This window comes from Mus caroli, unplaced genomic scaffold, assembly GCF_978045245.1.
Source record: "Mus caroli unplaced genomic scaffold, Mus_caroli_1 scaffold_12, whole genome shotgun sequence".
Classification (NCBI taxonomy): Eukaryota; Metazoa; Chordata; class Mammalia; order Rodentia; family Muridae; genus Mus; species Mus caroli.
Window position 1 is genome coordinate 69,649,080 of NW_028227267.1, and position 71,867 is coordinate 69,720,946.

At 41.9% G+C, this 71,867-nt stretch overlaps 1 protein-coding gene across 2 annotated transcripts; it reads left to right on the forward strand.

Annotated features, from left to right (window-relative positions):
- The first annotated feature begins 12,390 nt into the window (after positions 1 to 12,390).
- Sucla2 (succinate-CoA ligase ADP-forming subunit beta) lies at positions 12,391 to 52,880 on the forward strand. 2 transcript variants are annotated; one of them, XM_021182222.3, is made up of 11 exons: positions 12,391 to 12,538; positions 20,265 to 20,445; positions 25,639 to 25,738; positions 25,867 to 26,029; positions 36,314 to 36,442; positions 38,641 to 38,779; positions 47,455 to 47,616; positions 47,708 to 47,850; positions 49,354 to 49,474; positions 50,373 to 50,461; positions 52,113 to 52,880. In XM_021182222.3, the coding sequence occupies exons 1-11, from the start codon at positions 12,449 to 12,451 to the stop codon at positions 52,185 to 52,187; spliced, it is 1,392 nt and encodes a 463-aa protein (XP_021037881.1). In that variant the 5' UTR covers positions 12,391 to 12,448; the 3' UTR covers positions 52,188 to 52,880. The 2 variants fall into 2 exon arrangements, with proteins under 2 accessions (XP_021037881.1, XP_085684896.1); XM_085828770.1 differs by lacking the exon at positions 20,265 to 20,445 and having other exon boundaries at positions 12,420 to 12,538.
- The last annotated feature ends 18,987 nt before the right edge of the window (positions 52,881 to 71,867 follow it).

Consider the following 71,867-nt stretch of genomic DNA (forward strand, 5'->3'; position numbering starts at 1 on the left):
GTTCTGATAAAGAAATTCCATCTGATAAGGCAAAAGAAGCCTGGCCTCAGGCTGAGACACTCAGACTAATTTAGTCAGCATGTCAGGCCAAAGCTCCTCCAAAGGAAAAGGAAAATGGAAAGAAAGGAAAGAGGAGAATGTGTGTGTGTGTGTGTGTGTGTGTGTGTGTAGGACGGGGTGGGGGGGTGGAGGTGGGGGGAGGTGGAGGGTGGGGATAGGGGGAGACAGAGAATCTCACTGCTGCTCTGGTAGGCGGTGCCAAGCCAAGAGTGGTTTTCTGGTGTTTCTCCTCCTGTAGAAGGGTGTGTGTGTGTGTATACACATATGTGTGTAGATGTACTTGCTCGTGCTGAAGCATATGGACGCCAGATTCTGATGTCAGGATACTGACCTCAATTCCTTTCTCTCCTCAACTGTTTTGTTTTGTTTTGAGATGAGATTTCTCCCTGAATTAAGCACTCAACATTTTAGTTAAATTGGCCAGTGAGCCCCAAGGCTGCTCCTACCTCTGCCTCTCAGTGCTGGGATTACAGGTGTGTACCACTATGCCCAGCTCTTTCTGTGGATGCTGGGGAATCTGTCCCCAAGCTTGCACTTTACCCACGAGACATCTCCCAACCCCATGTTGGAGGATTTTAAGATAGACCCAGTCTCCTGAACTAATGTGAGGATTAATTTTGAAAAGGTGGATTCAGGCTTAGAGCTGTACTCAGTGGTAGTCTTAATTGTCTGTCCTGGTGACAGACAGATAATTATTCTCTGGATATAATAAGATGTCTGTTTAGAGGAAGGGCCTACCGTAAAGGACTTTGAAGGGGATGAGGTTATAGGCTTGGGAATTATACAGACTCACAAAAGTGGGCCAAGAAGACCATGGAGTTTCAAGCGTGAGCTTACGGAGAGATTTCTTAAAGGGTTAGGCTAGTCTTTTTGACCTTCCAGGAAGATTAAGGATGTTGGGGTCAGGGTATGTTAATTTTGAAAGCCTCATTCCCTGGATGGTATTAAAAATGAAAGTCTGACTACAGTCAGCCTGGAGGGATCAGAGGAGCCTGAGGTATTCTATAATACATTCCCTGAGGACAGTAGTTGCCTCTGAGGCTGCTTCTGCCTTAGTTTGAAAAGCCTTTGTCTCCCCAGTGTATTCATGCATCCACTACAACCAGTAGTTATTTGTATGGCTGTGGTTGTCAATCTTCCCTGGTACAGTTCTCCTACACTGGACTGGCTGTAAAAGGGGAGGAGGTCTGAGAATCCTTCAGAATTGGCCTAACAACAGGTGGGTAAAGCTTTGGAAATGGAGCATGGGTCTAAAGAACTCCCATCCCTCTGAAAGAGGCTCAATTAGAAATTGGACAATATCATAACTATTACCAACTTGACACAAACCTAGACATAACTGGGAAGAGGGAATCTCAATTGGGGAAGGGCTTCCATCAGACTGTCCTGTGAGCATGTCTGTGGGGTTCTTTCTTTCTTTCTTTCTTTCTTTCTTTCTTTCTTTCTTTCTTTCTTTCTTTCTTTTCTTTTTCCTCCCTTCCTCCCTCCCTTTCCTTTCCTTTCCTTTCTTTTCCTTTCCTTTCCTTTCCTTTCCTTTCCTTTCCTTTCCTTTCCTTTCCTTTCCTTTCCTTTCCTTTCCTTTCAATTTATTTATTTCATTTGTATGAGTACACTGTAGCTGTCTTCACACACACCAGAAGAGGGCATAGAATCCCATTACAGATGGCTGTGAGCCACCATGTGGTTGTTGGGAATTGAACTCAGGACCTCAGGAAGAAGAGCCAGTGCTCTTAACTGCTGAGCCATCTCTCCAGCCCCCCAGAATATTTTCTTAACTTCTAGTTGGTATGGGAGAGCCAAGCCCAGTGTTGGCAGAACACTGGCACTTGCTCTACCATCTGTGACTCAGTGGAAGGCTCTGCAATCAAGAGTTTCAGAGAGCTGATGAGGCATGTGGGCCATCATACTTAGCCCTAGGGTTAATTTAGAATTCTCCACTGTTTGAGGAAGTCTAGGGACTGAGTCATTCTAGGGAGTTACTCTGTTCACTCTCCTCTGGTCTCCTTAAGGCACCTAAAGAGGTTTACCTGTAAGGCCAAACTGGGGGATCTAATTTCTGGAAAATCCTGTTATGACAAGAAAGTCCATTGTCACTATTTTCTGGCTGGAGTTTTTGTAGTCAAAATGAAATTCTTGTGACTGGAAAGGCTCCTCATGACTGGAATGATAAACCCTGTTAACTGCATCTTTTGATACAAGATTGGGGCTTTTGAAGGAGGAGCCTTATATCTACGTGAGCCTTATATCTACGTAAGCCTAGCTTTTGAAATCTGAGAACAGTATTATGATCTAGAGTGGGTTTGTTTGGGATGCTAGTTAAGAACTCATCAACATATTGAAAGAGTTTGTTCCCAGAGGGAAATTAAGGGAGGACAGGTTTTTGGCTAGCGTCTGTCCAAAGAGATAGGGACTTTCTTGAAAGCCAGAAGGGAGATAGTTCAGGTTAGCTATTTAGTAAGCTAGTTGAAGAAATCCAGTCTGAGTAGACTGGAATACAAAAGAAAATGTCCTATGCTGTAACATATAAATGAAGTATCAGAGGATATAGTACCTAAGAAGGTTTATAGCCCCAAGTCCTTGAGCAGTTCGGTAGGATTCATTTACCTGCGTTCAAGACAGGGCAGTTGCAAGGAGTTCCATAGGTAGCCAGAAGTTCATTCATTAGAGGCTATAAGCTTTCCATGCCTCAGGCTTTGAAGGATATTGGGGCCTTGGGGGAAACTGAAATGATTCTCAAGAGGAACTGTGGATCTCTTTAGCTCCTTGGATACTTTCTCTAGCTCCTCCATTGGGGACCCTGTGATCCATCCAATAGCTGACTGTGAGCATCCACTTATGTGTTTGCTAGGCCCCGGCCTAGTCTCACAAGAGACAGCTATGTCAGGGTCCTTTCAGCAAACTCTTGCTAGTGTATGCAATGGTGTCATCATTTGGAGGCTGATTATGGGATGGATCCCTGGATATGGCAGTCTCTAGATGGTCCATCCTTTTGTTTCAGTTCCAAACTTTGTCTCTGTAACTCCTTCCATGGGTGATTGTTCCCAATTCTAAGAAGGGGCAAAGTGTTCACACTTTGGTCTTCGTTCTTCTTCAGTTTCATGTATTTTGCAAATTGTATCTTATATCTTGGGTATACTAAGTTTCTGGGCTAATATCCACTTATCAGTGAGTACATATCATTTGAGTTCTTTTGTGATTGTGTTACCTCACTCAGGATGATGCCCTCCAGGTCCAACCATTTGCCTAGAAATTTCATAAATTCATTCCTTTTTTTTTTTTTTTTTTTTTTTTTTTGGTGTTTTGGAGACAGGGTTTCTCTGTATAGCCCTGGCTGTCCTGGAACTCACTTTGTAGACCAGGCTGGCCTCGAACTCAGAAATCCACCTGCCTCTGCCTCCCAAGTGCTGGGATTAAAGGCGTGTGCCACCACGCCCAGCTTCATTCCTTTTAATAGCTGAGTAGTACTCCATTGTGTAAATGTACCACATTTTTTGTATCCATTCCTCTGTTGAGGGGCATCTGGGTTCTTTCCAGCTTCTGGCTATTATAAATAAGGCTGCTATGAACATAGTGGAGCATGTGTCCTTCTTACCAGTTCGAACATCTTCTGGATATATGCCCAGAAGAGGTATAGGTGCAACAACATTATGAACTAACCAGTACCCGGAGCTCTTGACTCTAGCTGCATATGTATCAAAAGATGGCCTAGTTGGCCATCACTGGAAAGAGAGGCCCATTGGACACACAAACTTTATATGCCCAGTACAGGGGAACACCAGGGCCAAAAAGTGGGAATGGGTGAGTAGGGGAGTGGGGGGGAGGGTATGGGGGACTTTTGAGGTAGCATTGGAAATGTAATTGAGGAAAATACATAATAAAAATATTTTTTTTAAAAGAGGAACTGTGGAAGGAGTAGCTGTCAGTGAGCCCCCAGAAATGGGGCCATCTCATGCTTCAGGGAGAACTTGATGGGTTCTGTGGGGTCTACAGTATAGACTACAGGGAAGACCTTTGGGATCCCAGACAGCTCTGTGTCACTGTGGGACAACAGGCTGGTGTCAGGAATGCCATGGGTGCTTCTGAAGTCTCGAGGATATTCAAATGACCCTGAAGTTTAGACATGATGTCCTTACCTTTAGGGGAGAATAAGACCAGAAAGGAATGAGTTTAAAACTATTTGTCTATCATATAGGCTAAAAAAGGGTTAGGGGAACTTGCCATTAATATCAGTGGGGTGGGTCAGGAGCCAGATGATTTTCCTTGATAAGGCAGTGAGAGCTGAAAAATCAGCCCAGTGTTTAAGAGCAAAGCCATTCTGTTCCCTGCCACATCTAGGGTTGCTAGATCTAGTTTGTACAGCCTCTGAACCCCAATTAGATTTCAAATGTAAACCTCCCTCTTTGCTGAGTTTCTTAAAGTCCAAGAACAAAGACTAAGGCAAAAGTAAGAACAGATGCCTTAAGCCGGGCGGTGGTGGCATACGCCTTTAATCCCAGCACTTGGGAGGCAGAGGCAGGCGGATTTCTGAGTTCGAGGCCAGCCTGGTCTACAAAGTGAGTGCCAGGACAGCCAGGGCTAAACAGAGAAACCCTGTCTCGAAAAACCAAAACAAAAAACAAACAAACAAAAAAAGAACAGATGCCTTCAGGTTTGATCTGAGCTCCTTAGGTGTAAGGGCCTTCCTTTCTTAAGGGAGAGAAGTACATTATCACTTAAAGTGAGCCCCCACTTTGCAGGGCATGTCTGGCTCTTGGAAAAGTTCTGTGGCCTTGAGCAGTCACAGGTGAACTGTTGTTTTAGTTAGGGTTATTATTGCTGGGATGAAACACCATGACCCAAAGCAACTTGGGGAGGAAAGGATTTGTGTTACTCACAGCTGAATATAACAGTTCATCATCAAGAGCAGTGAGGGCAGGAACTCAAGTAAGGCAGGAACCTGGAGGCAGAAGCTGATACAGAGGACTTGGAGGAGCGCTGCTGACTGGCTTGCTCATCATCGCTTGCTCAGCCTGCTTCCTTATTTGTCTGTTTGTTTATATATTTATTATTCTCTCATATATTACATCCAGACTGCTGTTTCCTCCTCTCTCTTCTCAATTCCCCCTCCCTTCTCCTCCAGATCCACTCCTCCATTTTCTTTCAGAAAAGAGCAGGCCTTCCAGGGATATCAACTAAACAAGGCTAATAAATTACAGTAAGACAATCAGCCTGCTTTCTTACAGCACCCGGGACCAACAGCCCAGGGATGGCACCACCACAATGGTCCTCCCCCATCAATCACTCATCAAGAAATACCTAACAGTCAGATCTTATGGAGGCGTCTTCTCAATTGAGGTTCCCTCCTTTCAGATAACTTTAGCTTGTGGTCAAGTTAACATAAAATTAGCCAGGATAACTGTCCTAGTTGATTACAATGAGAGCAGAAAAGAGTCCTTTTACTCAGGGCTGGGTTGGTTTTCTTAGGCTGAACCGGACGGTGACTGGAGAGATGACCAAGGTGGAAGCAGTTGCTCCTGCCATTCGTTTCCCCTGCCCCTTTCTCCCTCTGTTCCACAGGGCTGACTCCTCTGACCCTCAGTCCCTTCCTCGTTATTAAAGACTCAGATCCCTTTCCAGTTATTAAAGATCTTAGAAGCTGTGTTTAATAAAGCTGGGAAAGGAATCTGGGGTTTCTGGTCTAGTGTTTGAAGCCTTTGTCTAATATCTGAGACACTTAGCTTATAAAATGACAGCCAGGTTAGCTTGAGACCCTGGCCCCTGGTGAGTGTACTGTGCTCTGTCTCATCTCTCTAGACTGAAACAGTGCAGGGTTTTCAGAAGATCCCTGCACGGTATCCCATCACTTGGTAGTTAACTGGCTAGATAAAGGCCCTTTTCAACCCCCCCTCCCCCAATAGAATATAGTGGCATGGCTTCAGCAAACCCTTCCCCACGCATTCCTCACCCTGGTGAGCTGATGGGATTGGCAGGACTCTATGTCAAGCATGGCAGTGAAACCTGAGCACCTGGGTTATGGGTGTGAGCCTTATTTTCCTGGAGTGTCCGAAAGAGCAGATTTGGGACTTTTCTTCTTTTGCCCAGGCAGGTAGCAAGTGGTCAGATGACATAGGTATCCTGTCAGGTTATAAAAGCCACAGTAGCCTTTTGGAACTCTGTAACAAAGATGGTGGATTCTGGCGTAACGACCCTGATCAGGTTTGTCCTTGGGGACACAGGGAAGGGGATTCTCTGAGTATGTCAAGGTTAGCCACCTTGTAAAGCAGAAAGATGTTTTCCCTGGGAAGAGGGGAAGCTTTTATTTATTTTCTGCATTTCCTGTATGAAGTTTCCCAGTGGGTGGGTGACTGAGAGAGTTTACCTGAATAGGGATGGGGGCAGTTAGAGAGAGCTTCATGGGCAGAGTGAAGGAGGATGAGCAAAGATGTTGGTAGTGGAGTCTGAAGTTAAACAGGGGCTGCATCAACACAAAGGGCTATCATGGATGCCCTCTGTGGCCGAGTGTGATGGAGAGGGAGGAGTGTAAGAGAACCTGGCATGGGGGCTGGAGAGATGGCTCAGCGGTGAAGAGCACTGACTGCTCTTCCAAAGGTCCTGAGTTCAATTTCCAGCAACCACATGGTGGCTTAAAGCCATCCTTAACAAGATCTGACTCCCTTTTCTGGTGTGTCTGAAGATAGCTACAGTGTACTTACATATAATAAATAAATAAATCTTTAAAAAAAAAAAGAGAGAGAACCTGGCAAGGCACATGTGACCTCCCTCTCATAGATAAGGGATCTCTGACGAGGCCATGAAAGCTTGGCCAGACAATGTCATTTCCTAAGTTACACCACCAGAGGCCCGACTGGAGGGGACTGCTGCTCACTGTGCCATTAGGCAGCCAGTGTTCATGGTCCTGGCAGAATATGAAGGGAAGATTTTGTCAAAAGGAAAAGAAGTTTTCTTTTTAAGAACTAGAGGCTCAAATTTGTACAGGTTTCTTGAGGTACATCATTGGGTAAAGTCAGGGGAAATAGAAGATGAGACACCTATTGTGGGTCCTATCAGAGGTGTAGCCTGGAAATGTTCCGGGGAGTTTCAGACCTCTCCGAGGGTCTTGGGTGAGTCCTGGTCTCATCGTACTGTCTCTTGAGCAGTGCTCTCTTTGAGCAGGCTCTGCGTACCCAAGAGTAGCAGCAGCCTCCCAGCCTGTAATGGTAAAACTTGGTTTCTCTCTGGAGCTAAACTGGTCCAACTGGCCAGGCCAGACCAGCCTCACAAACTGAAACCGGCCACAGATTAGCTGTGAGGGACAGGAGACAAGAGACCGTCCCATCCTGGAGAAAGTAAAAACTCATGGACATCTTGGATCAGGGAATCTGGTGGGGAAAGACAATGGCAGCTGTGAACACCAAAGCCACACATGAACATCCTAGCCACACGTCCCATTTCCTCCTTCACGAAAGCACAGAAGGGAAAAGAAGGGACAGGAGGCAGGAATGAGGGAGTCCTCACAGAGTGTGTGCACCTGCCCTGGACAAGCTGCCCTTCTCAACACTCCCACAGGGTGAGAGTGAGGAAGGAAAGCGGCACCTATCTTTGTAGACTAACCTTATTTTTCTCTGGTCTTCAGGTCCCACTGAAGTGGTGAGCCTTGGCCAGGGTCCTTCAGATGTGAAGGGGGAAGCAAAGCCTTCTGCAGTGTACTGAAGGGCATTTCTTGGCTTTAACCTGGTGGGCAAACTAGTCTGGAATTCTAGCTCAGAGGCCTTCAGATCTTACTGGAGAGCAACCCCAGCCAGAGATCTTCCGTTGCATTTGAGCCAGTTGGCCACCCATATGGCACCAGAATGGAGAAGCCAAGAGCTGTCAGGAGACTTCCCAGGCAGGCCACAAAAATGTCATGCCAAAAATGAGGAGCTCCAAGTATGGGGACAGAAGTATTTACCAGGTCAGAAATTATATAAAGAGTTTTAAAAGAATATGCATGTTGGAGAGATAGCTGAGCAGTAAGGGGCACTTGGTGCTCTTATAGAGGACTTGTGTTCGATTCTCAGCATCCACATGGTGGCTCACAACCGTCCTCATAACTCCAGTTCCAGAGGATCTGATGTCTTCTTCTGACCTCTGGGAGCACCAGCCATGCATGTGGTACACAGACATACATGAAGACAAAATATCTGTATACATAATATATTTTTTTTTAAAAAAATGAGAAGCATATATGCAGTGGGGGCTGGGACAATAGCCCAGTTGGTAAAGTGCTTGCTGCGGAAGCATAAGGCTGAAGTCAGACCCCCAGCACCTATGTTAAAAGCCAGGTACAGTCTTGCACACCTGTAATCCCAGTGTTGAGACAGAATCCTTGGGGTCTATGGGTTATCCAGCCCAGCCAAGTCTGTAAGCTCCCAGTTCAGTGAGAGACCCTGTCTCAAAAACAGCCATGAGAAGGTGGACTGTGATTAAGGAAAACACTAATATCAGCTTGTGGCTGTCACACACACACACATACACACACACACACACACACACACACACAGGTGAGGTGGGGAGAAAGGGGAGGTAGGGAGGAGGAAGTGGGGAGAGGAGGAAGGGCCCTATGGATAGAAGTGTAATGATAGAATTCTCAGAAAATCAACCCCTCTCTAGGGCCTGTGGTGTCCTTAAGAGTTAAGTGAAATGACATGGTTTTAAGAGGAAAGTTCACTATCTTATACATTTTATTTTATTTTATTGACACAGATGTCTCCATGTAGCCTTGGCTGTCCTGGAACTCACAGACATCTTCCTGTCTCTGCTTCAGGAGTGTTGAGATTAAAGGTGTGCACCACCATGCCCAGGTCTTATAAATTTCATAACGTCTTTTGCTTTTTCTGAGTGTGGCCATTTGGGATAAGGCTGTACTCCGTGCCATAAAGCAACATGGGTCACTGGGTCAGACTCCAAGTCGTCAAGTCTGATCGAAACAGACTGGGGAATTCTGTTTTTTATTTTTGGCCTTTTTGTCTTTATGGGACTTTCAATTATTCTTCTGGTGTGTGACACTTTCATAAGTTTTTCTGAGCTTTGGTTTTTGAAAGCCAAAAGTTCAACTTCTTTCAGTTTAAAGCCCATGCATTTATTTGCATCTTAAAACTGATCCTCTGCTAACAGGTGTTGCTTTAGAGATTAATAAAGTCAACTGATTACTAATTAAATGAAATTAAAGGTAGAAGGTTAAAATGGCAATTGGAAAGTTGGGCATGGTAGCGTATGCCTTTAATCTTTTAAGGCAGGCAGATCTCTGAGTTCCAGGACAGCCAGGGCTGCACGTAGAAACCCTGTCTCACAAAACCAGCCAGCCAACTAACCAACCAACCCAAACCCTGCAAACAGTTGTTATCAACCTAGATCCACCGTTGCTTCCAACATTTAGAACGTATTTGTTTTAAGGTTGCTTTCAGCCTTTTGGCCACTTTCAGCAAATGACAATCACAGCACATACATACATACATACATACATACATACATACATTATTCTAGTTCAGAGCATAGGAGAGTATATAACTTAAGAGTAAAGCTAAGCATTTAACTCTGGTTGTAAAAGCTGATTATGCTGGACATCTGAGACATAGGAAAGTTGTTCTGTTGCACTCTTAAAGATAGGCTAAACTCAAACAGACAGAGCACACAATAGGATAGCAGGTTGAGTATGTAGTCTTTTTTTTTTTTTTTTTTTCAGACAGGGTTTCTCTGTGTAGTCCTGGCTGTCCTGGAACTGACTCTGTAGACCAGGCTGGCCTCAAACTCAGAAATCTGGCTGCCTCTGCCTCCCAAGTGCTGGGATTAAAGGTGTGTGCAACTTCTGCTCGGCAGAAGTATGCAGTCTTAAATGCTCTCAAGGGATATTATTAACTCAGCTTCTAAGTCTAAGAAACGTTCAGTCTGTTTGCAGGCTTCTTTACATCTCCCCCACCCCTCCACCCCCAACCCCCACCCGCCCAAAATGTTACTACTACAGCCTGGCACTTACTATGTGGCCCAAGATTACCTTTGGACTTCTGATCCTCCTACCTCCAACACCTGAAATGCTGACGTTACAGATAAATGGCACTGTGCCCAATCTCTGTGGTGCTGGGGAATGAGACCATGGTTTCACGCATGCTAGTTAAGCACTCTGTCACCACTGAGCCACATCCCCAGTATTTCTTCCACGTATTTTAAAACTCAGGGATTCTGGGAGTGGGAGCAGGAGCTCAGCCATCTGTCTGGCAGGGGGTTTTTATGGCCCAGGACATGCTTTCATGATGGTTGGCTTTAATTAAGAATCTGACACAATTTAGAATCACTTGGGATTGGAATCTCAAGGAAGGAATGCCTAGATTAGGCCAGTGGGCATCTCTATGGGGGACTCTTGACCAGTGGGAAGCGCCAGTGGATCTGGATCTGGTTTGTCTGGGAGTAAAGATAAAGGGCTGAGCACCGTGTGCTTGCAGGAACCCACAGCTCCCCACTGTGCGTGGGATGCGGAATGCATCTAGTTGTTTCATGTTCCTGTCATCCTGATCTCCCACAATGATGCACTGTAACCTGGATTTGTGAGCCAAGAAACCCTTTTGTATCTTAAGGTTTTTTTGTCAGCCTGTTTTTATCACAGTGCCAGGAAGTGAAATTAAGATGATGTGTGTATCTGCTTTACCTAGAGACTCTAATAAAAATTCCCTAATTTCCCCTGGTGGGGCCTGGGGTGGTTTTCTTGCTTTGTTTTTTTTTTTTAATTTAAAAGTATTTTTATTAGCATATCTTAACTATACATAATAATGTGTTTCATTATAGCATTTCATGCATGCATCTAATACATTTTAAAATTTCATCTTATGTGTACAAGTGTTTTGCCTGTGTACCAGTCGCATGCCTGGTGCTCTTGAAGGCATCATATCCCCTGGAACTGGAACAGATGATATGAGCTGCCATATGGGTGCTGGGAATCATACTGGAACGTTCTGGAAGAGCAGCTGCTGCTCTTAACTGCTCTTAACAGCTGCCTTTCTAGCCCCAGTATTTAGTTCATTTCGATCATATTCACCCATTTTCAACTTTTGTTTCTTAATTCTACAGGCTTCACTTTCCTGTCTCTTCTTTGATGGTTGAACACATTTCATTTTGCTTGCTTACAGGAACACAGGCTACGCCACTGAATGAATGCACTCCAATGCCAACCATTAACTTTCAACCAATCCTCAAGGAGCGGGGAGGCCTCATGAGACCATTACCCCCTCCATGAAAGGATGCTGTTGATGGGTTTCACGGCTAGTGGGGTATTCCCCACCCCCCAAAGACGGTGTCTCCCTGTGAGTTGTAGAGTAGTCTGGAGTTCTTTAACTTCTCATTGTAGCTTCCACTGGGATGGGATTGCAGGCATAAACTATCAGGCATGCCTTGGGGTGGGTATATTTTAAAAATTAGCATACAACTCATAGGCTTTCTTACACCATTTTTATATGTAGTTTTTGTTGATCCCTTCCTTCTTTCCCTCACCGCCCTGTTCCTTCTTACATGAGTCTTATTAGTTACTGTGCCTTCACACAAACATATTATTGTGTCTTCTCATGGGGTCCTCTATAGTTTCTGGCCTCTAATCCTTGCTCACACATAAATACATACATATAAAAAATTTAAAGATAGCATATTTAAATTTGAGAGAACATGTAATAGGTCTTTCTGGGTCCTGGGTTACCTCACCTAATATCTTTTTCAGTTCAAATGTGATAGTATTTTCTTTTCTTTTCTTTTAATTATATGTATGCATTGTTGGATATATATATGTGCACGTGTATGCTGGTGCCCAGGGAGGCCAGAAGAGGGTTTCAGATCCCATAGGCAGTGGTGAGCTGTCTGACATGAGGCTGGGAATTCAGCTGGGTGCCACAGCTGTACCAGCTCCAAACTACTAAGCCATCTCTCTAGCTCTCTCAAACACTTTGTTAGTAGTGTTTTCAGTATGGTCGGCTTCAGTAACTAGTGAGTAACAGTCTTTTGAGTATCAGTGGCACTGTCTTTATTATTTTGTTTTATGTTCTATTTTAGTATCTATAGTATCCTAAAGGCTCAACGCATACATTCGCTTTCACTAAGTAACCACATTTCACTGGTGAGGCCACTAGAGCTCAGAGAAGGTAAGAAGACTGAAGTAGCGGCGTCACAGTTCTCTAGGAAGCGTTCTGATGGCCCCTTGTCCACATGTCACTGAGGTCAAAGTTCTGAGGGCCAAAGTTTGCTTTGTGCCTGCCAAACCCGGCCCCTCCGGCAGCGACGGGGTTAACGCAAGGCCCCGCCCCCGAGGATTGTCCTTGTCCCGGGCCGGGAGCGCCCGGAGAGCAACTGCGTCTCTGCGCCTGCGCGGTGCCCAGGGGACGGGTGGGACTCAGAAATGGCGGCGTCCATGTTCTACGGCCGGCAGTTGGCCGCGGCCGCCCTGAGGAGCCACCGGCCACAGACTACGCTGCGAGCCGCCGCCCAGGTAAGTTCGCCCTGTTCGCTTTGGCCGCGGGGGTCGGCGGGCAAGGCTCAGGGGCGCGGCCCAGCTCCGGGGCTCTCCGCGGCGCTGGCACGGCCGGGATGCCCTGCTCTGCACAGAGGCTGCGGGCCAGGGCTGCGAGCTGGCGCTCCGGCAGCTCAGCTGGGATCTGTCCCCGGGCCGCTGGAGGCCCGGCAGGGCGGCCTGGCAGTTGGCCTCGCCTGCGGGAGCCTGCCGGAGCGATCCCAGAGGAGACGGGGGCTGTCCTTGCCCGGGGCCAACGCTTCCGGACCCCCTTTGGGTAAGGGGATGCCCTTCAAGTGTACTTTGAGGTCCAGCGAACTGTCGTAGGTGGGAAGGACTTAGGAACACCAGCAGAGCTGACCTATCATCAGTCAGTCCTGGTAGTGAGTACTGATAACGAGTTCTTCAGTTTCCCAGCTGATTAGATGGGAGAGTAAGGATTAGATGGGAGAGTAAATCTTTTAGAGGATTTCATTTCTGGACAGACTCTAGTACCTATTTTGCTGCTTTGTTTCTCGACAGTTAGAGAGTGTCAGATGTTGTCCTAAGGTCATTAGGCTTGTCAACAGCACAGGGGTTGTCTTTAAGGCCAGTAACCATTGATGACGATCTGATGATGGCTCAGAGAAATGCTTTGGCCTAGGAGACATGGCAGACGGAGGCAGGACTGAGGTTTAGTTCCACAAGGGTCCATTTCTGAAGCTGTGTGCGTGTTGTGTCTGTTCTACAGCATTAAGAACACAAAAAGTGGGGACCGGGGATGCAGTTTATTTGGAAGAGTGCCTGCCTGGCATGTAGGAAGTCCTGGGTTCTATCCCCAGCATCCCTGTAACCCTAGCACTTAAGGTGGAGGCAAGAGAATCAGATATTCACGGTCATCTTTTACATACACGGTTCAAGGCCAGCCAAGGCTTGTCACTAAATAACAAAAACAAACCAATTAAACAACAACAAGCCCCAAGCAAATTGGCTCTTAGTGTTAGTACCTTAAACTTCAAGAGCGGGATTAGCTTTCAAAGATAGAGTTTTGGTTATGTTTCGAAGTAACTAGACACATCATAGGTGGATAGATTTAGCCCCTCCCCTTCCTTAAATAATGCTGCCAAGTTTTTAGAGGATAAGGATTTAGTGAACAAATAGGATTTTATTCTAATAGTTTTTAATCTATTTGAAAATTCCTTTAAAAATGCCTTTGCATCTCCCTATAGGATGCTTGATACATTGTCTTTATTTCAGCTCTTTCCCTTTTACCATAGCATTAAGAATGTATCTTGGGGGGGGGGGGGGTGCTGGAGAGATGGCTCAACAGTTAAGAGCACTAAGTACTCTTCCAGAGGTCCTGTGTTCAATTCCCAGCAACCACATGGTGGCTCACAACCATCTGTAATGGGATCTGATGCCCTTTTCTGGTGTGTCTGAAGACAGCTACAGTGTACTCATATACATAAATATTTTAAAAAAATGTGTCTTTGGAGTTGCTCTTGTAGATGAGGACACAATGTCTTAGGAGGAAACTTGTTCAAGGTCACACATTAAATTTAGTAATTCAGTTCACTGAAAGAAATTATTCCTCTGAGCAGGTAGTGGTGTCTCAGACCTTATAATCTTAGCACTTGGATCCCTGTGTTCAAAGTTAGCTGATCTACAGAGTAAGTTCCAGGATAATCCAGGATACACAGAGAAATCCTGTCTTGGAAAGAAAAAGCAATTATTCCTCTGGTCTTCCAGTTTTTCTGTATTTACGTGGAGAATAACCCAGGTTATGACAGGTATTCATGGGTTTGCCCAGGAATTGGCCACTTTTGGGGGTCAGAAATTTCTTTTTCCTTAAGTTCCACTCCTCTTATTTTGAGACAGGGTTTCACTGTGTAGCCTTGGCTGTCCTTCAATTTTGTAGACCAGATTGGCCTCGAACTTAGATACCTTCCTTTGCCTCCCAAATGCTGAGGTCAAAGGTATGCGCCGCCATGCCCAGCTTCATTTGTCATTTCTTTATGGTAACAACATGTATAACTGTAGGTTCCACTTGCTTTAAAACAGACAACACATTGTTGTTACTCAAAGCCACTGCAGTAGAACACCAGAGCTCCCTCCTCCTGTCTAATTGTAACTTTTGATGATGCCCAGTTCTTGGGTTCATGCAAGAATTTGAATTACTAACAGAACTTTAAAAACCAATGAACTCTGAAGTGACAACAGCTGCAAAGAAACAACTGCAAAGAAACAATGTATCTAATTACTTCAGACAGTCAAATTCTCTAAAGAGCTGGGTGTGGATCTCTGAGTTCAAGACCAGCCTGGTCTACAGAGTGAGTTCCAGGGTAGCCAGGGCTACACACAGAAACCCGGTCTTATCTTAACCAAAAACCAAACCAAAACAAACTCAAAGTAATGAAAATGTTCCAACAGTAGTATTGCGATGTTTTCACCTGACTGAACATTTTTCAATATATGCTTTATCTTTTTTTTTTTTTTTTTTTAAGAGAATGCCTCTGCCTCCTGAGTGCTGGACTTAAAGGCGTGTACCACCAGCACCTGGCTCCATACTCTTTATCGTAAATATATGTCTGTATCGAACAGCCAGAGACCTCACCTTAACAACATCCCCAATACTAGGCAGGAGAAGCCCTCTTTTGAGTTGTTGGCCAAGAAACTCCCAAAGCATACAGCCTATTGCTTTTGTCCTTAGTTACCTCTGGGAGGTGGAAGATAAGTGTGTTTCCTGAAGACACTGTGTACTTCAGAAAAGGGCTGGGAGACCTCTGAGCTGAGGCTGATCCAAATGCCCCCTTTCTGGAGACTAGCTTTCTCGGTATTAGAAGGCACCACACAAATCTTCCCAAAGGAGGGCGGCAAACAGCAGTCCTACTGTGTCAATGACCACCATGGCATGATAGCCCTAATGGTGCAGTAAGGGCACATGCACCATGATAGTAATCAGCAACCCCAGTTAGATTTAAGGCCTACTCAATAGGGAGGCCGTGCCTGATACTGGAAACCTAGCTAACCACTTACTGCTAGTGAAGTCATGATCGTTGGAGGAGAACCTACAACAACTAATTTATCAAACCAGTATAGTCCCTAACAATATTCCATATTATACCCACAGGTAACTATAGTCCTCAGTCCTCGTTATGGAAACTTAACTTTGCAATAGATGGAGACTACTACAGAAAACCACAACCAATCAAAATGCAGGGTTGTGGACGTAGTTCCAGTGGATACCCCTACAGCACATTCTCATACCCAAGGCTCAGGGAACAGTGATGAGGAGGGGGCTGAAAGATGGAAGAGCCAGAGGGTCAGAGCGAGGGAGTTTGCTGTGAGATTGTGTCTTTTAGTACGACTGGAAGCTATACCCATGAAGTCTCACCAACATGACCGCCCAGTGTGAGCTGAACACGGATGACAGCAATGGACATGGCAGAGTGAATGAGAAAAAGGCCACAAGGCTTCAGCTCTACTCAGAACCTAGTTACTCTAGGCAACTAAGAATGGCTGGGAATGGGAGAGGCAGCCCTCCGCAGGGAGGAGCATGTCACTCAGTCGCTCAGTGCCCAGTGGTCATCCTTGAGAACATACATACAAGGAGCATTAGCTGAACTGAACAGGCTGATTTAGGAATTCATATGCATATATGAGTACATCTATAAATGCAATAACTAGTGAAAAAAAAGACTATGAATTTGAGGGAGAGTGAAGAGGGGGGTGTATGGGAGAGTTTGGAGGGAGGAAAGGCAAGGCGAGGATAAATATTGTAATTAAATTACAATCTCAAAATTATATACATATATTTATAAATCTATGAAATCATATCATTTCTTTTCGCTGAACTACCTGAGAGTAAATTGAAGATATCATGGCACTTCACCCTGTGTACTTATATATGTATCATAAGAATAAAATGTTTTGGAACCCATATTATGTGTAGTACCAGCAATTTGGGCACTGAGATAGCAGGATCACTTGATCCTTAGAGTTCTAGACCAGCCTAGGCCATCTCAAAACAAACCAAGACAACCCCCGCCCCCACCGCCTTCTCCAGTTCCCAAGGAATAGGATCTTTTCCCAAATAACCATAGTATAGTCGTGGGGAAACTATCATTGCTTGAAAGTGAGTATCTCATATGTAGCTCAGCTTCTGATGTCCCTACAGTATCTTCAGATTTTGTTTTAGGAATGGGGATCTGTTTCTGTGGTATTTCTTTCTGATACATGCAGCTAAGGAAGTAAGGAAGCACCATCTACTGGCATAGACTGCTGATTGACTGTGTTTAATTGTGTGTTTATGGATGTGACTAGCGTGGGTGTGTGCACATGTGTGTGGGTGCTTGTAGAATCTGGAAGAGAGTATCAGATTTCCCAGCATGTAACTGGATGTACTGGCTAGCTTTGTGTCAACTTGACACAGGCTGGAGTTATCACAGAGAAAGGAGCTTCATTTGGGGAAATGCCTCCACGAGATCTAGCTGTAAGGCATTTTCTCAATTAGTGATCCAGCGGGGAAAGGCCCTTTGTGGGTGGGACCATCCCTGGGCTGGTAGTCTTGGTTCTATAAGAGAGCAGGCTGAGTAATGCAGGAGAAGCAAGCCAGTAAAGAACATCCCTCCATGGCCTCTGCATCAGCTCCTGCTTCCTGACCTGCTTGAGTTCCAGTCCCGACTTCCTTGGTGATGAACAGCAACATGGAAGTGTAAGCCAAATAAACCCTTTCCTCTCCAACTTGCTTCTTGGTCATGATGTTTGTGCAGGAATAGAAACCCTGACTAAGACACTGGAGTTACACGCAGCTGTGAGCTTTTCAGTGTGGGTGCTAGGAACAGAGCCCAGGTCATCTGGAAGAGCAACAGTACTCTTAGCCGGGCGTGGTGGCGCACGCCTTTAATCCCAGCACTCGGGAGGCAGAGGCAGGCGGATTTCTGAGTTCGAGGCCAGCCTGGTCTACAAAGTGAGTGCCAGGACAGCCAGGGCTACACAGAGAAACCCTGTCTCGAAAAAACAAAAAACAAAACAAAACAGTACTCTTAACTGCCGAGCCGTCTTTCTAGCCCCATCATTAACATTCGTAACATTAGTGGCATACTGTCTCCTTATAGAAAGATTAAACAAATTAATGTGACAACCTTTACTAGCTTTACCTAGGTAGTACTTCCTTCACCTGTATTTATTGTTATTTTGCTGTAAAGTTTATGTACAATAAAATACATGATTTAATTTAATGGCTAGATTGATTTTTATGTTTGTACAACTCGTAAGTCACCAGTCAGATAAGACAGGTAGCGTTGTCAGCTCCCAGAGAGCCCTGTGCCCCTCTCTTGATCAATACTCCCTGCAGAGAAACCACTGATTCTGAGTTCTGCCACCACGGGCCAGTTTTGACCAGTTTGAACTATGTAAAAAGAGAACCCAGGGGCGGGCAGGATTGCTCAGTGGGTGAAGGTGTGTGGCCCCAAGCCTGAACTGGAGTTGGATCCTGGGACACACATTGTAGAAAGAAAGAAGTGACGCAGGCAGCTTGACTTTGATGTCTTCAGATGTGCCATGGTGTGCACCCACAAGCACAAGTGAATGACATAAGAAGTAGAAAATATCATAGAAGTTCTCTTTCTTCTTTGGCATCTTTGCTTCAGCATTACATTTGTGACTTTAATTCACTGATGGGTGAACAACTTTTTCCCCTCCTCTGAAGTATCCTGTTCTATAAATACTTATAATTTAACCTGTTGGTAAGCCACTGGGGCATTTGCGTTTCTGTCTTAGTGGGTAAGCCTGCTGTGAATGTTGTATTTGCCTTTGGGTAGGTATTAGACTCATTGTCTGTTGTGAATATCTAGGAATAGGTCAGCCGATAGAGATCCAGGACCGTGGGAAGTTGCTGCCTTTTATATTGCGGTGACACTGAGTCAAGGGATTGAGTTAGTTAAATGAAATGTTAGCCAGGATTTTATTATTTTTTTCTTGTTCTTGTTCATGTTCTTCTTCCTCTTTCTCCTCTTTTTCCACCTCTCCCTCCTCCTATCTCCCCCCACCCCCATGGTGTGTGTATGTGTGTGTAAACTGTGTGCACATGGAATTCAGAGGACAACTTTGTGGCGTTTTCTCCTTTCACCTTTAGTGATTTAGAGGTTTGAACTCTAGTTGCTAGGCTTTCATGGCAAGTCACTTTTACCCACTGAACCATGTTGTCAACCTTGGCCAACTTTTAACTAGTTGAATTAGCAACAAAGGGCTATTAGGTTGATTAGCTTGTTAGGTTAGAGGTTCTTAAACTAGCATCCTTAAGATTCAACTAAGTGGTTTGTCACTAGTTCAGATTTCTTTGAGCCCACTTTTCAGAGATCCTGGTTCTGCAGACCATGGAGGCCATGAATCTGCATATTAAGAAACATTTTGATGCTGTGGATCAAGAATGTATTTCAAGAAGCAGACTTTCTATAGGGCTCTTTAGGTTTAACTCTTATGATACTCTGTTTTGTGGTGTGAATTATGTTTTGGTGTTGGATATCCTGTGGACGTAATGGAAGTGTATAGCTAAAGGTTAAGAGTCCTATTTCCGTGCAGCCTTGGAAGGGTTTTGTGACTTACTTGTTCTGTATATAGTGCCTTGAGATTGAAAGGATTGAGGGTCTTTGAAAAGGAAGTCAGGTATTTCAACATTTTATTAGGTTCAGCTTAGACTCTGATAAGATGCTAGATGTAACTGATGTGAGTGCTTCCTTAGATGTGGCCATGGCACAGGAAGCTGAAAGTTAGCTGCATACTTCTCTTTTAGCAGTAAGGTATGTTAGAGATTTCTTTTTGACATTTTGTTGAATAAGGAAAACAATATGTGTATGTGGTGTTTGAAGTGTCTGTGTGAGTATTACCCACTGTGCATGTGTGGAGGCCAGAGGGCAACAATGACTTTTGCAGGGGTTTGAGGATTAAGCCTGGGTCACCAGACTTGGACTGTAAACACCTTACCCTTGGAGCCACCCCTTTGGCTTTTGGGTCGTAATCCCGATGTTGTAGATTTCTCTCTTTCCCGTTCATCTGGCATGTTGATGCACTGACTGTCCTTGGTGCAAATGCACACAAGACGTGAGCCTCAGAGGATAATTCATCATTCTACGTCTAGTTCCTGTGTGCTAAGTGTTTAACACAGTGAACGAATGGATATTCAACATAGGTAGAAAAGGGCAGGAGTTTGTAGTTGCCATGTTCTCTGGGAAGGAGTGTGACCGGGTACCAAATATTCAGCTTTCACATACCTAATGCCAGATAAATCCCAGAGGAGGATAGAGGGAAAGAACTGGGAAACAGTTTTAGTTTGGTGGACAAGATGAGATTGGCTTTAGAGCCTCTGAAGTTATCATTTAGGTAAATATTACCTGTAGGCTAGTAGAGATATGATAATAAAACCCAGGAGTAAGGTAAGGACTAGGGATGGATGACGAGGAAACAATGAAAAGTGCCAAGGGTAACGTTTGATGTCTAACTGTAGACCAGCTTTTAGTTTTATATTATAATTGAGCTTGGATGACTTAATTTAGCAATTTTGTTGTAGTACTGGAGAACTGAGCACTCTATAACCAAGTATGAATAGGTACACTCTTCCTTCCCTCCCTCCTAACCTCCCTCCTGCTCTCTCTCTCTCTCTCTCTCTCAACAATAAAAAGACAAAAACTTGCCACTGTCATACTTAAATGTGTCTCCATTTTTTTAGGTTCTGGGAAATTCTGGCTTGTTTAACAAGCATGGACTGCAAGTGCAGCAGCAGCAGCAGAGGACTCTTTCACTGCATGAATACTTGAGTATGGAGTTATTGCAGGAAGCAGGTGTCTCTGTTCCCAAAGGCTTCGTGGCAAAGTCATCCGATGAAGCTTACGCAATTGCCAAAAAATTAGGTACTTTAAAAACCACCTTAGTCACCTTGACACAGAAGCTTGTCTAAGATGTGACCTTTCCTTTGATGAAAGTTTGATGACTTGGCGTTTGTATTTTTGGGAGGTGGTTCTCACACTGCCAAGGATGACTTTGAACTCAGACTTTCCTGTCTGTACCTCCTAGAATGCTTGGATTAGGCATGGGCCATCACGTTTGACTTGGCTTGTTTTTGAGAAGGTAGAATTTTATAATTGTTGAGACTTTATAGTTACTAGAAGATGGTATTGAGCTGTACTCTTAGTGACTTAGGAATCATTTATATTGGTGGTAGGGTGCTGAAGTCCTCCTTTCAGCTAGAACAGACTTTAGGAGAAAGTTATTCTCTTTTTATTTTATAGCTTAAAGGATGGTGGCTGTGATGGATTTGTTTTGTTTGACTTTTTTGTTTTGTTTTAGAAAGGTTCTGAAGGGAAATCTTAGCTGTTTATGTGTGGTGTGGAAAGGGTGAGACTTAACTTCCTTGCTCCCAGTGGATGCAAGAGAATGAAGAAGGAGAACTCTAGGCTAAGCTCCTTGTTGTCTTTATGTGTTCACTGATAAAACCACAAAGGCTTAGAAAGATGCCTGACAATTAGGTAATCAATACATACTAATGTTTGCTCAACGAGTTGCAAAAACTTGCTGGCACATTATCTGTTTTTTTAATTTAATTTTTAAAAATTTTATGTTAATTAGTATTTTGACTGCATGTATGAGGGTGTCAGAAGCCCTGGAACTGGAGTCATAGACAGTTATGAGCTGCTCTGCGGGTGTTGGGAATTACACGCAGGTCCCTTGGAAGAGCAGCCAGTGCTCTTAACTGCTGAGCTATCTTTCCAACCCCATTAGTACATTTTTTTTTTTTAATTGAAAGAATCCGTAATAAATGAAATAAAGTAGTGGCTGTCACTCTGTTTTCTGTATTTCTGTAGTATTTGAGGGCTTGCCTGTTTTTATGTAGGTAAGTAGGCATTCATCCTTGATGCAGTTTTGACTTTTAAATATGTGACTTTGTTTCACGCAAAATTTAAGAAGTGTTTAAATTTCATTTACCTTAGCTGTAAATAGTTGTCTTTAAAAATGAGAATATTACTGGGCAAACTATTTTGAATGGTCATTGTTTTCTTGACTTGAGAATATGACTTTATTTACAGTTTTTATCATTATAATAATAAAAACATTTCAGATTATTTAGCAAAAGTTTTGTGGAATACTAATTTCAGTGAAATTATGGCCCATGGCAACAGGTCCTAACTTATTTATTAATGAAGTCAGAAAAACTGTCTCTATTTCCAAATTATTATTTTTTTCCACCTAGTTTTTTTCTTGAAAAAATAATTGAAAAGCTTTTTTAAAATATGAGATAATTTGTTGTTTTGTATTCTGGAAATGTCTGTGGATTAGGACTTCTAGGTGTGTAAAGGACAGCGGGGGCTCTGACTTTTTATTTAAAAAGATGCTTCTTTTAAAAGTTCTTTGTATGCAGTGTATTGGCCTGTGTGAGTTCATGTGCACCACCTGTATGCGGTGCGCACAGCCCAGAAGAAGCCGGGGACCCACTGGGCCTGGAGTTACATACAGGGGATTGTGAGCTGCTGCCACCTGATGTAAGAGCAGTGACTGTTCCCAACCACCAGCCTTGTGAGCCCTGACTGTGAGCCTGTGGAGCAGACTTCTTAGGCACTGAGAACGTTTGTTAGGAAATACTGCAAAGATGAAGGCTCGCTGTTAGTCTGCTGCAGAGCATGCACTGTAAGCCCTGAGAGGAAGGAAAGGTTGGGCTCTCTCTCTTCTCACTGTGGTTTCTCAACCTTCTATGTGCTGTCTGCCACGTACAGAATTTGTTGCATGAATTAATGGAGTTGATTGAACTATTTTAATCATTTGTCCTCATACTTAATTTTCTAATTCTTCTCTCCTTCTGTACATCTTTGTATGTAAATGAGTACTTCTAAAATTCTAGAAAGTTGGGAGTTTTGGCAGATAACAAGGGAGAGCTGGAAAGAATAAATAAGAGTTTTGCTGTAGTTTGGACACTGCCTGTCTTCTGGTCCCAGAGGGTACCAGGGTTGATTGAGGAAATTGTTGGGTTTTTGGGTTAACTACCTTTAATAACCTTATTGCTAGTTTCATACGCTCGTGAATGGTGGAGCTGGCTTATTGTGGGAATGGTCTTTTCCAAGTAAGGCACTCATGAGCTTCTGGTATTTTCAGTTCTGAGTCTTTCTAGAGCAATGGAAAATAGTCTAGACTATGAGAATTCTGATTTTTATGAGAATTCAAGATTTTTTTTAACATGTTCCTTTTTCAACATTCAACAGGCTGTGTCTTGGACACTCTTGCAGCAGCCAATCTGTATCCATGATATAGCTAAGGCTCAGCTGTCTGGAGCTTCATTCTAATGGGGAAGCCAAGGCACAAGTGATACACAGAAGAAAAGAATGTAGAATGTTAGAAGCTGATGAGTCCCTGGTGGAAAAGGAGGCAGAGAAGGGAAATGGGTCAGAGGTGTGCAGATTGCATTCTTAGCTAGGCCTGTCAGTGTAAGTAAGCCTAAGGGCCATGTAAGTCTTAGAACCATGACTGGACAGCTAGTACGGTAGGGTGAGCCGGACGGCCAGAGGAGAGGAGTGTAGCTCGAGTGCACTGAGCCCAGGAGCTAAAAGGACACTGTTTAGGCTCCCGGCTTTGTAAAAGGCCATTGTAAACACTGTGGCTTTTACTCTGAAATGGCTGTTTGAAGTAGTTTTTTGTTTTTTTTTTTTGTTTTTTTTTTGTTGTTGTTGTTGTTTTTCCGAGACAGGGTTTCTCTGTATAGCCCTGGCTGTCTGGAACTTACTTTGTAGCCCAGGCTGGCCTTGAACTCAGAAATCCGCCTGCCTCTGCCTCCCGAGTGCTGGCCCGGCCTTGAAGTAGTTTTAGGTAGAGTACCATCTCATTGACTACTTCTTTAAATATTCCATCATCCAGGTGAGAAGAATGGTGGTTAGGGCAGGTGCCTAGCTGGAGGCAAGGAGTGGCCAGTGCTGTAGTTTCAGGAGTGGGAGTGTTCTCTTTGTTCTTAAATGCCATCTTGACTAATGTTAGGATCAAGTTCCGACTCAGGCAGTAAACGTTTCCAGTGTAGGCTAATTTACAGCATTTTATGTGTTCTTTTGTAGACTCCTATATGCTAGAGTTCTCTGCTCTTGTTTGTTTGCTTTGGTTTTGTTTTTTTGAGACTAAGTTTCTCTGTGTAGCCTTGGCTGTGCTGTAACTCAACTCTGTAGACCAGGCTGGCCTTGGACCAGAGATCTACCTGCCTCTGCCTCCCAAGTGCTGGGATTAAAGGCGTGCCCCATAACACCCAGCGTAGTTCACTTCTTATTTGATCACCAAAAGCATTGATTATCTCAGTGATTAGTTATTTATTATGCTTTGTGAATTGGAAATGACTTTTTCTCATAGTGCAGTGCCCATCTTCAGTCTGTTCAAATATGTATATACAAGGTAGCGGTCATATCCCAGAGACAACGTTGTGCTTGGGGTACAGCAAATAGCGTGAGGCCCTGCATTCTTTTGCCATAATATGGTAAAAGATGCTGCACTGTCAGGGTGGGCAGATGCTAAGGGAGGCAGAGTGATGAGGGTCAGAAATTAGGCATGTCTTTGTGACAAGAGGACACCTTTTTAAGGGGAGTACCTTTTAGCAGTGAGTAAAATCTAGATTAACTATCCAGTTTGCTAGGTTTGGGAGAAATGTGTGGGTGCATATGAAGTCAAAGGTCAGTATGGATGTCTTCCTTTATTGCTGCCCACTTAAGAAAAATTGTTTTTTGTGTGAGTGTATCTCTCTCTCTCTGTGTTGTATAATGTATGTGAGGTAACAGGTATGCTTGTGCCATGTGCTGTATATGTGCATGTATGTGTGTTGTATTGTGTATGTGAGGTACAGGCATGGTTGTGCCATGCTGTGTGCATTGTATGTTTGTGTGTATGTGTGTGTATGTAAACCAGAGGATAGCCTTTTAGTTGTCTTCTGTGGGTCCTAGGGTTTGACTTAGGTCCCTAGGTTTGTGTGACAGATGTTTTTGACTTCTGAGTATCTTGTCTGTCCCCCATATTGTTTTTGAGACACAGTCACCTGCTGAACACAGAACTCAGTTTCAGCAAGGTTGGCTGGTTAGGAAGCTCCAGGTTTTCCCCGTGTCTATAGTTGTCGTCTGTGCCTGATGTGGGTGCTCAGGCTCTGACCTCAGGGCTTCATGCTTACCCATCAACACAAGCACTTTACCCACTGAGTCATCTCTCCTGCCCCAAGTTTGCTAGTTTTGTACAGTAAATTAGAAAGAGAAGGGAAATATATATTGTATAATTTGCTGATTTATAAACTATATGGATGACTTTTAAACACAGTATTTGGGAATTCTTTTATTTGCCTATCTTCCTGACTCTTGGTAAGTACTCTTCCTAAGGTCGCTCACTGCTCCACAGTGTGCGGTAGCAGCATTTGTTGCTATTGGAGGCATTATCAGTCCTATCAGTCCAGTCACTACAATGATTTCAAGTCATAGGCTCATCCCAAGTCCCAAGTCCTGCTCGAAGTAGTATTTGTGACTCAACAGTCACATGACACAAGTTTACATTTGAATGGAGAGACTGGGCTGTGTGTGTGTTCATGCATGCATGTATGTGTGTGTGTATGTATGTATGATGTGTGTGTATATGTATGTATGTATGTATATGTATGATGTGTATATGTATGTATGTATGTATGTATGTATGGGTGTTTTTGTCTCCATATGTCTCATGTGTGCCTAGTGCCTGTGTAGGTCAGGAGAAGGCATTGAGTCACTCAGTATTGGAGTTACAATTGGTTGTGAGTCACCATGTGGGTGCTGGGAACTGAGCCTGGTTCTACTGGAGGAACAATTAGAGATCTTAACCATTAAGCTATCTCTCCTTAAAACTTTCTTGGAAGTTTTAAGAAAACATTTTAATCTTAATATTGTATTTTTAATCTCTTCCAAAGCACTAGTTTAAGAATTGTTTTTCAAATCTAGAAAATCTATGTATGTGGAATGCCTTAGTCTTAGACATTGTGGTAATGGGACTTCATTTAATAACACTTATTATAAATACTGTCCTGGATGTGACTCCCTGCTTTCTGTGTAATAAAAGTGTTTTTCTTCTAGGATCAAAGGATGTTGTGATAAAGGCACAGGTTTTGGCTGGCGGCAGAGGAAAAGGAACATTTACAAGTGGCCTCAAAGGAGGAGTGAAGATCGTTTTCTCGTAAGTCATAGTTTCTTAAAGAAAAATTATTTAAATTATCAGATTGTTGAAAACACTGAGCATTAGCTGTGGTGTAGATTTTTCTTAATTGGAGAACAGAAGAATTTGAATTTTTTTTCTTATTGTAGTCCAGAAGAAGCAAAAGCTGTTTCCTCACAGATGATTGGGCAAAAATTGATTACCAAGCAAACTGGAGCAAAGGGCAGAATATGCAATCAAGTTTTGGTCTGTGAGCGCAAATATCCCAGGAGAGAATACTACTTTGCAATAACAATGGAGAGGTCGTTTCAAGTGAGTACTTGTAGACAGGACACATCAGGGTTTACATCTGACTGTCAGTTTCAGAGGTTGAGCATTGTATACATGAGGAATAAGATGTATTATCCATTACTCACAGAGAATTTGTCAGGTTTGAAAAATAATATGGTAGAATTTGACATGTAATATAGTTTTTAAAAAGCTATAGGAGAATTCCACTGTAACACGCGTTTCATGGGGTTTTCAAATGATTAATTCTTTAGACATACCTTAAATCTCTGGAACTTGTATTTGGGTTAATGGACAGAGAAAATTAGTTCTTTGCATTGTAAAGTAGTCTTACCAAAGAAGAAAGAATAAACCAAAAATGGCATCTTGTTCTTTTTCTGCTTCTAGGTTTATTTTACTTTACTGTTTGTTTTGTTTATGTTTCATGTTTGACTAGGTTATTGGTGTGGTGGAAGGTGATGATGAGTGTAAATGATGCAGCCGTAAGGGAACGAGGGAGTTCAAGGAGCTTTAGTCCTGCTTTGCTCCCATTATGGGAACCAACATTTTAGCATTGAACAAAGCATCCGCTTCAGTACAAACCCGGTGTACTGAAGATACAGTGCATAGAGGGCTGCTTGGATGTTACTAGCTTCTTGTTTGAAGCAAACTATTCATGTTTGAAAGTCCCGGTAAATATTGCTATAGAAAATTATTATTGTGTGCTTTAGAGTAACAAAATTTAAGGATCATAAGATAGTTTTCTATATAACAGCTTGAAAAAGCAGTATTCTTCTATATTGTGATACTTGCCCTCCCACAGTTAAAATCTTCAGTAATAAAAGTATCTTATGTTTTGTTTTTGTTTTTGTTTTTTTTGTTTTTCGAGACAGGGTTTCTCTGTATAGCCCTGGCTGTCCTGGAACTCACTTTGTAGACCAGGCTGGCCTCAAACTCAGAAATCCGCCTGCCTCTGCCTCCCGAGTGCTGGGATTAAAGGCGTGCGCCACCATGCCCGGCTGTATTTTAAGATTTTTAATTCTTATTAAGGAGTATTTCTTGAGATATAACACTAGGTGGTAGCAAAGCCCCACTCAGTGTGATTTTTTTAAAAGTATTCCTTTCTTCTGTATGGTATAATTGAGCTTTGTAAATGATTTCAGCAATTATCCCACAATAGTCTAAGCACAAAGATTGGCAGAAGTTGGGTTTCATGTATTGACTTGGTTTTTGTACACATTCTTTTCTCACTTGGTATACATCAATACCTATCACCCTGTTAGTTATGTAAGTGTCTGGACAAACCAAGAGAGACTAGTTCTTTTTATTTTAATTTGTTAGTTGATGAGTGTGTTTGTTCATGTGTGGATGTGTGCACACACACACAGGCGTACATGGGATACCTGTGCCCATGGGGCTATATGGAGAACAGCAAGCTCCCATGACCCACCTGTCTCCACCTGCAGTGGGTTACAGGCCTCCTTGCTGTGTCCAGACTTCTTTCGTTTTTAAAAAATGTGGTTTGTAGCCACTTAATAGTAACAAAAGGAGCCCTGGAAGCCTGGCACAGCCCAAGTAACCTCAAACCTCAACCTCAAAGTGCCTTCCTGCCTGTTCCCTCAGTGCTGAGATTATATGCAGGCACAGCCACACCTAGCCATGGTGTTGCTCTGGGCTTTGGTAGCAACACATGAGAATCCTTGGGCAGGCATGTCTGTGAACTGGTGTGCCAGACTGACAGACATCACCTTACCTTCACTAGCACTTGGTGAGATGTGACATTTGCCTACTGCTGTTTGGTATTGACTTTGCCCTGAGAAAACAGAATTCATCAGATGGCCTTTGCTGGTTTACTTTTCTAGTAAAACTTGACACTCTGCTGAGCAAGTGCTCCTTCTGGCTGTCAGGGTTTGGCTTTGCCTGAAATAGACTTGTGAAAGGTACTAAAGCAATTCCAAAAGTTTTCATTAAGTGTTTCTCAAGTAGATCTTTATCTTAAAGACTTTTTTTTTAAAAAGATTTATTTATTTTCTGTATATGAGTACACTGTCGATGTCCTCAGACACACCAGAAGAGGGTGTCAGATCCCATTATAGATGGTTGTGAGTTACCATGTGGTTGCTGGGAATTGAACTCAGGACCTCTGAAAGGGCAGTCAGTGCTCTTAACTGCTGAGCCATCTCTCCAACCCAATAGATCTTTATTTTATACTTTAAATTCAAACTTATTTTAAGGCAAGGATTCTTGAGGGACAAAGAACTTAGGTTTATGAAAGTAAAAATAACATTATTAGTGTAAATATATACTCATCCATTCATTCATTCATTTAGTTTTTTGAGATGGTTTTTCCGTGTAGCCCTGACTGTCCTGGAATTCACTCTGTACGTCAGGCTGGTCTTGAGTTCAGATTCACCAGCCTCTGCTTCCTGAGTGCTGGGACAAAAGGCATGTGCCACCACACTTGACTTGGGCACAGATCTGTGGGCTTCCCCAGAACAATGTACAGAACTATACTGAATGCTGTACCTAGTAATTACGTTTATTATCAGCCATGGGACAAAGGTCACAAGCAGTCAGATGGAAACATACAGAGCAAGGCTGAGAGCTTCTTAGACATGAAGCTTTAATTGTTTCCAATGGTGCCACATTAGTGATTTTTCTGTGTTGTGTTTTCATTGTCTTTGTGTCTCCTCTTCTCCCATCAAGCTGTCTGACAATATGCAGAACGCTGACAACCAGAAGGGGTCTCTCTCCAGGTTTCTGGAATCTAGAGGGTTTCTTACTTTTAAAAATTTTAAATTATGTTCAAATCAAATGACTCAAAGTTTACCATCTATGGATGCATGCATATATATCTAAAGTTTGCCATCTATGCATCTATGCATGTGTATATATCTAAAGGGTTTTGGACACTGATTTCTGGCACTGCCTTTTTTGAGGCAAGGTCTAGACTTGCCTTGAACTTGTTATGTAAAATGAGTTTTTTAGAATTTAGGGTCATCCTCCTGCCTTAGTAGTAGAATACTGGTATTATAAGCATGTGCCAACTCACACAGCTTGATTGTAGAACTTTTTATTTTGCAAAATTGAAACTATATTTATTGAACACTTCACTTTTCTCTTAACTATGTGATGGCCACCATTCTTTCTCAGAGTTTGGCTATTTAGATGCCTGTGTAAATGTAACATTTGCATTTTTGTGACTTGCTTATTTCATTTTTCAAATGTCTTCATCTGTGATAAGTAGTATATGACAGTACTTTTCTTTTTCTTCCCTTTCCCCCCTTCCCTCTCTCCCGCCCCTGTCTCCCTCCTTTTCTCCTTCCTTCATTTTCAGTTCTTTTGAGTATATACAAGCAAGATTACTGGATCATTTGCCAGTATCCTAGTTTGAATGTTTTCTCTGTTTTTCACCAACTTGTGCAGGGCTCCTATTCTTTCATTTTCTTGCCAGTACTTATTTTCTAATTTTTTGATAGTGGCTTTTTTAAAGGATGTAAAATGATACCTCACTGTGGGTTATCAGATTTTTAAAATTACACTTACTATCATTGTGTGTGTGTGTGTGCATATCCATGCATACCTACCTTCCTTCCACCTTGTGAATACTGGGTTTTGAACTCGGGTTGTCGGGCTTGGTAGTGCATGTCTTTACCTAGTGCGAGCATCGTGCAGGCGCCTTATTGTGGTTCTGATTTATGCTTCTGTAAAAATTGATGCCACTGAGTCTTCTTACATGCTTGTTGTCCATATGTATATCTTTTTAGGGAAATGCTATTCAGTACTTTGTCCATATTTTACTTTCCTTCTGTAGGTTGGCTTTCATTTTGTCTGACTATTTCCTTTGCTGTGCAGAAGTTTTCAAGCTTAATACAATCACACTTGTTACAACCTTTGTTCCTTATGTTTTTGCTATGATTTGTAAGAAATCATTGCCACACTCATATCATAAAACTTTCCTCTGTGTTTGCTCCAGGGCATATGTTAGGGTCTTCAATTTGTTTTATAGTTTCAGGACATATGTTTGGGTCTGCAATTCATTTTGAATTAATTTTTCTTTCTTGACTTAAGTTAAAGGTCCAATTTTATTCTTCTGCATCTAAATATCTCCTTCCCATTACATTTTAAAAAGACAGTATCATTTACCCTTTGTGTATCATGGCTATTGCTGCCTATCATGTGACTCTATGATGTATGAGAGATTGTTTGGGCCTGATATGCTAGTCCGTTGGTCTTTATGGCTAGTATCATACTATCTTTCTTGAGACAGGGTCTATTTATGTAGCTTAGTCTCTGTCCTCCTGCCTCAGGCTCCCAGTGCTATGATTTCAGACATGTGCTCCCATAGTTGCCTTCATCCTGTTTTGATCATTAGAGTTTTGTGGTAATATTTTGAAATCAGGAAAGATGAGGTTCCCAGCCTTTGATTTCTCAAGACTGTTTTGCCTATTGTGACTGAGATTGCAAATGAATTGAAAGATGGAGGAAGAAGAGGAAAAAGAAGACCCTAGGCATTGGTGTTTTAGTAGGAATTCCATTGAGTCTGTGGGTTGCCTGGGTTAGTAGGAACATTTATACTTCCTCACACCTCTTGGCCAGTCAGTATCTTTCCATGTTTTGTGTGTCTTCTGTTTCTTTCAGCAATGTTTTATAGCTTTTAGTGCATAAAAGTCATTGGCTATGTTTAGTATTACCTGTTGTTCAGGTTGGTGCTGTTACAGAGGCACTAGTGGCCTCTTCAGGGTGTTTATTTTAGTGTATCAAAATAAAACATTTTTTTTTTGCCTGCTAATTTTGTATCGAATTTTGCTAAAATTATTCTAGTTTTGTATGTGTGTGCTGTTCTTGGGTTTTCTGTGAGAAGGATCATCTTATCTCTATAGTGGCAATTTTATTTTTAATTTTCACCTTTGGGTGCTTTTGCCCCCCTCCCCCTTCTTTTTCTTGCCTGGTTGTAAGACAGGGAAGGACTATAGGCAGATACTCCTTAAAGTACTACTCAGTGAAAGCATGTCTTCAACAAGTTTTTAATAAATATCAGATTAATTCAAAGGCAGAGATGTGTACCAGTTAGGAGCTCCTTATGCCCACTCCATGTTAAAAACTAGTGAGGTTCAAGAATGCCAAAGGAAGGGGGAGTTGTTACCAAGGAAAATTTCTTCTCAAAACACAAAAAAGCCTTCAGTAACTCGCAGTATCACCTCAGCTACCAAAGAAATCTGTTAAAAGAAAATAAAAGCATTTGCTTGTAGTGGATTAAAAAGTCACTAAATCTGGAGGCCACACAGATGAGCAGTCAGTCCATTATCAGCGTCCATGAGTTGATAAGGGCAAGAAGCATGACAGCATGTAGACAGGCAGACCTGCTGCTGCAGCTGAGTCCATCCAGCGGAGGGAGGAAGGAGACTGTATTACACTGGGTAGAGCTTGAGCACAGACCTCAAAGCCCGTCTCCACAGTGACACACTTCCTCCACAAGGCCATACCTCTTAATAGTGGCCTTCCACTCTCTATGGGCCAAGCATTTGCACACTTGAGCTTTGGGGGCCATACGTATTCACACCACCACAGCATTTTTATGTATCTGGGTGGTGTAGGCTTGTATGCCTGCATGTGTCAGGCTATACATACAGAGGGTAACGTCTAGGGGGTTATTTCTTTCCTTAAATCCTATGGATTCTGGGGACTGAAGTCTGGTTGATGGCCTTGGCAGCAAGCGCTGTGACCAGCTGAGTCATCTCACTGGCCTCATAAGCAGTTCTTCATGTAGGCATGATCATTTAAAAAGGATTTGATTTTATTGTCCATTGATAAGTTTCTCTTGTCCCAGACTTGTGCTTTATTGCTGACTTAAACACTAGAAGTTCAAACTGTTACCAGTTGTTTGATTGGAGTCCTTTCTCTCTACCTGGATAGAAATTTTGAGTAGGCTTGGAGAAGCTTTTCTAGAGTTAGTGGTCCCTAGTCCTTGAGTGTTCAAGGCCCCAGAGCTCTATTTTACAACGTAGAGGGTTGTTATATCTCCAAGCCCTGAGTACTTGGGGTCTATTGCATCAGGCTTTAGAAGGCAGAAACCTAAGGCTGTGCTTAGGTTGGGTGCTTATTGCTTTGAGCTTTAACTACCAATGGCCTCAGTACTTGGCAGCTTCTGTAGTCCTTGGCTCCCAGCTGCAATAAATGCTATGACTGGCAGCCACAGGCATGCCTACTGGTGTTAAAGCTCCGGGAAGGGGTGGAGTTGTGACCCTCTTTTTCTATATTAGCTAGTGTTACACTTCTTGGATTTAGTGTGTCATGATTCTTAACCCTGGCAGCCTGGCCGCTTCCTGGGTCTGCTCTGGTGACTGGGCCCACAGTTTCTCGTCCATCCTTCTTTACCTTTGGCTTGCTAGTTTCTTCACCTAGTGTGACTTTGCACTTCCTTGTGACTCTTAACTGGTATTTTTCCTTGAGTTGTGGTTTCTTCCTTCCACTTTCCCTGGGTTTCGTTGTTTGTGCTGAAAAAGTATAACATAAAAGCAAAATTCTAAGCCTTTAGGCCCAGGCTTGAGAATGTGACCTCTGTGACTCGATGCTCCAAGGTATGCTAATCATAAACAGATAGCGACATTCTTCCACCCACCCGCTTCCTGGGTTCAAGTGTTCATTCAAAGAAAGTCACCCAACCCACTCTGACCATTGCTGGAACCCGCTATGCAAATGTGTTATTGTTAGGAGCTCTTAGAAACTGTCTTGAGAAATAACCCACACAATTACCAGGTATTCCTTGTGACTCTTGTGACTTTGCACTTCCTTGTGACTCTTAACTGGTATTTTTCCTTGAGTTATGGTTTCTTCCTTTAAATACCCCCTTACCTAGCTACTTGGGGCGCCACGGCCCTCTATCCCTGTGTGGTGTATGACTGTGGGTCCGAGAGCGCTCTTGAAATAAAAAGTCCTCTTGCAGTTTTCAGCAAGACTATTTCTCATGAGTGATTTGGGGTGTCACCTCTCCTGTGTCAGAATGTGGGTGAGTCCTCAGGTTGTGGGTCTTTCAGTGCCACCATTTGCTAGGTTTTCTGTTTCTGATGATTTTGTTGTTGTTTGAGTTGCTATTCCCTCCCATTTAGTACACTTGAGAGTGTGTTAATGTTCATCTTTTAACTGTCTAATTCTTAGCTTTCTTAAGTTTTCCCAGTGTTCTAAAGTCACCATCACACTGTCACTAAATGACCCTTGTCTGAGGCATTCTGACTGCTGCCCCTTCCTTTTCAGTTGGAAGCAGTTAAAAGCAGTCTGGGCCTTAGAATCTCTACAGCAGTTCAGGCGACCTCTGAGAGAGAGAGGATTGAGGGGCTAGAAGGTAGACAGATTACCTGATAGGCAGAAAGATAGGGAGACAGGCTGTGGCCAGGTAAAATAAAGATGGTGAATTTCCAATATGGCTCCTTCCTTGTTCTCCTGAACTGAGATAAAAGCCAGCAGCTTCACACTAAGGCCTTGTGTATATTTTTCCTGCCAATAGGGCCCCTGCTGATGGGCTGACTCAGCAAGTTCAAGGCCAGATTACACAATAGCTGTGGGCCAATTAGCCCTCCTGTCCTTTAACTGACCAACCTTAAATTAGAGGAGGTAGAGCCTACAGATACTTTAAAACCTCCCAGCCTTAGAAAAGAAACTGCTTTGCCAAGGCCTTTTTCTTGCTGTCTACTGTGTATATGTTTTCTTACTTTCAATAAAAAGCCCTTTTTCAACTGTAATCCTCATCACCCCCCATCCCCACCCCCACCCCATTATCCCTATTTCTTTTAGTTCATCTAAGTTCTACTAGTAACCTTTTTTTTTTTTTTTTTTTTTGGTTCCTTGTGATATAAATCAAATCCTGCGCTGGTGCCTTTTCTCTGTCAGAGCGAGCCATGTGTGTCAGTCTGTGACTAGAGCACTAGTTTTCTGGTACCCTCACAGGCTTTCAGCTCATTTCTTGTCTCTGGCCACAGGTAGCCTGTCTGCAGTATTTGGAGTTAGAGAAATGAACTAGCACCCTGGACAACACCCTGAAAAGCCAGAATATTGACATATGTCACCTTTGTACTCCTTGGGGCAAAGGGTGTTTCCCCTTTAGTTCCAAACTGAATTGGGGTGGGGGTGGGTGGCTGATGCAGATGAAGTGAAATGGCTTTTCTTAGCAGTTAGTACAGGCGTTGTTAGTGTTAACTGTTTCTGGGTGCAGTGACTCCCTGGTTGGCTTCTTGAGTTTTCAGGCCTTTTCAACTGCATACTGGTGCTAGAACTTGATGCTTGTGGGAGGGTTTGGTTTCCTACTTTACTAATCTTGCTACTGTCATCTAGAGTTTTGGGGGCTTCTTTGTCGCAGGAATGATTAAATTATTATCTCTGCAGTTGACTAAATTTTTAAATCTTTGTCTTTCACATGGTGTTATTTGGCTCAAAGCTGTGGCCCTCTGCTCACCTGATTGAGCGATGTACCATTGGCCAACTGACTCAGACACCATAACCACAGCAACACTTATAAAAGAAAATATTTAATTGGGGCTGGCTTACACTTTCAGAGATTCAGTCCATTATCATGGTGGGAGACATGGCAGTGTACAGGCAGACGTGGTGGTGGAGAAGGAGCAAGAAGTTCTACATCTTGATCTGCAAGCATCAAAGGAGAGGCTATGAGCCACACTGGTTGTAACTTGAACATAGGAAACCTCAAAGTCCGCCCTCATAGTGACACACTTACTCCAACAAGGCCACGCCTACTCCTGATAGTGCCACCCCTTGTGGGCCAAGCATTCAAACATTGAGTCTGTGGGGGCCATATGTATTCAAACCACCACACTTAGCATAAAGTGGGGTTCAGGACCTCTGAGTCCTTCCTTGACCATAAAGATGGCTGAAGACTTAAGTTACTTATTACACTGGAACAAAGTCCTAGATAATTCATTACCACATAATATCTAATCACATGATAGAAAATATTTTTTACTTAAATATGAGTTAACTTAAAAAATAAATTTCCTTTAGTTATTGTTTTACACCTTTAATTCCAGCACTTGGGAGGCAGAGGCAGGTGAGTTCAAGGCCAGCTTGGTCTACAGAGTTCCAGGACAGCCAGAGGTATACAGAGAAACCCTGTCTCGAAAAACCAAAAAAAAAAAAAAAAAAAAAGAGAGAGAGAGAGAGATTTGTATTTTTCAGTGAAGGCGGTCTAAACCATTATTTGAAATTACATTTTATGTTTGTTACTGAAATACTATAATGACATAAAAATACAGTGACTTTCTTTTTAAAATGTCACTGAAACTGGAGTGACAGGTGGTTGTTGGTGGTTGGGAGTGAAGAGCAGCCATCTTAGCCACTGAGTCAGGTCTCTAGCTCTGATCTGTATTTTCTTATTCATTATGTTAGCATTTCCTCTAGGCTCCACCCAAGAGTTACCTAGCAACAGCTAGCATCTCCACCCACCAGGTAAATGCCAGGAGCCAGGCATGTAAGAAGATAGCTTCTTCTTACATGACAACCCCAGTGTCCCTGGCTAGCCTCTTCCTCCCTTCCTCTCTCCTTTCTCTTTCTGTCCTCCTCTGTCCTCCTTTTTCTGCTCCTACCCCCTTTTCCAGGTCCCCTTCCCTTCCTGCCATAAACCTTCTGTCCCATGGCTTGATTGTTCAGGGGACACCTTGGCTGGCCGCTGAGCTGCTCCTTCTGCTACATTACACTACCGCTTTATAAAACAACACATTAATATGATTTTACTTTTCTTACTGCCACTAGATTAGTTCTAGTCATACCAGATTAGCAAATCTACAAGATGTTTGTTTTGTAATTTTATTGATTTTTGGAGGAACTAAAAGTTCATGATTTAACTATTTGTACATTAGCCTTATTTTCCTCCAGTGTGTGTGGTAGTAGTCAGGGCTGTTCTTGCAGGGTGCTTTGTTTTGTTTGCTTGCAGGAAGACTTGTAGCTCAGAAAACCTGTAAATTTTTCCTTAGATGGAAAATTTAAGCAATACTTTAATGTCTTTTTAGTTTTATGTGTAAAAATGCATAGGTTATATTTTGTATATTTGATTATATTTACTTATTTGGTATAGATGTGTGTATTTTATCTTTTTCCCTTGCAGGCAAGATATCATTTTTATTTTCTGTTTCTGCTTCTTTTCTATTTTTCAGTTAAAACATTTATAATGGTTAGTTATTGGAGATATGTTACATTGTCAAAGAAAATAGAAAATATGGTGTGGGAGCTGTCTATGCCCAAACCTGACACTGCACAGATTAGTTTAAAATCGTATTGAGTCTAAAGTAAAGCTTGATGCTTTGTCTCCCCCCTCCCTTGTAGGGTCCTGTACTGATAGGAAGCGCACAAGGTGGTGTTAACATTGAAGACGTGGCTGCCGAGAACCCTGAAGCCATTGTAAAGGAGCCTGTTGATATAGTGGAGGGCATCAAAAAGGAACAAGCCGTGACAGTATGTTACATTCTGAAACAGCTTTACTTCTTAATTAGATAATTATAATACTTAAGATCGTTAACTTTGTAAAACACTAAACAATTTAGGACGGTTTAATTTTTTATTTAAAATTGCAGTTTTTGAAAGTACAGTATTTTTAAGATTTTGAAAGTCTACAATAGTTTTCTTGAAGATTTCTGCGTTTCTTTAAAACACAGGAATGCTTTTATGTAGGTTCCTGTGCCATTGCTGGATCTAGTACTGTTAACAGTGATTCCTTAAAGTCAGCTATGTCCAGTCACTCTTAGGAGTACCCGGATGTCTCGTCATTGTGGAAGTTGCCTGAGTCAGGATTGGTAGGATGTCTTTCCTTCCTTCACTAGGTAATACGTCCCGAACCAGTTTTTCTAATGTGTAGGTCTTTTCTCACTTTTTAATTTATTTATTTATTGAAGAATCGGGGTGATTATCAGTCATTGCTTTTCATAGTCTGAGATTAAATTCTCATTGAGTCATTTTAAATGTTCCCTGGCCCCCCTGTCAATTATATATAGTGCCAGAGATACTGTCCTACAATGTACATACACTCAGTAACATCTGTGTATGGTTTCTGGCTTTCTGTTCTGTCCTTTCTCACCTTCTGCCTGGCTTCTACTCCTTCCAAACAAAATTGTAGAATTTAATACCTTGTATCTGAGTATTGCTTGATACTATTTTTAATGATGCTGTTGGATTAAATTATTTGGTTTATGTATAAAAGTAAGCTAAATTGTTTGCTGTGGATATAAACACAGGCTCATCAGTTGCTGTGAGAAAACACTGTTAAAATAAGCTTAGTTATTGAAGTATAGCAACAGCAGGCCTGTGACTGATGTAAGGCCCACAGAGCAGAGGGGCTTCTCCAGTGAGACCCATAGCTTAATCAGGTGAGTGGAATAAATGTGCAAGAGTGACATGATTTATTATCATTTATATGAGAGTGATGACTAGAGAGGGAAGATACAGCAGGAAGGAGGCGTCTCTCAGTGCTGGGCAATGGCATAGTAGATTGGTGAAAATCATTTTGCAGTTCTCAAATATTTAAGTCTCTATAAAACTCTTTATGGTGAAATGGTACTCATTATTGTATTACTTTTTTATTTATAAAAGCTTTTCACTCAAAACAACAGTCTATTTTTTAATCAGTGACTTTTATTTATTTATTTAATTTTTTGCTATTTGGCTCTTTATATAAATCATATTCACCCTCAAAGGATTTAAGATTTTTCTGCTCCTGAAAATCAGGAGTATATCGCAGCCTTTGATATTTGAAATAGAGGAGAGAATCAGAATCCTTTGTAGTTTTTAAAGCAGACTCCTGTCCTGTATATCATTACTTCAAAATTTCTCAAGGAACTTTGAAATTGACTATTGTTTCAGCTGGGACAGCACTTGGTGGCAGAGCACGTAGCACGTGGGTAGGAGGTCCTAGGTGTAGGACCCAGCAGCAGCTCCACAGAGGGCTGCATACTTGCTTCACCGTAGAAAGTGCGACCTACATCTCCTGGCTTGTGACCTTGAAATTTGTTCTTTAAAGTGTTCCATAGATGTCTCTGATTCGGTTTTCTGCTCACCTCTGTAACTCTTCTAGACAAGAGCCTCAACTGCCTGTGTCTTTGAGGTCTGTCAGAGTTGAGTTTAGAATGGATGAGACAGTATCCTTTGACTGCCTCCCCTATTAGCCCAGTAGACATGCCTTGTATTACCTTCAAGGCAAAGTAGGGAACTTTACTAACTGGCTAGTGATTAGACCATTGAGATTATCAACCTTTTTAGATGTTGTTTTAATAAAATATAAGTCTTTTTCTTATCTGTATTGTTCCAGTTTTTAATATATGTGCTGCCAGAACGAGCACATAAGTCTCTTTTTCAGTTTAGGTTTACTGTTGATAGAGGCAGTGAGGAAGCTATGAAGTGACCACTGGGACTGTGTTCTAGGCTAATGGCTAGCGCTTGATCTCTGAATCGTTTTCTGATTTGTAAAATAGGTATAACTCACACACTGTAAGATTTTGAAGTAGCAAGTTTTTTGTTGTTTAAACCTTTAGTAGCTGCTCTTCCAATGATTTAACTATAGTTCTCGCTTATCTTTTTAAATGATAAAGTTTTTATTTGTAATATTTTAATGTTGATTAGATATATACAAGTTACAACTGAAAAAGACAAATTACTTTCAGCTTGCACAGAAGATGGGATTTCCTTCAAACATTGTGGACTCTGCAGCAGAAAACATGATCAAGCTTTATAATCTTTTTCTGAAGTATGATGCAACTATGGTAGAAATAAACCCAATGGTAGAAGATTCTGACGGAAAGGGTAAGGTACCTTCTTCTATCACATGATGCTGTGTGTCATCTGTTGTTCTTGTGTAGCAGTTCATCTTCTGATGAATTGAATGTGAGCAGATGTGAAGTAAACCCATTCAAACACAGGAGCTGTGCTGCCTTATATAGTGAAGGACATCCAATCACAGTTGTCTGGTTGAATTGATAAAAATGATACAACTTGCAAATCCAAGTGAACAATCACTCAGTCACATTCCAGGGGTTCAGTAGTCACCATAGTGGATTGGACAGAGATGAAGCATTTCCACCCAGGCAGAAGGTCTTGTGGGACAACACTTGGTTGGAGATATAAGGGTTATGGCAAGAGTTAGCCAGTCTGGGAGAATTAGCCATCCATGCCTCCATGCTTGGATCCTTTCTGTGAAAAGATGTGCTCAGACGTGAAGTCATTCCAGCATTGGAGCCAGGAGAGAAGAAGGGTAGTTTGCTTGTCTTTTATTACGGTGAAGAGACACTACAACCATGGCAACAGCTTACACAATGGCCTCTCTTAGGACTCCATGCAGGGACACTCTGACACATGTGTGACCTTAGTGCCTTTCCTTAGAGGGAGAGTCCATAATCCCTTTCTTCTATTCTTTTTTTTTTTTTTTTTAAGATTTATTTATTTATTCTATGTAAGTACACTGTAGCTGTCTTCAGACACTCCAGAAGAGGGCGCCAGATCTCGTTACGGATGGTTGTGAGCCACCATGTGGTTGCTGGGATTTGAACTCTGGACCTTCGGAAGAGCAGTCGGGTGCTCTTACCCACTGAGCCACCTCTCCAGCCCCCTTTCTTCTATTCTTGACTCTAAAGCCAGAACCATGTGGATGAAGCTGCTAAGTCCTGCTGCTTGCTCAGGCTGGAACATGGTCCCGTTCAGCTTCATCTTCATCAACTTTCTGTTTTCTATGATTTCCTTCACTGCCTCAGGTTGCCTGTCCTGAATCTTACTCTGTAGATCAGGCCAGCTTCACACTCAAGATCTTCCTGCCTCTGCCTCCTAAGTGCTGGAACTAAAGGCATGTGCCACCAATACCTGGCCCTAAGCTTTTTAAAAATTTCTTTTCACAAGTTAGACTCTTAGCTGGGTCATCCCTTTATTCCATTTAACATCAAGCTTTTCTTTAATCTGGTTATCTCCTTGAACACAGGATTTAGCTCGATTCCACTTCCTGATGCCTTTTTTTTTTTCCACTCAAAGTACATTTTGCTTCTTTTCCTTATAGATCTGTGTAAGAGTGACCACTAATAATAACATAACAAAGTCAATAATGCTGTTTTGAGATTTCCTCTGCCAATGTAATTAATCCAAAACTTTTCACTTTAGTTTCAGGCAGACTTTTTGGACAAGGGCAAAAAGCAGAAACATTCTCCACCAAAATATCACAGAACAGTCTCTAAGCCACATAGTAAAATTCTTCTCTGAAACCTCTTGAGCTATATGTCCCCATAGTTCAAATCACCCTCAGTGCTGTGTTCTTCTATGCTTCTAATAGTATGACCCATTAAGACCCACTTAAAGTATTCAATTGCCTTTATAATCCAAAGTCCCCAAATTCACAATTCTACAATAAAAAGCATGATCAGGCCTGTCACAGCAATACCCCACTCCTGGTACTAACTTCTGTAGTAGTTAAGATTTTATTGCTGTGAAGAGACATGGTGACCATGACAACTCTTATAAAGGAAAACATTTAATTGAGCCTGGCTTACAGTTTCAGAGGTTTAGTCCATTCTCATCATGGTTGCATGCTAGCAAATACAGTGCTGGACAAGGAGCTGAGAGTTTTGCATGTTGATCTGAAGGCAGTAGTCTTGTTGCATATTTTGCTATCAGTTAACATAGTAGGTTTTATCTTCAAGCTTCTGATGAAGAAATGGTGTTTTGTCTAATTTACTCAGTTCTTTGATTTCTACTAATGTATATTTTTCATGTTCGTTGAACATGTTTTCTTTTTTGGAGTTTTCTGTTGATGTTCTTTGTTACCACTATTAGTTTTCTATGGCTGATAAAAATTACCATAATTTTAAGTGACTATTCCCCTTCATAGTTGTAAGCTAGAAGTCCAAAATCATTATCTAATACATTCCAGGTGTGAGCAGGGCTGTGTGTTTTCAGGGGCCGTAGTGAAAAATCTGTGCCTTTGAGTTCTCCCCTTCCTGGTAGTGTTCCTTGGCCAGGAGACACTTCATTTCTGTCTCTGCCATTGTGGCCACATTGCTTTTTTCTCTTCCGTGTGTATCTGTGTAGTCTTCTGCCTTTCTCTTGTAAGGATGCTTATGGTTCCCGTCATCTGGGATAATACCTGATCTCAGCATCCTTATCACATCTGTAGAAACGATTGTATCGAGTAACGCTTTCTGTAAATTTGTAATTTCTTTGCTTTAGTACACAAATGGTATTAGTTTTCTTATTACTATGGTGACTTCTGGATATTTTCATATCAATTTTTAATATAGTCTCTCTCTGACCTCATTTTTTGTTGTCTTTTTTTTAACTATTCATTTTTAAGTAAAATGTTAGAAAACATGTTTTTAATTACTTAATTGAAGATTGCAAGCTCCATGCATTTTGTATTTTTCTTTATTTACTTAATAACCTTTCCTGGTGATTTCTCCAGGTATATAGACTCTTTGCTTATTAAGGATGCTAACTTCTTTTCTGGCATTTGATCTGAATATTTTCTTAGTTATATTGTTTGTTTAATTTTGCTTGCCTTGAACATATTAAAGCTTTTAGTTTTCAGCCAGTCAGACCTCTTTTTTACTTCTTTTATTTTTGTGATGAGATTTTTTTGCTACCTCAAGATCAGTAACTATGAATGTATATAAAGTGTTCTTTTTTTTTAATTGTTTCATTTAAAAAACTTTAAGTTTCTAGAGTTAACAATGATTTTTCTGCCTCTTTTATAAAGTATACCCTTTTTGTAATATTGTTAAATTCAATGTTGTTTTTCTGTTGATCTTTGGTACCCTGACCCATCACACCTGATTCTGTAGATGTGAGTATTTTTTATGTGGAGTATAGTATAGTATGGTATGCAGTATTTCTATGTGTGAAAAAGTCACACATAGGAAGAGCCTCTTTGGCTGTTTGGGCTTCTGATGAGAGCCTCTCTGGGTGATGGTTTTACAGTGATGGAAACACTTGACAAGTCACACCATGAGGACAGGAAACCAAGACGGTCCAGAGTACAGGCTTGTTCTTGGTTTTACAGTTTGCTCTCATATAAACTAGCCAGCATACCCAAAAGAACCATGTGAATCTGTTCAGGGATCAGTACTCTAGAGTGGTTGGTTGCAGTAGCCTTTCCCCTTAAATAAAGGTCCTACCAACTTCTCAGTGCAGGACAAACCTCCAAAGTATAGGGGGATGCTTTAAAACCACATCCAAACCTTTTCACACTTTAACTCAGGTCTCAGCTTGTGTAGCAAATGCTCTTACCCATGGAGCCATCTTTCTAGCCACTCTAGCTATTTTGAATGAGATCTTTGCCACCATTTCTACTAGGTCCGAGACTCTGGAGTTTACTATAGATTTTAATTCTACCACTGCTTTTATTTTTCTTAGTTAAAAAAGCCTTTTGTGGATTTCAGCTTGCCTTTTATGTTTTATTGTCTTTTTGTTATTAAACAGTTCTGAATTTTGACCTCACTAACATATATTCTAAGCATACTTAGGTTTGTATAGTTAAAAAGTTTTAAAAAGATGTATTTTTCATAAACAAGAACTTATCAATGCCAGGTTCTGTTATAAATACAAATGTGGGCCTCTTTAATTTTTAAAATATAGACAGTAATTCTGTGAGTTGGATATTATTGCTACCTTTATAGATTATGAAACTTAGTGTCAAGATATCAGGCTTGCCTGAGGACATGTGACTAGTTATAGAGATGTGCTTTCACCTCCAAACCAGTGATTAGTAGAACTTAATAATAACATAGTTGCATGCCAGGTGTATTTCTGCTTGGGAATGTGATTGCTGTGCTGGGAGGAGCAGGAGATTGGACACAGGGGTAGAGCTTAGATAGCTGCAGTTGTGTGCTGAGCAGGCGGTTGTAAACATAGTGTAAATGGGAAAGAGAAGGCTTTATTGCACAGATTAGTTTACATTTGGGCTTTGTTACCAGATCTACATTTCTTTTTACTCATTTCCATTGGAAACTTTAGAGCAATGTAGGATATAGTTTTAACATTATAGATTGACAAATTTCCTTTAGAAGGTAGATACTTAGTTTCAAAAGTATTCATTAAAATGTAGTCGTCTCTTTGTAAACTGGTAAATGGTTGTCATAAAACATATAGTATAAGTTTGTAGAAGTTTCCATAGCAGTCTTTAAAAGAAATTTTGGTAACTAAATTTAGAATTACTGTTTTGTGGAGTTTTGTAGGAAATATCTACCATGTATGATGAAGTATGTCTCTTTAAGTATATTGTGTAGTTGTTTGAGTAATTGAAAGATGGAGATTTGAGACTTTTTTTAGTAATGGGAAAACAATGTCTAAAAGCAGGATAACATAAAAAGTCTAAAGTGCTGGGTATAGTGGTCCCTGCCTTTAATCTTAGCACTTGGAAGGAATAGGCAGGCAGACCTTGATGAGTTTGGTTTCCATAGTGAGTTCCAGGTCAAGCAAGACTCCATAGCAAGACCCTAGCTTAAAAAAAAAAAAAGTGAAGGGATTTGCTTAAAAAGCTTATCATCATTGTCATTAGAATCCCCTAAAGACCCTTTACTGGTTATTTCCCTTCCCTGCCAGAATTTCAGTCCAATTGGATCTGCCAAATCAGTTACAGATTAGATAATCTACTTAATCAAATGCTAAACATCAGCAGGATGGGATTTGCCTTGGATTAGCAGATAACTTGTTCCCCTGGGTAGCTTACTCCAAGAGATGACGTGTTTATAATACCCTCAGTTATTAGGCAGATAATTTGTTGTTCACACTCTGGGGAGAAATGAGTATGAAGAGGAAAATGGGCCAGAAATCATGATAATAGTGAACCTTTGCTGTTTGGACCTTAGCTCTCATCTCTAGTGTATTGGAGTAGACACAGGCCATCTCACTTGGACACTGAGGCCACTGTTACTACTTTGAACTAGTTTTCCTTTGGTCTCCAGGTGCACTTGTGGCAAGCTCAGATGTTTGCTCCCAAGTTTCTAGTAAATGATGTACTCATTGTTAGGAGAAAGCGTTAGATGAATCCCGAAAAGCATTTTTCCCATCCATAGTAGATTATTCTCAGTCATGTTGTCTAATGCAGAATCAGGAATTTCTGCAGTGAAGTGAAGTTAAACTATGACACATGTACTGGCTATTTTTGTGTCAACTTGACACAGCTGGAGTTATCACAGAGAAAGGAGCTTCAGTTGAGGAAATGCCTCCATGAGATCCAACTGTAAGGCATTTTCTCAATTAGTGATCAAGGGGGAAAGGCCCCTTGTGGGTGGGACCATCCCTGGGCTGGTAGTCTTGGGTTCTATAAGAGAGTAGGCTGAGCAAGCCAGGGGAGGCAAGCCAGTGAAGAACATCCCTCCATGGCTTCTGCATCAGCTCCTGCTTTCTGACCTGCTTGAGTTCCAGTCCTGACTTCCTTTGGTGATGAACAGCAGTATGGAAGTGTAAGGCGAATAAACCCTTTCCTCCCCAACTTGCTTCTTGGTCATGATGTTTGTGCAGAAATAGGAACCCTGACTAAGACAACACATAAGATATTCTAAACACTTCTATTAATAATAAACTGCCTAAGGATACGTCTGGAACACAGAGACCAAATGTAGTGAAGCATAGAGGACCTTAAGAGCTGGCGCTCTGTGACTTGGAAGTTTGTAGCTGTTACCACATAGAGTTGCACCATGAGTTCAAGGCAGAATTGGGATTGTTTCAGTCAGGGCAACTTGGACTGCTTCTCACAGGAATGGACAGGTTTTTTTTTTTTTTTTTTATAGCTTTACAAATTACATTGTTTGAATTTCAAGTTTTTTATTGTGCCTTACCTTGAAAGTAGTAAGATACTTAGAGACCCAAGTGTCTCATGGCTTTAGATTCTCAGCACATTTACAGCAGCAGTAAACAAACTCAAGGCTGAAGAATCCTACCCAGTTAGGGTCTGGAGTGAGACAGGGTGTGACCCATAGAGTTGTGAGGGCTAGGATGTAGGGGGAAGAGGGAGGATCGCCAGGAAGTGGTAAGAGATGGACGAGAAGAGAGAACCAACAAGCCTTGTAAGAATTTGGGTGAGTTAATCACTGCCTCTGCACTTGCATGCTTGTGTGCAGTGCCTGGGGATGCCAGTAGAGGGAGTCAGATTCCCTGAGACTATAGATAACGGTTGTCAGCCACAATGTGAGAGCTGGGAATTTAGTCTGGTTTTATGGAAGCAGTCAAGTGCTCTTAATTGCTGAATCATCTCCCCAGTCATAAGTTTCTCATTTCAGAGCTAAGGAAACACTCAAGTAGCAAACTGAACAAGAAATGGGTACAGACTAAAAGGGTTAAAGTAAATGGAAAGGAAAGTATATGTTTTAGGCTTCTTGAGTTATGAAAAGTAACAGTAAAGAAAATACTACTAGGTTTAGAGAAAGGATAAAAGCCTTTTTAGAGAGTTACAGTTAAAACACAACACATAAAAACTTAAGATGAAGTATTGTAGTTCCTATTGGTCTTTGTCTTAGGTTTCTATTGCTGTGAAGAGACACTGTGACCACAGCAACTTTTATAAAGGAAAACATTTAATTTGGGCTGGCTTATAATTCAGAGGTTTAGTCTATTATTGTTATAGCAGGAAGCATGGTGGTGCATAGGCAGATAGGGTCCTAAAGAAGGAGTAGAGAGCTCTGTATTCAGATAGGCAGGCTGCAGGAAGAAATTGAGACACACTTCTCCAACAAAGCCACACCCTCTAATAGTGCCAGTCCCTATGGGCCTGTGGGGATCATTTCTATTCAGACCACCACGCTATAACATTCTAGTTTAGAAGAGTAAAGATGTGCCTGCCATCATGCCAGGCCTGTTGATTGTTTCTGTTGATTGATGTCTGCTGTCAGTCTCTACTGATGGAAGTGAGGGTTGTGGTCTCAGAAATTCAAACCAAGAAAGAAAGTAGCCCTTCACAGCTGACAAGGATTTCTGTGACTGAAGTCCACTTTCTGCCAGAACTCTGATTTGACATCTTAGACCTGCAAATTCTAACCTAATCTCTGGTGCTTTGGAGATCAACCTGTGCTGGGCTTTTTGCAACAGAGCCTATGGAAGACCCAATTGCCTGTCAAGGCATTATTCAACCTAAACCAAGTTCAGACCTGATTTGATCAGCCAGGCAGTGAGGGGTGGTGCAATGGATGTAGAGACAGTAACTGAGAGTTTCAACTTTCCTAACTATTCTCCCAAGTTGAGAATCTCAGCTTCTGAATCCTGTGCCAAACTTGTGCTTCTGTGTTCACACCCTGTACTGAGGAAGGGATAACTGATGAACAGTGAAGTTGGAGAAGCAACCTGTAAGAGCTGCTTGGTGTTGGGCATGGTGGCATGTGCTACCTGTGCCCTGGACACTCGCTGCCTGACCCTACCTGCCCTTGGGGGTTGGAGGTGAGGTGGGGCAGAGTAAATGACACACACATTCCCAGAGCAGGTAAGAAACACTGCAGCAAGCTCATCTGAACACTGCTGCAAGCTCCTTTAATACCCTCCACCAACACCCCGTTGGTCCCAAGAAAGCATCTCTTCTAGATAACAGTTTCTCATTGGCTGGGTTAGATGCACATGATATATTAAAAAAAAAGGAGAAGAAGAAAGAAGAGGAGGAAGAAGAGGAAGAAGAAGAAGAGAAGAAAAGAAGAAGAAAAAAACGACGACGACCACCACCACCACCCTTTTGATGGAGTGGGAAGGGCAGAAGCTAGTTGAAGTGGGTATAAGAGTGCATGCTAGGAGCAGCTAGTTCAACAGGTTAATGGTTCCTAAGTAGTTTGTGCTTTGTGAACTATTCATGATCTTGGATTTCGGAGTTCTACTTAATCTTTTTAAACTATGAATCACTTTCTTGGTTCACAAGTCAGTAGAAATAGACAAAAATCATCAGGTTCCCAGGCCATAGTTTGTTGACCCCCATTTCCCCTAATTCAAGTCTTTAGAATTCCTGCTGCTAAGGAAGGCAGAGAAGAGTGAGGAGGAGGTGGTAGGCTTGAGAGAAAGTCCTGTAGGTATTAACACTGCTTTGCAAGTCCAGGGGAGGTAGCCATTATAACAGTGTGTGGGGGTGTTAAGATTTGCCCAAAGACACTTCCTTGAGTTGTAAGGATGGGGCCCATGGGAAAGGATTTCAGCTAAGAACATGGCCAGTTCATTCTTGGAAAGCTTAAAAAATGTGTGATGTCTTTGAGGAACTTTTTTTCTTTTTTTCTCCTCTCTGCGCTCTCTCTCTCTCTCTTTCTCTCTTTCTCTGTGCCAGGTTGGATGCAGAAAAAGTAACTTTAGGGTATTTAAAATTCTTATATTTTCTATGAGAAACAGTTTGAATTCATTGTGAACATGAATTGAAATACTTTGAATAAATAACCAACTAAAATGTCCTTTTACCCTATACTAAACTATGTTTTTATTGGATAGTTCATTGTATCTGTCATAAAATTTAGATTATTTTCTTTATTTTCCCCTCTAAGTGTTGTGCATGGATGCAAAGATCAATTTTGATTCAAATTCAGCCTATCGCCAGAAGAAGATCTTTGATCTTCAGGACTGGAGTCAGGAAGATGAAAGGGACAAAGAAGCAGCTAATGCAGATATTAACTATATTGGCCTCGATGGGAGCATAGGCTGTCTAGGTACCCAGTGTATTTTCATGTTATATTGGCTTTGTACAACTTAGTATATTTTTTTGTTCCTTACACAAAAACCATCTTTCCCTCTTGATAGTAAATGGTGCTGGCTTGGCTATGGCCACAATGGATATAATAAAACTACACGGAGGGACTCCAGCCAACTTTCTTGATGTTGGTGGAGGCGCCACAGTCCAGCAAGTAACAGAAGCGTTTAAACTCATCACTTCAGATAAAAAGGTAAGGGTGGGGCTTATGTGGTAGGATTTGAGATGTGAGGAGAACCTTTGACGGAATTAATGTTGAAATTTAGCAAACAGTGAAGAGATTTGATTAAATTAGATAAAGATACTATTAATGCCTATGGTGAACTGACATGGGAGCCATTCACAGGGGAAGTGGTCTTGGTGATATTATTTGACTGCACCAGCCTGGAATTGTAAAAATATATGTACCCAAGAATACTTATTTCATTAATAAATATTGATGTTGCTGACAGTATTTAATTCTTTTGGCATTAGACTTTAGGAAAAAGGAAATGATAGAAGATACTAGAAGATGGAAAAGTACTCCTTTCTGTTTAGAATTAAAAAAAAGATTTGTACTGTCTCTCCCTTGGAATCCTATAAAGTTATTTACTACATGTATTAATATTTTTTACTACAAATTGAGCTAAAATGAGGCACACTAGGTGTTAGTCCCTATTGTACTGTAGAAGCAATGGGTAAGGATTTTGGAATTGATAAGCTGAGCTTGAGTGGTGACTACCTCATAAACAATTAGCTGTAAACATACTTTTAAAAGCATTATCTTCTTTTCATTCATGTATGTGTGTGTGTGTGTCAGTGTCTGTATGTGCATGTGCACATGGGTACCCATAGAAGCCAGAAAAGGATCTCCTGAAACTGGAGTTATTGGTGCTTGTGAGCCACTGAATGGGGTTCTGGTTCTCTGCAAGAGTAGCAGACACTCTTAACTGCCCCAGAATGTTTTACTTCTTATAACGATTGGAGATACATTTGTAAGTCCTTAGTATATTCGGGAAAATTGAGGCCTTAGGAACTAGGGAGGTGAGAACCCTAGAACCTCTCCTCTCAGTTTTGTAAAAAAGCCACTGAGAGAGAGAGAGAGAGAGAGAGAGAGAGAGAGGGAGAGAGAGAGAGAGAGGAGAGAGAGAGAGGAGAGAGAGAAAAGAACGAACAAACGGTTAGAGGTAAGATCACATCAGAAGTGGGCTGCTGTGCAGGGCAGACAGTGTAAAGAAGAAGAATAAGGACTGAACGCTCGAGCTACTGAAGACCTTTTGAGGACAGGCAGGGCCAGCGTGTAAAGGATTGAGCTGTGATTAGTTAAAGAGGCTGTGGCCAGAGGAGACATAGTTGTGAGGTATTCTGACCAGGGTTTGGTAAAAATTGGTTGGATTGGTAGGGTGGAGAAGAGAGTAGTGGGGGATGAGTACTAATGGAGATGTCTGCTGTGACAGTGCTGTAAGATGGGATCTGAGGTGATTGTGTTGCTCAGGAGGAAGAAGTCTGGCTTACAAGTTTTTTGTTGTTATGGATATAGTAGAAAACAAATATAAGCCAGTATTGAAATTAGTAGTTGTAAGTCCTGGTGTAGTGGACTGGGAGATAGAAAAGGAAATAATGGTTTTATCTGAAACTGCTGACAAGGGATTGATTTTTATATTCTACTTTGGGGAGATGAGGATAAATACTTATTTCTTTAATACTTTATTAATAGGTGCAGGCTATTCTGGTCAACATTTTTGGAGGAATCATGAGATGTGATGTTATTGCACAAGGGATAGTCATGGCAGTAAAGGATTTAGAAATCAGAATACCTGTTGTGGTACGGTTACAAGGTGAGTGCTAGTGACCTAGTTCTGTCTAATTGTCTCAGTGATGCAGTTGTAAGGGGCAAGGTTAATTTAAAAAAAGATTTGCAAATAGCTACATCTTTTCAATGAAAGCATTAAACACAAAACTTGAAAAATGTTATTTTCCTGTTGCTATGATAAAATATCCTGATGAAAGGCCCTTAAGGAGCAGTTTATTCTGGCTTACAGTTCCAGAGGGCAGGCTATCCACAGTAGTGGAAATGCACTGGGGAGGAGCAGGGAGGGAATGCTCACATCTCAGTCACACACAGGAAAGGTAGATGAGGCTATAAACTGTCAGAGCCTGTCTCTAGTGATGTACTTCCTCCAGCAAGGCTCTCTCTCTTGAAAGTTCTGTGACCTCCTCAGATAATGCCAGCAACTGGGGACCAAACATGAGCCTGTGGGAACGTTTCTCACTCCAACCACCACAATGTGATTTTGTTGTTGGTTTTTGTTTCTATTTCAAGACAGGGTTTCTCTGGCTGCCTTGAAATTCACTTGTAGATCAGGCTGGCCTCAAACTCACTGATATCCTCTTGCCCCTGCTTGGATTAAAGGTGTGGGCCCCCACCACTCAGCTTCACAAAGTGGTTTTTTAAAGAATTTACTACATTGGGCAAAATGCTTGAAGTTTTACTTTGTGTAATGTGATGTGCTTTGTGTTGTGATTTACTTTCTGACTTTGCTTTCATTACCATGGTTATGGTAAAGCAAAATATTCCACTAGGTAGTTCCAAGCTCTTAGAATATTTTTTTAAAATTAAGTATTTGTGTTAAATAATAGAAATTCCTATGCTGAAATTCTTACAGTGAGAAAAAGGCTTTAAATGCTTTGTATATATATGTAAGTTATATGCTTCTATTCATAACTCATCTCTAGGTACACGAGTTGATGATGCTAAGGCACTAATAGCAGACAGTGGTCTTAAAATCCTTGCTTGCGATGATTTGGATGAAGCTGCTAAAATGGTGAGTGGGCTCTAATGAGCCAAGGGCACATTTATAGTGTGGAAAGGATCTAGATACCTTTAGATTCTAAAATGAGCCAGCCAAGTAGTAATATTAGTGCTTTAGAAAAGCAGGCTGAATTCTGGGGAGTGACAGCAATAGATACACATACTGTTAGGATGGGGTTTGCAGTGGGGGATAAAAATTGCACTCAGCCTCATACAACAAGGAAAAGCAGGACTTTGTATTCAAGGATCCAGATGGCTAGTTGGCAGGTGGGAAATTAAAAACAGTGCAACTACGGGGACATTCAAACTGGGCAGTGCAGAAGCGTTTGGAGGCACTGAGAACTTACTTACAGATTCTTTTTCAGAAACTCGTATACATCCATCTTAAATAATGGTCAGTTTATACCCAATCTGGTCTAATCTCTGTTTTTTCTCTGTTATTAGCTAGTAAATCCCCATGTGCAGCATTTTGTACTTCTCAATCGTATATATGACGGTGAATTAGTATGATGATGTAAAGACATTACTATTATTTTAGTGGAATACTGGCGTTCTGATTGTGAAAGTTCAACAGTTATTTTGTACAATCTAGGTTCTTTGTTAAGCTTGGTGTGAAACTGTTTGCACTGCAGTTGGGTAATATGCAGCTATGTTTCTTAAGCTATAGCCCTCCTGTTTTCAAATAATCCTCCTCTGGGGTTTGTTTGACAAGTCCTATACAGTTTCAGTCTGGGTTTAATGAGTGCAGCCATCATCTGTTTAGCATGTTCTGTCCTCTGTGTTCTCTCCTAAACTGGAGTTGAGTCTGTAGTATTGACTGTTTGATAATACTTACCCCCTTTCACACCCTGCAAGGATTCTCCTGGTGGTAAAGTTTCCATATGTATAGATGAAGAAATAGGCTATCTAAATTCACTCACTTAAAGTCATATACCTCTAACCGCAGACTACTATTCTTTTTTGTAACTACTCTTAGAGTGGAGCTGAATTTTGGTTGTAGACATGTCTAATTTGTATGACATTTTTTATGGAAACAGATATTCTCATATCATACAGAGCATTGGAGTTTTTGTTGGTTTTTGTTGGTTTCCTCACAAAAAAATTGCCTTACGCCAGCAGTTCTTATGTATATGAGTACACTGTAGCTGTCTTCAGACACACCAGAAGAAGGCATCAGATCCCATTACAGATGGCTGTGAGCCACTATGTGGTTGCTGGGAACCGAACTCAGAACCTCTGGAAGAGCAGTCGGTGCTCTTAACCACTGAGCCATCTCTCCAACCCACACCAGCAGTTCTTATATCTAAACTCCTACCCCAATACCAGATTAAGCTTATAAGCTTTTTCCAGGTAGGCTTTATTTAGTTATGCTCTGAATTATGGGTTGTCTTGAAAGGATACTCCTTGTTTGTGTCTTCAAGGTAAAATTTAGGTAAGACATCTAGTTATATATTTTTATCAGGGCATATTTAATTGAATTATAGGTTATGGAAATGTCAAACTTGACAGTCTTGTGTCAGTTCTTAACTAGACTGTAGTGTAACTTGTAGCAATGTCAGAATAGCCCTACTATTTTAAATGGAGACGATTCTGTGTCTTTTGCCTTGGTTTATAATGGTTCACCTTTTTATGAACATGCAGACATGCCCTGTTCTCTCTTTCAGGTTGTAAAGCTCTCTGAAATAGTGACCTTAGCCAAAGAAGCCCATGTGGATGTGAAGTTTCAGTTGCCAATATGAGCAAGACCTTGGTGGATGGCTACGGGTATTAATGTGCTGTAATCCTTTATTATACTGTGGTCTCTCCTAGTGTCCCTTTTCTTTTAATGTGTGGAGAATGTAATCACCACACAGGCACACATACCTTTGAAAGCATCTGCTCTGCATTTGATTCTGCTGCTCAGAATGGACTGTTTATATAAAGAATGTCTGATAGAAACTTACGGTGGTCTCTTTTCTTGCAGCCATCTTTTTTGCTTCCTCTACAGAATGTCACTTGAAGTATGCCTGCTTTCTGGTGTTGGATACAGAGTTCTTCATTGATAAGAGTTCTATAAATAAAATTACTACAAAGATAAAGCTTTATTCTTTAGTATAAAAATATATCTAATAACAGCCTCATTAGGACAATGGTATGTTATAACAATGTTTTATATAAGAAATATTTATCTTCAGCATCAAATGGCTCTTAAATGTATCAATCATTATTTATACACAGAACTTGGAAGCACTCCTCAGAACATCTTTTAAGTATTTTAGAGAAGTAACTTGCTGATTATTTGAACATCGTTTTAATTATTACAGGACAATGATAAGTGCAAGTCGTCATGATTCTGTGGTGGTAAAAACACGCAGGTTGATAAGAAAGGTACCTACTAAGACTTGGACAAAACTAGAATGCTAGCTTAAGTCAATAAAAGTTTCCCAATGTAATTTGGAGTTATGGTTTTGTTTTTTTTTTTTTCTTTTTGAAGTAACAGGTGTTCATTTTATTAATTGGTCTAAGGATCCGGTTTATAGATCATACAACTGGACATGGCAGTACATATTCTAAAGCTTTAGAAGTCTTGTTTGTAGATCTACTGTCTGCTACATACTGTCATTTCTTTCACCTGCATATTTGTACCTTTGACTCTGGGGGTATGAGGTGGGGATGCCCTGTGGACTGCTTTCTTAAAAATCCCTGAACACATGAAATCTCAAATTTATAGTTAAGGTAGAGTCCTGTGCACTACTATACTTTCTCTGGAGAATATAACAACACATTTTAAGTGTGTTTGCATGGGTGACTTTGGGGACAGGCTTTATGGCCTCCTGGACCCGGCAAGCCTTGCCTACTACTCAGTGCGTGCTAAATCTCCTCGGTTATAGCACTTCTAGCAGATGCACGTGGTTGCGAAGGAAGAGTCAAAACAAAAGCAGTGCTCAGGCAGCACACTGAAGCTGTTGATGCTTTTTTTGGTGAGTTTTTTATTTTTTATTTTTTTCTTTCTGGTAAAGAGTTGTATTTAGAGTGAAATTTAAGTGTTCAATGTGGGGGCCAAGTGTAATAAAAGACTACAGTGAGAACCACACCCTTTCCTGTGGGGACAGGAGTGAGAGGCGTGTGTGGTAATCAATTTTCAGATTTCTATAATGTGTAGTCTTTAAAAAAAATAAGATTTAGAAGTTTGTGCTATTAAAGTTTTGATTGTAAAGAGTTGAGAGACTAAGACAGTAGTGTTTGATTTAGAAGCTGGTGTAACAGCCTGGGGAGTGAAGCCATGTGTCTGAGTCCTAGAATGGCATCTACTCAGTGTGTCCCAGTGACACACAAGAGCTGCGGTAATGAAGCCCCAGCTCCTGGAAACCAGGCTTGGCTTCACTCTCTTACAGGAGGATCTCTGTCAGTGGAGCCAGCCTAGACACAGAGAGACCCTACCTCAAGGAAAAAAATCCTTTTTCATTTTAAAATTTCTTTTTTAATTAGTTTATAAAGTAGTGGGTTTCTGTCTGGCTTTTTAATACATTCTTAGTCTTGATTAAATACCCTCACCACTCCCTTCCCCGACCCCACCCAATACCTGCTTTAACACTTTATCCCCTGACTGTCTCCTAACATTCCTACTTGGCTGTTTCCCCCATTAAAGCGGTTTCCCTCCCACCTGGATTTCTGACTCTCCGAGACACTCGAGGTTAAGTATACAAGTCTAAAATTTCACAGCTAAGGATCTGTACACAAGAGACAACTTAGTCTTTGTCATTCTGGGCTTGACTCTCTCTCATTTAGTGTGTTTTCCAGTTCATTCCATTTTTCTGAAATTTCCCCAATTTCATTTTTCTTGTAGCTGATTAGAATTCTCCTGTGTACCAGGCTATTCATCGGTTGATGACTCTGTAGGCAATTCCCGTTTCTGTTTCTTAGCTTGTCAGTAGCACACCAGTGAGCACACTTAGCAGGTATCTCTGTGCAGGATGTGGCGTCCTTTGGGTATCCATCTGCCCAAAGATGGTGTGGCTTGATCCTATGGTAGTTGCTGTTTTACCTTTTTGTGCAACTCCACCCTGATTCCATCCTGGCTGCACCAGTTTACACCACATCAACATAGAGTAAGTGTCGTCTTTCCCTGGGTCTTCACCAGCTTTTGTTGTCATTTGCTGTCTTGACGGTCAACATTCTAAGTAGAGTGAGGCAGAATCTCAAGGGAGTTTTAATTGGACATTTCCTTAATGGCTGAATATTTAAATTCTTTTCCAAACATTTTTTAAAAAGCCTATTACCCGTTTGTACTTCTTCTGAGACTGTTCAGGTCTGTGTGTCCACTCTCCCCCCCCCCCCCCAATTAAAATTGGATTGTTTTTTAGAATTTTAGTTTCTTGAATTCTTTGCATATTCTAGATAGTAACCCTTTGTCAGGTAGATATATAGCTAGCTGGCAAGGATTTTCTCACATTCTCAGGCTGATGCTTCATTTATTGTCAGTTTCCTTTGTTATATAATAGATTTTTAATTTCATGAGGTCTCATTTGTTGAGTATTGACTGTATTTTCAGTCTTCTTCAGAAAGTCCTTACTTGTGGCTAGTGAAGTGGACGTGGACGCCGTATGCCTCTAGCAGTTGCAGGTAAAAGGTGTGAGGCTCCTACTCCGTGTGCAGGCTGACATTGTGCAGGCTGAGGGTTAGGGTTTAGTTTCCTTCTTGTACACGGAGAAGTTCTACTTGCAGGGAACTTCTTCTCCAAGTTTCCCCAGCACCGTTTGTGGCAGATGCTGTTTTCTTCAGTGTGTATTTTTTTGCATATTGTAAGAATCTGGTGGCTAGGTGCCTGGACTCTGTATCTGGGTTCTCAACTCTACCCGACTGATCTTCGAGCATGTTTTGTGACAGCTCCATGCTGTTGTCTGTCTGTCTGTCTGTCTGTTCCCTATGGCCCTGTAGTAGATTTGAAGTTAGATAATGGTGATCTCTAGCACTAATTTGTTTTGACTATTTGACTTTTGTACTTCCACATGAGTTATAAAATTGTTTTTCTATGAAGAATGTCTCTAGCATTTTTATTAGGGTTGCATTGAATCTGCAGATAATTTTTGGTCGGATGGCCATTATCACATTATTAATCTTATCAACTCAGGAGCATAAGAGGTCTTTCCATTTGTTAATGACTTCCTCAGTCTCTTCACCATTTTAAAGTATTCGTTGTAGAGATCTTTCTTCTAAGCTTATTGGTTTTCGTTTTGGTAATTTTGAATAGAATTGTTTCCCTGATTTTCTTTTTTTCTTAGTATATTTGCCCTTGGTGTATAGGAAGGCTGTTGATTTTTGTATGAAAATTTTGTATCCTGGTAACTTGCTGAAAGTGTTTATCAACACTAACAGTTTTCTGGTAGACGCTATAGTGTTGTGTGTAGAGTTATATCTATAAATAGGAATACTTTGCTTTCTTTTTTTCTGTTTATTGTATTCACTTTCAGTTTTTCTCATTGCTTTAGCTGGGACTTCGGTACTATATTGAATTAAAAGTGGAGAGAGTAGGCACTTTGTCTTGTTTCTGATTTTAGTAAAAATGCTCTGAATTTTCCTCTGTTCCAGAGGTTCTCAACCTATGATATGTGACCCCTAGGAAGTTGAAAGGCTGGTTCATAGGGCTTGCCTAAGACCATTGGACAACACAGATATTTATTTTATGATTTATAACAGTAGCAAAGTTACAGTTATGAAGTAGCAATGAAAATGATTTAATACTGAGGTCACCACAGCATAAGGAACTATATATATTAAAGGGTCACAGCATCAGGAATGTTGGCACAGAACTAATAGAATAAATATATATGGGATTTGCTAGGGTGGCTTACAAGCCATGGTCCACCTAGTCCAGCAATGGCTGTCTCCCCACAAAAGAGGCAAGAAGCTGGTAGTTGCTTAGCCCATGACACTGGAGACATCCGCTGGTCTTTGGCCTCTGTTGGAGTCCTGAGGAATTAGGTTCTAATGCCAGCAAAAGCACGTCCCAGTGGCAGGATAGATGAATTTGCCAGCAAGAATGAAGGCGAGCAGGCAGAAAGCAAAAAAAAAAAAAAAAAAAAAAAAACCAAAATGCTTTCTTTTTTAATATCCTTTTAGAGAAGATGTGGCCAAAATTTAGGGTGGGTCTTCTCAAGTCAAGAAAATGTTCAACGTTACTTATGTTTTAGGAGATTCCAGGTGTAGTTGAAGGGACTAAGATCACTAAGGTTTTGCTTCCATTTCTCAGCCTTACCCACCCAGAGCCACATCTGCCAAGGCAGCATATTTAGGATTTCCATGTCCCTGATCAAGGTCCAGAACTATTAACCAATATAATACTTGTATTGATTAAACGCAATCTGAATTAACTGATAAAGGTGTAAATCACAATTGTTATTTGTGTGAGTAACTGCCCTGTTCTGCTGAAACTAATATTGCAAAGACCCTCTCTCTGCCCCTCATCCACTGTTCATGCAGTGTGGACTGTGTGGTTTTGCCTTTAGAAATGCTGTCACCCTGACCTTGGCACTAAGCATCGCTCAGGCACTAGTTTGTACTCGATCACACACAAAACCAAAGAACTCTTAGACTCCAAATTGGCTCAACATGCTGATAGTCTGTAACTTTCTCTTGTGGGTTGACCACCAAGATTGGCCACCATACTGCTCACACCTTTGATTGGGGAATTGAGATCATTAATACTTAGTTGTTACTAAAAAGTATATTCAATTCCTATCATTTGTTGATTTTGTAGTTATTTTTGTCCTCTCACTTAGTTATTATTTTAGTGTAGTTTATTATTTCTTGTGGCCTAGTAGATTTTTTTTTTTCTTGTCTCAAGCATTACTCAAATACCTCTATAGATCTGGCTTAGTGGTCAAAATTTGTTTAGTCTGTTTTTATCATGAAAGTTTTTATTTTTTCTTTGGTTATGACAGATGGCTTTGCTAGGTATAGCAGTCTTGGTTGGAAACTCAGAGTTGTCGCTTAGAGTGTAAAATACATCATTATAAGCCCTTTTGGCTTTTAAAGTTTCTGTTGAGAAATAAGCTGTTAATCTGGTGACCCTGCCTTTATCTGTGATTTGGTGTGACTCTCTTGGAACTTTTAGCGTACTTCCATTGTTCTGCACATGAAGTGTTTTGACTGTAATATGATAAAGGGAGGCTCGGTACTGGCCTAGTCTGATGAGTGTCCTAATGGCCCCTAGATATGGGCTGGTACCTCCTTCCTAACTGGGAAATTTTCAGTTAGATTTCTTTTGAAAATGATTATAGCCTTTAGGGTGGTTCTCCTTCTCTGTCCCCAACCATAAATCTGGTCCCTTCAGAATGTCACATGTATCTTGGTCCCTTCAGAGTGTCCCAGGTATCTTGGCATCTCCACTGGTCCCTTAGTACTGTCTGCCCGTGTAAGACCAGCTCCTCCTCACTGTCCTCAAGCTCAGATCATTTCTGGTTTTCTTGGGCCACTCTGTTCCTGAGACTTCCCATCCGTTTTTTTTTTTCCTTTTTTTTTAATTTTTTTTTTATTTTTTAGATTCTGTTTTCCCCCCAGCATTTCAACTTATATTTTAGTATTCCTATTTCTTTGTTGGACTTCTCAGTGTCCTGACGAAAGCAGAGCTAGTGAGTGAGACTGCAAGAAGAGAAGCAAGCCAAACCCATCCAGTTTGTGTAGCAGTTTTCTTGTGAGATAAGAACCTTTCATCTCGGAAGTTTGCTAAGACACGGGATCTGCTAAGGCAGGGATTCTCAACCTGTGAGTCACAATCCCTTGGTGGCCGAATGACCTTTTTACAGGGGTTGTTATCAGAATCCCTGTATATCAGATATTTACAGTAGCAAAATTATAATTATAGAAAGCAACAAAAGTAATTTTATGTTCAGGTGTCACCGTAATTGTATTAAAGGATTGTATTAAAGGAATTGTATTAAAGGATTGTAGCATTGGGAAAGTTGAGAAGCACTGTTCTGAGATGAGGTCAAACAGCCCATCTTTCAGACCAGCTCCTTAAACTCAGGAAATAAAGAACTCAGAGGCTTCAGGAGCCCCTGAAGCTGACCAGATTCTCTAGGCTCCTCTCTCCTCCCCAAGCATGTATGAGGACTGCAGCAGACTCAGATCATCAGCCAAGTTGCCTAGAAGAGGCTTAGAGCAGCGGAGCTGCCTGGCAAGTCCGCTCCCATCCGTGAGCTGCCTCAGGCTGTGTTGATGCGCTTTAGGTTTCCACCTTGTGTGAGCCATCACCGGTGCTGCAGGCTGCGGTGGCTTTCTGTGATGCAGCTGTTTTTGAGGCAGTTTTGCTCCTGTAAGTAGCCACAGTAAAACCCACGGGTTCACTAAGTTGAATTTGAGTGTTATCCTCACTTTAGTTTGTCATCAGTTTGTGATCTGGGGTGAGTCGACTTTGTGTCTCTCCAGAAATCATGTCACACAACACCCATGAGGACTTTAATGTTTCAAGCCGAAAAGCATTCTGGCATTTACATACGAGACATTATACTATCATACCCAGTGGTGCACTGTGTACATTTTGTAAACCAGTTGGATAGCTTTTTCAAGAAATTTAGAACTTAAAATTTTAATCTGTTTTGACCTGATTCTTTGATAGAATACAATAAAAATCACTACCAGAAAATAAAATCTTAGACATAATCAGTCCCAACTTAATTTTGATCTAAGACCATAAAAATGCCTTATAACATTGTTGTAAAGGTTTCCAAATGCTTAACTATTCTCGGACTATCATCAGTTCACTGATCATGTTTTCAGAAGAGCCAAGAATAGCTCCATCACAGTTGGTGAGCATGTCAGCACTGGAAATGCAAGTCAGCTGTAAGCAAACACTCAGGAGAGGCGCACGCCTCCTGCTCGACCTCACCACACTTGGGGTTGTCAATCTCTGGAACCCTAGAGTCTAATCACCCCCGGTACAGCAGCACAAGTCAGCAAGCGTAAGGCGGATGGTGTGTCTGTGGCTCTGGTTATCAGTGAACACATTCATTCATGTGTCCATTGCCTCAGAGGAGGAGGAGATGGTTTACCAATATGAGTGACCGTAGCCCATATATAGAGGTTGTTCCATGCTCCAGTGTGGATGCAATGTCATCATATAGTTACAGAATCAAAAAGTCACCAGGCACCTCTCAAATGCATTTGTGGGAATGGTTGGATTACAGCAAATAAGGAAACCTTGCTGTTTTAGTTACTATCTGATGGTATTTGTAGCTGACTCGGTGGAAGGAGGGGGCTAATACACATTCCAAAGATTCCAAATTTACCTGATAGTCCCAAGAATGTTATGTCAGACATAAAGCTGAGCAGTGAAGGACTACTAAGGGGTTTAAAATAAGGACAATTTGGCTATGGATCTGGCAACATTTCAGCTTTACAATCAAGAAGTTCTCAGTCAGACAACCTTTTAGAATCTTTAGTGTAAGTATGGCTTTCCCCCACCCCTGGGAGTCAGGTCACAAATATCTGGTAGGAACTGATTACCCACTAGTTAAGACTGTCCATCAAGTAATTGAGGGTGACGATGGTTCCAGGGTTTCAGGACAGGCATGAGAAAGCAAACCAAGACTATTCATGATTAGTTTCCAAAGCAGACAAGCTTTTTATTGATTTTATATAGTGCTGGATAAAGCATCATCTTAGAAAAAGAACTGTTTTGGTAAAATAATACTGTAAAATAAAACAAACAAGAAAGCAATAAAAAAGCACAAAGAGTAATTAAAATCACCTGTGCTGCCAGCAAGCATTCTCTTGGTCTCTGTACAAGTGCAGTGCTATACAGGGCTATCCATGGAGCTTTAGAGCCATGGTCGTCGTGATTGCTGCTGTGTGTACCTACAACACACACACACACCTCTCTAGTAAGTTCTTACGGCTTTCATTTGTTCACTGAGCATATGTAGAAGTTGGGTATGTGCTTTGGTTTGTGCATGTGACTTTACATTTTTTAACCTTTTTTTTTTTCTGTTGACCATTCTTACTGATGTTAAGAAACTTTTACATATTTGAGATAATTCATTTGTCTGATATGTGTTGCGAGTGTATTAGACTCAACTTTTGTAGCTTTGAATCAATACCTGAAGTAAAGTAGGAAAGTTGTGTTTTGGCATAGTCCCAGTTTCAGGGGTTCAGTTCATGGTCATTGGCCCTCTTGCTCCTGGTTCGGTGGCATGGAGAGGCTGCTTATTATGGTGGATGGGCACGATGGAGGAAAGTGGTTTTCTTGACAGCTCTCTCTTCTGGAAAGTAAAGAGAGGAAGGGGCTGGGATGAGAGATACCTTGCCATTGGCCTACTTCCTTCAATTTCCCATCTCCTAGATTCCACCACTTTCCAGGAATGGCATCAAGCTATAAATCCATGAGTGGATTAATTTCCTCTTGACATTAGAGCTCCTATAATCTAGTTGATCCCCAAAACCCATCAGCTGGCAGCCAACTCTTGACACGTGAACCTTTGGACAACACTTTATGATTTACACCATAGTAACCTGTTTGCTATATATGACTTAATATCCATCAAATGTGTTGCTCTGCTTTCTGGCTTCCATGACATATGCAAATATGTAAAGTCTTAATTTGTTTTGATACAAGGTCTGAATTTGGGCTATGTATACAGATCTTGTTCCCCATATAGCTTGGTCAGTTCCCCAGACACTCATTATTTACATTATCCATTTTTGAGATGTCATATTTCTCACGTACCAAATCATTGTGTGTTCTTGGGTGTGTATGAAACATTAACAGGGAGACTATAGTGTTTGCTTTTATGAGTCAAGGTCTTGCCATGTACCCCAGGTTGGCCTTGAACTCAGTTGTGCAGCACAAATTAGCCTCAAGTTTGAGATCTTCCTGACTCAGTCTCACTTAAGTTCTGGGGTTACGGACCTGGCTAACAGCAAGACTTTTACGTAGGAGTTAGGAAAGTGATGTAGGCAATATAGCTTGAGTCCAAGTGCATAAAGCAGTATGAACTGCTATGAAATAGAAACACTGGCTCCGGTGCCAATTTAGATACATGTGTGTTTTTAGATTCCTTGTAAGCATGCAGTTCCTTTAGCCAGTAGCCAGAGATTCGGATCCAGCTAGGTGGGCGACACATATGTCTGACACATTCTGTAGGTGATTCTAATACAGGCAGTCACTTGCAGTATGAGATTAGGGAAAAGGGTAGAAAAGAAGTGAACTGGTATCATTTAATGCACCACTCACAATCACGACTGGATCTCATGTTGCTGGATTCTTTCCAGATCTCAAATATTGTGATTAAGAACTCAAATTTAGGGAATGAGGCTTACCACTGCCATTTACTTATTAATGTGTATATTGTCTTGAGTGTATTCCACTATTATAGGTACCCTGGAGACTACAATCCTGCATTTGGATCCCTGAGTTGTCTTGGAAACTAAACTCTGGTCTTCTCCAGTAGCAGTGAAAGCTCTTAACCACTAAGCCATCTCTCCAGCCCCCTCATTGTCCTTTAAAATATAGACGACGGAAGTCATCATTTTCAGCCCTATAGCATGAGGCCATTGGAAGTGTCAGTCTAAGGCCACATGCCCCTTCTGTGTCACCAGGCAAAAGATTCTTTTCTACCAGAATGTCAGTCACTGAGGAGTCTGACTGGGGACAAGTAGATTCAGGTACCAGCTTGATTACCATTTGAGTCATAGAGCGTGCAAACAGAATTTTGGGTGGAGGAACACCTCTCTCTGTGACTCTGGGCTAGAAAAGGACAAGAGACAACACTAGACCCCACATAGCGGCTCTGCTTGCCTGACTTGACTTAATGACAACCGGGTAGAAATACAGCTTGACTCTTTCTTTTTAATCTAGCCTGTGCAACTGTAGAAATGTCAGGGAAGGAAAATGCAGTTAGAGTATTCAGAGAAGAGGCTAAACTTGTCAGTCTGCAGCCTCGGGATTTAGGGGAGGGTAGTAGGGAGGTCATGGCAGTGTTTTTTCTCAGAGAAGTAGGAACTGAATCTTGTGAGTATTTCATTTTTTTCCGTTTTGCTTTGTTTTAGATTTTATTTTTAATATATTGTGTGTGTGTGTGTGTGTGTGTGTATGGTGTGCGTGAATGCATGCATGCTACAGTGACTGTAGAGCTGTAGTTAACAGGGATCATGAGTTCTGGGAACTGAACTCAGGCCCCTCTTGTAGAGGACCCTGTCTTAGTCAGGGTTTCTATTCCTGCACATACATCATGACCAAGAAGCAAGTTGGGGAGGAAAGGGTTTATTCAGCTTACACTTCCACGTTGCTGTTCATCAGCAAAGGAAGTCAAGACTGGAACTTAAGCAGGTCAGGAAGCAGGAGCTGATGCAGAGGCCATGGAGGGATGTTACTGGCTTGCTTCCCCTGGCTTGCTCAGCTTGCTTTCTTATAGAACCCAAGACTATCAGCCCAGAGATGGTCCCACCCACAAGGGGCCCTCCCCACTTGATCACTAGTTGAGAAAATGCCTTACAGCTGGATCTCATGGAGGCATTTCCCCAACTAAAACTCCTTTCTTTGTGATAACTCCAGCCTGTGTCAAGTTGACACACAAAACCAGCCAGTACAGACCAGTATAGTGTTTTCCTCTGAACTATCTTTCTAGCCCCCAGTAAACACATTTGGCAGCAGTTTAGAACCATCCTATCAATAGTATTGCACCTCTCCACAAGACTAGATTCTCAGTTCTTAAACTATTCATCCCAACGCTCACACTTGACAATTATAATAACCAGGCGGACTATAGAGATCTCCGCTCATGAAAGAGTCTGTGATTAGAGAATTCAGTTATTCTAGTGACTCTAAAATGCAGTTATTTCAAGGACCAGCTCCCAGTATTTATTTATTCAACTCATTCAACACATGATGGGGATCTTCTAAGCACCACACAGGGCCAGATCAATGACATAGGGTCCCTCATTTCACTAGCTAAATCCAGACAAGCATGTGACAGATATAACCATGAGGTATGAACCCCCGATGAAAGGCTTTGATAACTATCAGGTATGAGTTTGAGTCTAATCTAATCCAGCAAATGCTTGTTTTTAAATGCAAGGAGTACTGACCTTTTGCCCCACACACATAGTAGGCAACGTGTACTTCCCCTTGCCTCCATCTTACAGCGGAGGCTGCAGCCAGCTTCCTTCATCTGAAACACAGCCAGAGCGCCTGCTCTTTACGTTATAGCTCTAAGGCAGTGCATCGGCTCTATATGGTGTGCATGTCTGTCCTCCTGACATTTCATTTCTCTTAAAAAGTGGTTAATGGTCGTCTGTGCTTGCTTCCTCCCACTGGCATTCGTATTTCTACCCACGGTGAGAAAGGGAGAACTTCCAGTTTGGACCAACTTACTCAAACAGGTGGAAATGGGATCATAGTTGGAATGCACTCAGTGAGGCAGGCACAGCTTGGTTGGCACATGTCTTAGTCAGGGTTTCTATTCCTGCACAAACATCATGACCAAGAAGCAAGTTGGGGAGGAAAGGGTTTATTCGGCTTACACTTCCATGCTGCTGTTCATCACCAAAGGAAGTCAGGACTGGAACTCAGACAGGTCAGGGAGCAGGAGCTGATACAGAGGCCATGGAGGGATGTTCTTTACTGGCTTGCCTCCTCTGGCTTGCTCAGCCTACTCTCTTATAGGACCCAAGACTACCAGCCCAGGGATGATCCCACCCACAAGGGGCCTTTCCCCCTTGATCACTAATTGAGAAAATGCCTTACAGTTGGATCTCATGGAGGCATTTCCTCAACTGAAGCTCCTTTCTCTGTGATAACTCCAGCTGTGTCAAGTTGACACAAAAATAGCCAGTACAATTGACCCCTTGTCAACTTGACATACAAACACATCACTAGTAAGCCTCAACTCTTACATTCTTATTCATCCCCAAGATCTAAATAACTTTAAAAGTCCCACAGTCTTTACATATTCTTAAATTTTCAATCTCTTTAAAATATCCATCTCTTTTAAAATCCAAAGTCTTTTTACAATTAAAAGTCTCTTAACTGTGGGCGCCACTAAAACAGTGTCTTCCTTCAAGAGGGAAAATATCAGGGCACAGTCACAATCAAAGCAAAAATCAATCTCCAACTGTCCAACGTCTGGGATCCAACTCACGATCTTCTGGGCTCCTCCAAGGGCTTGGGTCACTTCTCCAGCCATGCCCTTTGTAGCACACACGTCGTCCTCTGGGCTCCAGATGCCTGTACTCCACTGCTGCTGCTGCTCTTGATGGTCATCTCATGGTACTGGCATCTCCAAAACACTGCATGACCCCTTCAGTCCTGGGCCTTCAATTACAACTGAGGCTGCACCTTCACCAATGGCCTTCCATGGCCTCTCACAGTGCTGAGCCTCAGCTGCTCTGCATGACCCCTTCATGCCTTCAAAACCAGTACCACCTGGGTGACCCTTACACATTACCAAGTCCCACTGCAGAAGGAGTACAACCTTGCCTATCTCTGGAACACAGCCTCTTTGTGCTTTCAGAAAACACTTCCCAGAAGATGTCACCTTAACAATGCTGGTCTCTTCTTAATCACCGCTAATTTCTTAGCTCCAGCTAACCAGCATCAATAGTCCCAGTAATGCAAAGTTTTTGCTTTAGTAGTTCTGGTATCTTGTTAATCACAGCTGATTCTTCAGCCCCAGCTAACCAGAACCACAGAATCTTCACAACCAAAGTAACAATGGCCCTGAAAAGAGTCTTTAATTTTCCCTCTGAAATTTCACAAACCAGGCCTCCATCTTCTGCACTGTTCTTAACATTATCTTCCAAGCTCCTACACAACAGCTGACAGAGCTCTTAACAACAAATGGATCTTCAAGCCCAAAGTTCCAAAGTCCTTCCACAGTCCTCCCCAAAACATGGTCAGGTTGTCACAGGAATACCCCACTTCTGGTACTAACTTCTGTCTTAGTTAGGGTTTTACTGCTGTGAACAGACACCATGACCAAGGCAAGTCATATATATATATATATATATATATATATATATATATATAAAACAACATTTAATTGGGGCTGGCTTACAGGTTCAGAGGTTCAGTCCATTATCATCAAGGTGGGAGCATGGCAGTATCCAGGCAGGCATGGCGTAGGAGGAGCTGAGAGTTCTATGTCTTCATCCAAAGGCTGCTAGTGGAAGACTGACTTCCAGGCAACTAGGGTGAGGATCTTATACCCACACCCACAGTGACACACCCATTCCAAACAGGTCACACCTATTCCAACAAGGCCACACCTTCAGATGGTGCCACTCCCTGGTCCAAGGATATACAAACCATCACAGCACAGTTGCCAGTAGGGAGTCTCCATGAAATAGAGAGGGATGAGTTCTCCCCAACAGGTTTAAAGATCGATGAACCAGTGATTTTTAAAAGTGAGGAGAAATACAATCAGCCACTCAAAGTCAGCATTCTACCAAGGAAGCCCAGCTCTACCATTAGCAATCCAGATCTTTGCGGGAAGAGAGGGCAGAGCCCAGCTTTCCTGGCTGTCCCGAGTCAGGCTCCTGGTCTGCTGCTGCTACTGCTTTTGCAACCCTTGAGTCCCAAAGACAGGAAGAACCAGAATTACAGATGAGAAAAAGAAACCTGCCTTTTCTGAATCACAAAGGGAGAGCTCAGAAGCGGCTCTGGTGGCAACAGCAGTCAGAGCCGGAGGTTCTACAGTTGCTGAGCTGGCGACCATCCTCCTTCACCTCCTCAGCGTTCACTAGTGCACCTTTCATCTTTTGGGAGCTGAGGGGACAGAGGTGGCCAGTGTGAGGGCAGTGGCCAGGACCATGGGGACAGCACCCCATTCTGAGTATTGACTTATACCATCCGTTGTGCTGCGTGTTAGAGACAGAAACTAAAGATTCCTATTATATGATCCCAAACCTCTGCTGCAGTGTTGATCTGAAAGACCGACTGAAGTTTGTTCTGTCTTCAGTTCACTGCATATAGCCAATTCTTGTTTCACACAGTACAAAAATATCTTTTTTCCTTTCAATCCTCCCCCTGCCCCTTGCCATTTTGTGTGTAGAAATGCATGTAAACAGGAGTGTTTGTAAATTTTATATATATATATATATATATATATATATATATATATATATATATATATATTCAACATCCTTAATCATCTGGGAAATGCAAATCAAAACAACCTTGAGATTCCACCTCACACCAGTCAGAATGGCTAGGATCAAAAATTCAGGTGACAGCAGATTCTGGTGAGAATGTGGAGAAAGAGGAACACTCCTCCATTGCTGGTGGGATTGCAAACTTGTACAACCACTCTGGAAATCAGTCTGGAGGTTCCTCAGAAAATTGGACATAGTACTACCGGAAGATCCAGCAATACCTCTCCTGGGCATATACCCAGAAGATGTTCCAACTGGTAAGAGGGACACATGTTCCACTATGTTCATAGCAGCCTTATTTATAATAGCCAGAAACTGGAAAGAACCCAGATGTCCCTCAAGAGAGGAATGGATACAGAAAATGTGGTACATTTACACAATGGAGTACTACTCAGCTATTAAAAACAATGAATTTGCGGGGCGGTGGTGGCGCACCCCTTTAATCCCAGCACTTGGGAGGCAGAGGCAGGCGGATTTCTGAGTTTGAGGCCAGCCTGGTCTACAAAGTGAGTTCTAGGACAGCTAGAGCTATACAGAGAAACCCTGTTGAAAAACCAAAAACCAAACCAAACCAAAACAAATTAAAAAAACCCAATGAATTTATGAAATTCTTGGGCAAATGGATGTATCTGTAGGATATCATCCTTAGTGAGGTAACCCAATCACAAAAGAAGTCACTTGATATGCACTCACTGATAAGTGGATATTAGCCCAAAAATCTAGAATACTCAAGATGCGATTTGCAAAACACAAGAAAATCAAGAAGAAGGAAGACCAACTGATAGAACCTAGTGGGGAAACTCCCACTCAATTCCCGATTTGGCATGCACCCAAAGAATCATGAATAGACCGCCTTGATGTAATTACATGAGGTCGTTTAATTATGGAGCTCTGGACTGACATGCATCCCACACAGGTAACAGATGTTGGCCATGAGGCTCGGAGGTTAGGGGTTTTTATGGGGTAAGGGGCTTAGGGGTGTGGAATTCAGCATAGCGACACACTATTGGCTTATTCAAACATCAGCAGAAAAATTACATGTACGTGCAGGGTTTCAGAGTTCTGTGAGTTGTTGACTCAGTTTAAATAGCCCTGTTATGTCCTCACATTCCTCTTTATCTTTAAGGTTAAGCTGTTCCCAGGAATGTTTTAACTACGGGGCATACCCAAGTTTGTTTTTCTTTTTTCTCAGCCCCAGGCAGCCTCTAGGCTCACAAACAACCAGCAATTTCTGAGTACTTTATATGACTTACAGGTCTTAAAATTTCATCTTTCTTTCACAACGTGTGGATACTTCATTCCTCCTTAGAATAGGGAACAAAATACTCATGGAATGAGCTACAGAGACAAAGTTTGGAGCTAAGACGAAAGGATGGACCATCCAGAGACTACCCCACCCGGGGATCCATCCCATAATCAGCCACCAAACTCAGACACTATTGCATATGCCAGCAAGATTTTGCTGAAAGGACCCTGATATAGCTGTCTTGTGTGAGGCTATGCCAGCGCCTGGCAAATAACAGAAATGGATGCTCACAGGGCCCCCAATGGAGGAGCTAGAAAAAGTACCCAAGGAGCTGAAGGGGTCTGCAACCCTATAGGTGGAACAACAATATGAACTAACCAGTACCCCCAGAGTTCATGTCTCTAGCTGCATATGTAGCAGAAGATGGCCTAGTCGGCCATCATCGGGAAGAGAGGCCCCTTGGTCTTGCAAACTTTATATGCCCCAGTACAGGGGAGCGCCAGGGCCAAGAAGTTGGAGTGAGTGGGTAGGGGAGCAAGGTGGGGGGAGGGTATAGGGAACTTTAGGGATAGCATTTGAAATGTAAATAAAATAGCTAATAAAAAAAGTGGCATCTTGGCTTTGGTTGAGTGTCTTCAAACGTCAGTTCTCAGAACCCCTTTTAGTACAGGCATGGGAACACTCCACCTACATGAAAGCGCTCTTTGCACTCACTGTTGAAATATGAACCTACAGCTTCATGTGCGTGTGCAGTCACAGCAGCCCTTTGGGGCAGGACTTGACAGATGACCCTGAGATGCGAAGGTTAAGTGACTCACTCAAGGCTTCAGTGCTGTGACCTGAACCCAGCTGGCTGCTGCCTTCACTGTGGCATTACACGCCTCTTCCATCACTTGGCTGGCTTTAATGGAGAAGTGATGTCAGGCTTTAAAATTTTTCTGTCGCTTATAGTCATTGCTGAAAGAATCTTGAACTCAATCCAGAAGGTTCTTTTCCCAAGTGTAAGAGGAGGGCAGTGGGCTGCTCCATGCAGCATCCATAATATCTTGGTTCTTTCTGTCCTTCCCCTTCATCCCCTCTTTTTGTCTGCCTCCCCTCCCTCTGTTGCTAAGTTTTGTCTCTTTCCTTCTAGTTCATTGGCTTCAGTCTTAGGGATGAGATGATGTTGTGACCTCAGTCAGTCTTAGGGATGAGATGATGTTGTGACCTCAGCACTGACACATGATCTGTCCTTGTCAGGAGTAGTGGCTAGACTAAGTGTCTCTGAATCCGCAAGGTTGGAGTAGGGAGTAAAACGCTGACTGGTAAGCATTCAAATGGAAAAGTCCATTGCTCCAGTGAGGAATTGGATGGCCTAGGATGAGAGGCCATGCAGAAGCACACACAGGAAGTAAGCCACCTTGAAAACTGCAGCAAAGGGAGAGCTCTCATTAAAAACACAGACACCACATTTACAGTGAAAAGGGTGGTTTTTGTTTTATATATATATATAACAAAAGAGAATATATATATATATATATATATATATATATATATATATATTCTCTTGGGGAGTGAATCTCGCTCAGAATATGACAGCTGCTATAAGCATTGCGTTAGCAATGCTCAATACAGTTTCCCCACTTCTAGACAAGTCACTTCCAATTAAGCATCTAACAATTAACGGCTTTTCCACATAAAAATCTTAGCCACCTGTAAGACAGCAGCAGAGGTTTATTTTCTTCACGTCAGTCTGTGGTATTCCTTATCAGTTAAAGGTCCCTTTCTGGTTTTCTGCTGTGTCACCCTGTGGTCTTGTGAGAGGGTGCTTGCAGGAATCTTCCTTTCTGTGGAACAGAGCCACTGCCTCCCACCCATTGTAGCACAGGTTTTAGGTTTTGTTCGTTTGACTTTTCTTTTGACAATAGGACCTTTCATGGCTTGCAGGAAAACACTTGCTGATCACTTCAGTTGAACAAAGTGCTTAGATACCAGAAGGCACTGGGAAGATAAAGATGACAGAGACAACAATTCTGCCCTTTAAGGGCTTAGAGCCAGAAGCAGGAGGGAAATCATCTGCGTTTACTACACCGGGGTTTTCACAGCTGTAAAAGCACTGAGGGGTGGAGCACCATGCCAGAGATCAAGGGAAGGCTTTCAAAGCCAGATCTGGAAAGAGGAGAGGGAATGGAGCATGTGTGTAGCTAAGCAAGAAGACATTCCTGGCCAGAGTGGTCTGGATGCACATGGGTGGATCCCAAGTGCAGGAGATGTTAGCCAGCAGGGCATAGTAATGGAGGAGGGAGGCTGGAACTAGGGGGCTGGGTAGGGGAAGGGATTGTGGTCCTTCATTCTTCCTAAGCTCCTTGGTAGCCAGGAAGGCTCAAGGGAGCTTTATAAATCACATGAAGAATGGACTGAATTTTCCCCCTTCCCCTACCAAGCTGGTTGTCCCAGCACTGTTTATTACAAGTGCTAGCTTTGCCCCATGGAGTTGGCATCATGGGGTTTCCATCTTCCTGTGTCTCTGGCTCCGTTTTAGGACTTTACCTTTTCTGTAGTGATCTGGTTGGCTACTAGGTACTAGGTGTTACAGTGACGCTGTATTGTGCTTTGGTTGGGCTGGTTCTCTTCCGGGCTTCTCTTTTGATATTTTCTTAATTATTTTTGTGTATTTTTTTACTTATTTAAAATTTTATGTGTATAGGTATTTTAACTGCTTGTATATCTGTGCACCTAGTATATGCCTGATACTTATGGAGGCCCCAAGAGGTTGCTGGATGCCCTGGAATTGGAGTTACCAATGTTTGTGAGCTACCATGTGGTTGCTGGTAATCAAACACTGGTCCTTTGGAAGAACAGTAAATATTCTTAATCTCTAAGCCATCTATCCTTCTTGTCTGTCTGTCTGTCTGTCTGTCTGTCTGTCTGTCTATAGACAGGATTTCATGTATCCCAGGCTGAGTTCAAATTGGCTGTGTAGCCAAAGATGACTTTGAACTTCAGATTCTCCAGCCTTTCTCTCCCTAGTACTGGAACTATAAGTATGTTCTATGTGTTACTGGGGACTCTTCATGCCTGCTAGGCAAACACTACTCAGGGTCACCTTTTATCATTAAATTCTTGATTTAATTCTTGATACCCTGAGGGTATGAGGGTAGGGTGTTTGGAAAGCTATGGGTCTCTAGATTGCTGTCTCCTCTGTGCTATGAACATAGCCGCAGCAATGCAGATGATAAGGGTGTCTCACATCTTTCAAGTGTGTTGGACCTCAGAGGATCAGTTCCTAGCCCACGCTCTCACTGTAGAATAAACTGAATTAAATCTAACTCTCACAGGGAGAAGCAGTGACTTAAGAATACCTATATTTACATTATTTTGGTGCTTAGGATGTTACACTGTTCAGAATGAAATGTTTTGGTGTCCTTTTAAGAAACTTCTTAAAGGTAAGTGAGATCATGCGGTGGCTACACGATACAGATTAACAGGCTGATAAGACTTCAGACACAAGTCACAAAGTGAAAGGTGTCCTTAGCATAGATCCAAGAGGTAATCAAGATGTGTGCTCTGACTCTAACGTGGTTCAGAATCTGTTGTTGAGATTCTCTCAATGCTCAGCCTGCTGCCCTGGGGCTTGCTGCCCTTCCTGTGCCCCACGTCCTCTCTGTCTGTGTGCTCTATCACACAGGGTAACAGGGACATAGAGCATCATCTTCATCCTACTGGTGTCTGCCAACTTGTTTGCTCCATCCCACTTCTTGAAACCATTCAGCACACACATGACTTTCTTGAACTCCAAATACTTGTGCTAATGTGCTTTTGCATGTGAGTTAGGAGAGAGTAAGTTATTTTCCAAATGAGAACAGGATTCAACTATACATTATGCTAGCCACGAATTACTCTCCTGATACAAGAATTCTGAGGAATGTAAGTGTGGTGAGAATTCATGCCTCTGGGTTCACTTCTGGAGGTTTTTGTAGCACTGTAGGTTAACATCACTGGAGATGTACATGCTTGACCAATGAATGCGTGCCATTCTGTGTTCTTGTTTGATGAGTAGTTCATATCC

Excerpts from the sequence above, each read along its gene's own strand:
- Sucla2 (XM_021182222.3), top strand. The coding sequence starts at position 12,449 with ATGGCGGCGTCCATGTTCTACGGCCGGCAGTTGGCCGCGGCCGCCCTG. Across the intron at positions 47,617-47,707 it reads TGGGAGCATAGGCTGTCTAG|TAAATGGTGCTGGCTTGGCT; the intron begins GTACCCAGTGTA and ends CCCTCTTGATAG. Across the intron at positions 50,462-52,112 it reads TGGATGAAGCTGCTAAAATG|GTTGTAAAGCTCTCTGAAAT; the intron begins GTGAGTGGGCTC and ends TCTCTCTTTCAG.